At 33.2% G+C, this 72089-nt stretch overlaps 1 long non-coding RNA gene across 1 annotated transcript; it reads right to left on the bottom strand.

Moving 5' to 3' along the window:
* Positions 1 to 16465: 16465 nt before the first annotated feature.
* Positions 16466 to 71540, bottom strand: LOC107514121. The gene is made up of 3 exons (XR_001597684.2): positions 71484 to 71540; positions 37520 to 37574; positions 16466 to 16499 (listed from the first exon to the last, which is right to left on the bottom strand). It is a non-coding gene; the product is annotated as an uncharacterized LOC107514121 (long non-coding RNA).
* Between the last annotated feature and the right edge of the window lie 549 nt (positions 71541 to 72089).

Here is a 72089-nt window from a genome sequence, read left to right as displayed (position 1 = left end):
ATTTGAGGGCTCATCCAGGATCCAGAGAAGACCCCCAAAAGTTCCTGTGCTGGTGAGCAAACAGATCTGGCACCTGTAGAGCCTTTTGAGCTCCCTAGTTTTCTCCCCATTGCAGAGGCTTGAGGATAGTTTTTCTGTTGGATTTGAGCTTCTACTCTTGAATTTTGAAGCTCTTCAAGGCTTCATTCAAGATCTGTTTAGAAGTGTTTGGTTGTATTTTGATTGGTTTGGTAAAAGACCTTGTTTGTCTCTGAGCTCTCTTTCAGCACTTTGGCCCAAATCCACAGGAGATCAGGCTATTTCATGTTAGCCATCGACTTGATTCTTCTGAAACTGGGTTGTTTGTGCTGGTTGTCAGTCTGATTCTGTTTGGATCCCTATAACCTGGAATCGACTGTCCCATTGAAACTGTGGCCAGGCTCTTTCAGGAGCAGGATGTTCTGCTAGAACTCCACTGTTTAAGTTTATAGCCTGACTCCCTTGGGATCAAGTTGCCTCTCTGAATTCCTGGTGCTTCAGCCATTGACCTGATACTTTCAGGACTGGACTCTTCGAAATGGATCTGGCTGGTATTAAGTCTGTGAGCTACTCAAACTATTTAAGATTGCTTGGGTTCTTTTAAGCTTTTTTTTTTTTTTTTTTTTTTTTTTTTTTTTTTTTTTTAGCTATTTAAGTTTTAGCTGTTAGGCTGTTTTGAGTTTTTACTATAGAAAATCCTCTGAAAAATCTCCCAGGATCTCAGGGACCCTGACCAAATTTATGTTTAAAAAGCAAGGTATCTCCTCATGCACATTTTTTAACTAAATGGATTGACCTGAGCAAAAGTAATTTAGAACATCGATGGCCATTATGAGAAACTTTTGAAATCTTCACACTTACTTTTCTTGAAGCTGAATCGGACAATCATAGCTCTGAAATTGGCAAAACTAAATGGAAAGCCTATTTTGAGTGGTATTTTAAGGCTTCTCAACATTACCAGGAATTTGAAGTTGCTTCTTTTCAAAATAAAGTTTTAAAATCAACTGAGGCTAACACATGTTTAAAGGAAAAGGAGCTGAATTTTGAAATCTTATGTTCTTGCTCTCCAACACCATCTTCCCCTTTCCCCTTGATTCCTTTGTCTCAGGCTCTGCCTCTGAAGCAATCAGGCTCTTCCCCAACTCCTGTGTCTCATTCTCTGCCTTCCGTGCCATCTTGCCCTCTACTCCCAGCTTCCTAGTCTCCGGCTCCACCTCCTGTGCCATCTTCCTCTAAACCTTCTCTAAGTCCCTCCTCCTCTGAACCTACCAGTACGTGTCTCTTTAATGTTAAACCGCCTGAGGATCCTGATGAACCTCAAGTTTTTTATGTTCCCTGAGAAAAAGCTGAATTGTGATCCAAAGTTAAAGCATGTCCTAAGGTAACTGAGGATCCTCATAGATTGCCAAAGGGTTAATATAGTTATTCAAATGTACCAGCTTAGGTTTCTGATTTATATCAGCAAGTTCATATGGTAGTCAGCGATGGTCATGTTCAGCATTGGATGAGAACAACCTTTGGGAACATCCTGACAGGAATTTAGAATAACAAACTTCTGATTTTTGACAAAAATGCTTAAAAAAAACCAAAAAGAAAAAAAAGAAAGAAAAGAAAAAGAAAAACCTTACTGAAGATCTCCACTTACAGTAGCCTCCTTTCAAAAGCCTGTTGATTGGAACAAAATTTAAGCTTTCTCACAAGAGCCTGATGACTATTACAATCTTAATGACTATTATAATTTACTTCAGCTTATTTTTAAAGACAATTCTGACCTTCCTTCAAATGACGATTCTACTTGAGTATCCTTTAACTCTATGTTTATTAATGGGCTGAACTGAGACCTTTCCCAGGATAGAATGGCAAACCACGTCCACTATAGATTGGTTAATTTGGAAAATAAACATGCTTGCACCCTAAACAAGTCACTTAGAAAAAAGATCACTAAAATTTTTTAATGTTCAACTCTAGTAAATGAAACCAGAAATCTCTTAGCCTCCTCTTTTATTGTGAAGAACTAGGACAGTGAATAATAAATTGTCACAAATTTAAGAGCTTCAGACACCCTCAGTCTTCTACACACTTCCGAGATCACCCTAATTCCCAAAGTCAGAGCTCTGAGGAACCATGTGGACTTTTCCCAGTCCTTCCTCTTAATTAAACTAGAGACACTTTTCTCCAGATTGGGAATAAATTTCTCTCTCTCCTTATTGATACCAGACCTCTACTCTTAGTGCTCAATCCCACTGCTATAAAGCAGGCCCTGCCTCAAAATAATAAGACAGTTCGACCAAAGAGAATCTTAAATAAATCTCAATAAGTTTCTGTCTCTGAACCCATCCCTTTTTGTTTAGGCCATTTAAGAGATCTATACTCTTTTGTTCCTTGTTCCTCCATCCCTGTTCGTTTATTAGGCCAAGACTTCTTAAAGAAGTATTACTCTGGAATTTTTCCCAAAAGAAGGAAATAATCCTAGAATTTGACAGTCACTGTCAAAATAGCCAAGCAGGTGAACTAAATGACTTCAACATCTTTTAATGTTCTATTTCTGATGGCACTATAGCTGAATCTGGGAGCACTAATCATTTGCCCTATTGCATCAGCTTCCATCCCCTTTATGGGCAAAATCTTCAACTGATATTAGCAGACTCCATAGTGTACCTCTTATTAAAATTCAAATAGATTTCTCAAAAACCCTTTCCAAAACCAATTAATACGCCATACATAAAGAGGTCTTTCAAAGCATAAAGCCTGTAATAGACTTTAAAACTCAAGTACTTATTGGCCCTTGCACTAGTCCCTGCAACTTTCTATTTTACTCGTTAAAAAAAAAAAAAAAAAAAAAAGGACAAGAGTAGAGGTTTGTCCAGGCTCTCCAAGCAATAAATATTGTTGTTGTTCTTAATCCTCATACATTAGTAGCATCCATCCCTACCGAAAGTAAATTTTTTACTTAAATCGATTTATGCTGTGCATTTTTTTTTTTTTTTTTTTTTTTTAGTATTCCAGTTGATGAAAAGTAGCGAGTACCTTTTTGCCTTCACTTGCTAAGGAAAATAATTTACCTGGACAGTAACATTTCAAAGAGTTTTACTGAGAGTCTTTCTTATTTCTCACAAATCCTGAAGACTGATTTGGATAACTTTCCATAGAGGCTCTATTTCATTGTAGTATGTAGATTCTTTGCTTCTTGCTTCTTTGAGCTTCCTCGTAGGTCTCCTCACAAGATAGCATGCACCTGTTAAAACATTTGGCCTTAAAGTGACAAAAATTCTCTAAAGAAAAGTTGCAGTTTGCCAAATCCCAGGTTTGATATTTGGGGTATCTGTCGGGGTCCAGATAGGCATCATGGTGTCCTAGGTTTCCCAAGGCCCAAAACTAAGCATCAAATGTGAGACTTTTTTGGGCTAGTTGGCTATTACCGACAGGGAATCCCTATCTCCCTCTCTTATGGCCAAACCTCGGTAGGTTTTATTAAAGAATGATAGACCTCACCCAATTTTATTGGAACAACATGATGACAGCTTTTAAGGCCTTAAAGGAGAGTTTAATGAACCCATGTGCTCTTGGGCATCCCAATTATCAGACCCTCTTTTTAAATTTTTTATATATGAAAATTTAAAATGCCTTTGGGGCACTTATCCAAAAACATGGAGACCCTGTGAACCCAAAGGATTTATTATAGTAGCAATTAGGCCCTATGGCTTTGGGGCACCCTCCTTGCCTAAGAGCCATTACTACCACTGCACAGTTGGTTAAAACCACAGAGGAAATTCTTACAGGATTCTTTTTAATCATCTTTGTACTCAATGCAGTAGAAGCCCTCCTGATACTCTTTATACACGATATTTTTCAGTCACCTCACTTCCTATGAAGTCTTTTTGTTAACTGCTCTTCACTTAACTTTCCTCTAACACTATCGAAGCTCCTTGCAGCTGCTTAATACATGCAGATCACCTCCTGACCCCCATGATGATCTGTAGGAAACTCCTCTGGGTAATGCTAACTTCTTATGGTTTACAGATTGTTCATTTTAAAGAATGAAAATGGGTAAGTATTGTGCTTAACATGCAATTATAACTCCTTTTGTAACTCAATGAGACAGCATTTTTACCTTTGGCTACTTCAGTCTAACAGATTGAATTGTATGATCCCACTAGGGCTTGTACTTTAGCCAAAGACAAAGCTGCCAACATTTATACTGACAGTAGATATGGTTTCAGAGTAGCTCGTGATTTTGGATTGTTATGAAAGCAATGTGGCTTCCTTATTTCCAATGGAAATAAAATTTAAAATGGCTCATTTCAGGAATTATTGAATGCTATATTTTTACCCATTGCTTTAGATATTATTAAGATCTCGGGGCATTCTAAGTTTGCCCTCTAGAAGCTAAAGGACATCACCTTGCTGACATTTTCACAAGAAATGCTGCCCTTAAAAAACCATAAGCAGTCAAGGCTCTATCATGGCCCAAATACATACTTCCCTAGCTGATAACTCACACACACACACACACACACACACACACACACACACACACATGGCCAAAGAAGCCAAAAAATTGGTTTCAGAAAAGGAAAAATAAGATTGGAAAACAAACAACTGTTAATAAAAAGAGAAAGCTCTGGCTTGAACAAAATAACTATCCAGTCCTACTGGAGACTTTAAAATTTCCATTCCTAGATACCATATATGCATTAAACCATTGGTCCAATTGTAAAATGATAGCATCCAGGAATCAACATTGGTGGGGAAATATTAATAAAACTATGAGAAGCACCTACTTCACTCGTCCCAACTGTCCAAAGTATAAGGCAAGGGAATCTGTTCATACGGCTCCCAGACATTTTAAATTGTCTAATGGACCATTTGAGATTTGGCAAATGAATTTCTTACATCTTCCCCTCACCTCGTGGATATAAATATGTTTCAGTCATGATGTGTTTTCTTACTGGACTGAAGCTTTCCCTTGTAGACAAGCTACTCCCTCTTCTTTGGTTAAAGTCCTGTTTAAAAAAATATATTATTGCTACCTGGAGAACTCCTCTCAATCTCCATAGTGATGGGGGAACCCATTTCACTGCTCAGGTGTTTCAACAAGTCTATGCTGTTTGGCCAGTTTTACAACATTTTCACTGCATTTACTGCCCTCGATTTTCAGGTTTAGTTGAACATACTAATGATGTTATTAAGATTTAGCTGGCAAAATTGTAGAAATCCTCCAGATACCTTGGCCAAAAGCATTGCCATTCATCCTTTTAAATCTCACATCAACTCTCGGTTTTTGAGATAAATCCAGGACACCCCATGTATCTGGCCCCTGCTTCTTTCAATCCTCCATTGATAAAGAGAGATATACTTCAAGATTGTAAAGGCCTAATAGCTTCTATTGAAAATAACTATGCCTTGGTAGAACAATCTTTTAATAGTGCATCCGCAGGAAATAAAACTTCAAACCCCACACTCTGCAACCTAGAGCTGTTGTTTACTGGAAAAGACACCCCCCAAAAAGACTCCCTCCAGCCTGAGTGGAAGGGCCCCTATCAGTTATCATTGATTAACTCTTGTTCTGCTGAACTCTAGGGAGTAGACTCTTGGGTTCACATGTCACACCTAAAGAAGGCGCCAGACCCTGACTGGACCTGCACATAGTCTGAGGACTTGAAATTAAAGTTGTCAATAAACTGAAGTGGGCAGCATCTGAAGAAAATAGCTTTCCCCAAATGACTGGACCAAGCCTATACAACCTTTTTTTTACTGTCACTTCTTACTACATTTCTTTTTCTCTTTCTTGGAAAAAAAAGAAATGTTCTTGGTTGCATTTCCCAATCTATTGTGAAAGAGTGACCCTTCTCCATTTGTTTCACTAAGATAATAATGACCAGGTCTTTCAGGTCTGAGCTCCTGGTTTAGTATCTTTATATATACCACGTTTGTTATGTTGTTTTAATTTTGCTGTGAATTTCTTCTTGTTAAACACTGCACCTGTTGCTTTTCAAACCCAAATAGATATGATTTTCGGGCCATACATTGTCCCTCCAATATGGGACAAGATACCCATAAGAGGTCCTTCCCAACATCGAAGGACAAAAGACCACTGAAATCAGAAGACTGTGCTATTGATCTGTGATGTTTTCAAAGAAAGATCTTAAGGGGAAAATGTCAAAATTAATCACAAAAACTTTCACACAGACAGGACTCAGGAGGGCCTATAGGAGAAGCTCTCATGTCCTATGTCAGTTGCAAAAGCCCTATAAAAAGAACTTGTTATACCAACCCCCGCACTTCCTCTTCTCTTCTATGTAAGAATTTCCTCTCTTTCGTTTCCCTGGTGAATTGCAGGAGGCTTGCCATGGTTGCACATACCAAATTTGTAATTCTTTCTTTTTTTCCAATAAATCCTTTTCGCTGATGGCCAGCATTTTTGATAACAGTCAACACAAGTGACCCAGCCACAGTTTCATAAATGCTGTCAGTAGTCACAAGACTTTTGACTCAGAGACAAAAGACACTTATTACTCACAGCAATAACAATAGCCAGAGTATTAGCTCCTTTTTATACAGGTTCCCACAGGGTGATGCAAAGAGAGCAGAGAGCCAAGTGATACTTGTATATGTAGTGAATTGCATTACCAGAGTTGAACACTGACCCTAGAGAACTTGAACCTTTTATAGTGAACAGTAAACATGCTTGCCCTTCACTCCAGAAGAAGCCACTATTTCTATCTTTTAAAGGCGTAAGCAAATCTACTTTTTGTTCTGGAGGGAGACATAATCTCTACTTGCCAAAATTGTTTGTTGTACAAGCATCCTTGAAAAGATAGCTTCTATAAAAGACTGTCAGTGTCTTCGCTTACAAGACATGCAAAAACACAAGATATCCATGGAGAATTGTCTCCCAGCACCTTCATTTCATAAACGTTTGGCAAGATTGTTCTTATCCATAAAAATGCTGACTGAATATAGCTAATGGTTGCACAACTGTAAAACATTAGATTGTTGCAATGCAATCGCTTATTAAATTTTTAAAAGATGACATATGCTATGTACCTTAAAGTATTTTATAACTTGAAAGAAATCACATTTTGATCAAGAAACTTTCTAGATTGTCTGAGATAAGTTATGCTTCATGTAATTCAATGATACATAGACATGCCATCTAATATTAAATTACAGATAGAGAACGTTTTTTGAATCTGCCACTAAAATCTCAGAATTCAGCTTTTCTCACTGTGGGGTGTTGCTTAGCAACAATGCGTAGCAATATATTGCTTTTAGAGAGGAGCCAAAGTATCAATTGAAGTGTCCCAATAAGAGTCATTTAGAAAAATAGCAATTATTTGCAATGCAAGATATTTATTCCTGATACAATGAAGAGCAACACTTCTTTCCCACTTCAGAATCAATTCTCTGATTTTTAAGTGTTCACAACTTCTGCCTGAATCAGGAGAAAAGAAAAAAAAAAGAAAAAAGGGTTAAGAGCTTCCAAGGAAGACTGGGAGAATTAGTGTAGCTCCATTTATATTTCTCCTTTTGTAAATCATTTTCTTTAATTCAGGCTTTTCACCTATGAATAACTACTTTGGTTATGTTTTAGATTTTGATATCAGTTGATAGTTGTTGTTTCTTGTCCTCATTTCCTGTTCTAACTTAAGTAACAGGCTATTTCAGTGGCTTTCTAAAGAGACATTTATTTACTTACAATAAGATTAATTTCAATATCCTTTCACTCTTCAGACACCTTGCAGAACAAAGGGCAAATAAACTGAAATGGTAAACAGAAATGAGGAAAGGAAGGTGGGAGATAAGAAATCTGGAAATAAATAATTTTAAATTATTTCAAATACATAATTATTTCTCCAATGATTATGGTAAACATTGAGAGAGACATATTAAAAGAAAAGAAATTTTTTTTCCAAGTTAAAAGCAGGCCTGTACCCAAAGAACATTTGTTTGGGATGACAGCAACACTTTACTGTAGAAACGATGGTTCGAACACCAATGAACACGAAATTTATGATGCACAATAGTGGCGACAGTTTATTAACAGAAATTCGTAATACTATTGAGGCTTCTTAGCTTTCCTGAGCACAAGTTCTTATTTTCCTTGACACCATTTATCGTTCAGAATTGCATTAGTACACCAAGCTTTCCTTTTTTCAGGCTCACATCAAAACTTATCCTTCAGAATTCTCCCTCTGACAATCTTTTGCTTTGTCTTCCTGACTTTCTGATGCTAAGTGTTTGGCAAATATGGCATGTATGTGTGTAGAGTAAAACATAAATTATTTCATAAATTCTTAAGAAAGTCCCTTACCTATAGTATTATATTACTATATCAATGTATTAGGACAAACACTTATGTGGTTATTTCCTTTTCAAAAGCCCAAGAAAGTGAGAGGTATGTAATCACACACTGCATTCAGGAAGTATTCAGTAAACGTTGCTACTTAAATCTATGAACATGACAGTAATTTTAAGTAAACATCAAGATAAGATTGTTACTTACAGGATCACATGAATAAGATTCAATAAATTAAATACTAGGAATATATTTCAATCATGTATTGCTGCATAACCACCACAAAATGTGGATTAAAAAAATCACCATTTTACTTGGTCATAATTCTGCAATTTGGGTTAGGTGCTCATCTGGGCAGCTAGTTCTGTTGGTATCTTCTAGGACCACTTAAATAGATGAAGTCATCTGTTGCTCAACTGGTTTTGGAATGCATAAGATGGCTTCAGCCACATTTCTGATGGTTGCTGCTGTCAGCTGGTTGGCCTCAAGTGGCTCAGCTGCAATGGCTTGTCTCTGCTCCATGTGACCTTCTACTTTACGGTAGGCTAGATGTCACATGATAATAAAAGCATTCTAAGAAGGCAAGTGTAAAAACTGCAAGATCTATTGAGAACGATGCTCAAACATCACACAATGTCACTTCTGCCATATTTGATTAGTGAAAGCAAGTTGGATGAGCCGAGATTCTAGAGGTAGGGGGAAAAGGCTCCACATTTTGATTGCACAAATGGTTAATTCACATTGTAAAGGTGCATGCATATAGGGGGAAGGAGAATTACTACAGAAATTGTAATTAATCTAACACAGAATTGATTAAAAGCTTGCATTAAGATTTTAAGTATAATATATTTAAAAGTCAGAAACAGAATAATCTCCCTCTCTTTCTCTCTCTGTCTCTCTCTCTGTCTCTCTCTATCTCTCTGTCTCTCTCTCTGTCTCTCTCTCTGTCTCTCTCTCTCTCTCTCTCTCTCCCTGTTTCTCTTTCTCTCTCAAATGCTCTTTCCAAATTTATGGAACCAACTGTTGCTTGGAGTCACCATTTCTTTTTATTCCATGCTCTAAGAGAAGCATGGACTAATATCATTTAGACTTTTTAAGTCCATCATAAACTTTGAATGTACTTGGTGACATGAGATGAATATGCACAGGTTGAATCACCTAACATTTTCAAAGAACCAGTTTTAAGAATTCAGAATTTTAATTAAATATATAAAAGTACACATCCTTGGGCCCATACATGGTCCTCTCAGATGCTAAAAAGTTTTTATGATTTATAAATCTATGTAAGACAGTTCAATAAATTTATTCTCACATTAACAACCTTGCCCCCAGCGTTCTCTGCCCTTACTTTGAAAGTAAATCCCTAAATAGAATGCTTTAATCATAAAGTATGCTTATAAATATTTGTGGAATAAGGTCTTGTCTACTGTCCTAACCTACTAGTACCACTCAGAGGAACTTATACTACTACCCACCCAACTGTTAATGAGTGAAGTCTTCAATCAAAACCAATCAGCTATATTTAGTAAATGTACAACACAGACCTCTTAATAAAACAGAAATTAGGATCTCCAGAACTCAATTCAGAATGTGTGCTGTCAAGGTATATATTACTGAATTCCTTAAAGAAGAATGTTTACTCTAAAGAACACTTAAAAGAGATAAAACAGATAATCCAAAACATATTACTATGAGAGTTCTTTCTTTATTTCTCTCTCTATTATAGTAGTAATTTCAATCTGAATGTTGCTTTTTACTCTCACCATCTGGCATCTCTTTTTTCCTAAATTCCGGAATAATCATCTGTTTATAAAATGTAGTCTACTAAAATTGAAAGAATCCAAATTCTGAATTCTACATTCACTTCTTAAATATTTCTTATCCACAGAGGAAATACTGAACTTAGACTTCACCTGATCCCAGAACATTGAAACAAGATTAAATATAAAAATCAAAATTTCTAATAATAACCTTATAAAAAGGCATAATTAAAGACAAGTTGGCCTTGATATGTCCACCCACACATAACGACTTATTATTCATTGACTCTAAGCATATGCCTCATAAATTGAGTACAAATTTCTCTTCTGTTTTGCTACATTATATGTTCCTTAGCTAATATCTTAAATAAAATAAGTATTTTTTAAGGATCTACAGGATGAAAAAACAGGGAAAAAAGAAAATAAAAGTTTTTGTTATTAAAAAATTTCCACAACTAAAAACATTGACTTAGAAAAAATTAAACTTGAGATTTTATATCCACTAATAAAATATGAGGCTCTGAGAAGGTGGACAAAAATCCAAAACTTTAATGAAATTCTAAGACCAACTTATAAAAGTATGAAAATAAGTTGTGAAACCATCATAGATTCTAACTGGAAGAATTCAGTGTGTTTTGTGGAATTCTCCTGATTTCTTTTTTTAAGACTTCAACCCTGCTTCCTTTTAGAAGCAGTACCTAGGTAGGTTTCTATGTTTTATGTCCTGCCAGTGAAGTTGTACCACCTCTGGCCACCCCTGCTACACAGTTCAAGAAGGAGAGGGAACCAGCAGGTACCTTAGAGAATGGGAGCATTTTTAGAATTCTTTGTGGTAAATTTTTTGATGAAAGAAGGAGAGGTCATGTGACAGGAAGTACAAAGACTATAAACTGAGATTTTATCCTTTCGTGACTTAACATAATTCACTAAAAAGCCTTCGATATTTTCTAATACAAAGTAGGAAAAATAGTCCAAAGGAAGTAGAAATTGAGGTGACAGAGTTATTTGAAGTATTATGTGTTATTTGTCAATGACTCATTATATATAAAATAGTATCCTATCTTTTGCACATAATTTGATTTTAAACCACTAGAACATCTATTTTTAAATTCAATTTGAATGCTTTCTCCCCTAGACTCTTGTGGACAGTAATCTACATGCTGACACTAATGTTTACATTTACATTGGATCTATATTATCTGGCAAGGTAACCAAATATAAGACTTATTCACACAATAATTTATAAAAGTGCTGGGCCGCACAAAGGTAGAAATGTCTAGGGAGTCCATCAGTTTCTGTACCTCTCCTTAATAATTAGAACTTTTTCCCTATATATTATAAACATATAAAATAATCATTTTTTATCATCAGACTATATGTGTCATCATATAGCATGCAATTTACCAAACAATAGTTATATTAATGAGTATACCGAAGCTACATATTATTTTTGAGGTCTTTTGTTTTTAATCATTGAATGCCTTGTACTCTTCATCTTTGATTTTCTTCAGTTTGAATATGATATGCCTAGGTGTAGGGTTTTTGTTTTGGGTTTTGGTTTTTGGTTTTGGGGGGCATTTATCTTTGCTTACTGAGCTTCTCGTATCTGTGATTGGTATCATTAGACCTATGTCAAAGATAAGCAAACCAAAGCTTACAACAATTAATTATCTTGATTATAACATCCCAAGAAGTACCTGATGGAGTCATCATCAAACCTAAGAAGGTATAATATCAAAGCTGCTATACCGTGTCTTTGCACACATCCTCACTTTCTCTTCCACTTTTCTATCTCACATTGTCTTCTGATTTCTTTCTTAAAGAAGTCCATGACTCAAGCTTTGGAGTCAGAAAATTTTTAAATAATATAGAGCATTAGAACTCATTGAAGTTGCTTACGGCCACAAATTTCCTATATATGAAATGAGAAAAATAATCACCAAGTAGAGGCATTAAGAATATGAGAAGACATATAAAGATAACAATATATCTATTAAATGGATTCATATATATTATTACATATATATGCATATGTGCATGTACTAAGTGCCTAGTACATATATGTTAGCCAGTATGTTAGACATTGCCTACATACCCCTAATCCATATTGTTTCAAACCAGACTACTCACCTCTATCCTTCATTCTTTTCTCCATCTTACCGTAATTTCATGTCTTACTGAGTACTAGGACTTAACATGAAAAAAGTATCTTCTAGACTGAGTACTGACTAGAGGACAATTCTTTATTCAACAAAAATATGATTGCTGACTGTTTCTAAAAACTAAAGTTGTATCTTACTGCACAACCCACAGTCACAAAAAATCATATTAATAATACTATGTTTAAATAACTTGTCATTTATAAAGCACTTACTATTGACAAGCAAAATATTCCACAATGAATAAATATTTTCTTGCTTAATTTATCCAGACTGCATATTGATTAATGGAGATTTTTCCATATAATCATTTCATACCCATTTGTGTTTGAGTTGTAGTAGAAAATTAAAGAAAATGAAGAAGAAATAATGACCATTTTTACTCTCATTAGAGAGTCTTAGATCTGGAGTGTTAAGCAAGGGACATCTGCTTCCATGCATTGGTGGCCTTTCTCCAAAGTGCCCTCCTTTTCCAAAATACCAGATCCCAGCTTCATTAGAAGCAGCGCAATGTGGATCTGGTTCCTGAAAAGGCACCAGATTGTGGAATCTAATTGTGGAACACAAAACTATTTGCCAACCACCCATGAGCTGTTTACAACTGACCTTCAAGTATATCTTGCAATTGGTTCTGTCCTTATTTTCTCTTCGGTTCATTGATATTTCAAAAAGGGATTCGAGTTTTATTTTTCTTACCACTTGATCACTAGGTCTCTGATGTCCTTCACATGTCTGAAGTGACAAACTTGATCATGTGTCAACATGCTATGTCCATGCCCTTTGGATGCTGCCTATTTCAAAAATTGTTAGAGCTTAATACATTTGCCAAATCATAGCCTCCCTTTCTATAAGACTGTGTGATTGATTGTCAGACTTATCACTTCTAATATGTCTTTGTTAATTAAAAAAAAAACTGCCTTATTCTTATTTGATTACAAAATAATAATAATAACAATACTACTACTAATAATAATAATAACCTGTAAAGACTAAATAGGAAGATTATTAAAGTCACATTTTTGATGAAAAAGATAGCCCTCAATTTAAAGAAAAGTACATTTCCTGAAAGAGTAATATGTTAACTAACTAGTTCTTCCTAGCTAGTTCGAATTTGTTAATCAGATTAAACAGAGGCTTGCACAGAAGAAGGAGGGAAAATGAAGTGAAAATTACAGAGTATGGCACCCTTCCAAAGAAAGATAAAGATGAAGAGCTAAATTGTTGGACCTTTGGATGCAATGGATTAGTAATGTCAAAATAAAGGGAAACACTAATAAAAGATCTACAAGAACAATTCAAAATATTTCAAAATTTTGCCTAAGGCAAACTCTGGAAGACCAAAACATACCTCGAAAAGTTTGTCAGTGGTATCAGAGAATTTATACCGTATTTTCTCTAATGCAAACAAGTAAAAGGAGACATGCTGAGCTGCATATGAGGAATATTTTCTTCCTCTAGTATTTGTAAAATTATCAAATAAATGCATTTTTTCCCTAACTTTTTTCTAAATATGTCTCTACTTCCTGTTTAGGAGTCCTATAGATTTCAAGCTTTAGTTGGGATGCCAATACAATTCAAAGGAAAGGCAGCTGAGCTAACTTGCTTTATTGCTAGTACCTTTAGAAAATTAGAAAAAAAAATGGAAAAGAAGTTATTAATCCACACCTTAAAATTAAAGAGGTTGAAATGATCAACTTCTACTTTTGGCAATATTGTAGTGTTTGTGGTTCTATATCCAGCCTGTTGCTTTCAAATCTAAATACTGGAAGAGCACAAAAGGAAGGCGTGTTTCAAGATCAGAGGATTGCTAGGGCACCCTTTGGCTTCTCTGTGTTTACACTAACCTTGCTCTGACTATCAGAACATTCTGTCACATTAGTTTAAATCTTTGCTCCATTTTATGTTGCTGAAAGGAACAGGCAACTTGTTTTCAAGGTAAATCAGTGATGAAGAAAACAGAAAAATTATAGACCTACTGATTCCTTACTGATTTGGAGACAAACTCCAAATTATAAAAAAAATTATTTTGGGCCATGTTAGAAATTATAATAACTCTCACAATTGGTAATATGAGGTGTTCTAATTTCCTAGACCAAAGGTGTTGCTGGAAATTATCTGACTCCCAAATTTAAGAATATATTAATTTATTCAAAAATTATTTATTGAGTACCACAATGTACTTGGCACTCTTATACGACCTGGGGGTGCAGCAATGAACAAGAAAGTCTACATGCAAAACATTTTTACTGGTGTGTGTTGGGGGGTGGAGGGAGTGATAGAACATGAACTATAAGTAAATAAACAATCAAATAGGAAAAATACCAAATTGTGAAAAGTACTGAGGGAGTGATTGGATCACTGCTTAAAATTTAAAGGACAAGGAAACTTAGGTGATATTTTAAACTAAGATCTAAGTAACAAAAGGAGTCAATCAAGCAAAGATTAAGAGGAATAGTTGGCATATGGCTTCTGGGTGGGAATACCCAGAGATATTAATATATAAGAGAGTAATATGCACTGTAACTTTATTGTAGTACATGAGAGAAAGAGTTCTATAAGAAAGGTCATGAGCTATCCAGAGGGTAAACCATGTAGGACTTTGTAGCCAGGATATGGAATATAAATTCATTCTAATTATGATGGAAAGTCATGAAGGATTTTATTTAAAGGCTAACATGACCCGATTTATAATTTTAAATGTACCATTGGCTTTTGTATGAGCTGTTAGCTTAACCACAACAAACGTTTTAAGATAAGGAAAAATAGATGATTACTTCTTCAAAAATGGTCATTCTCTTTTGTTCATTCTCAAATATTTGAGTGTCAATTAGGGACAAAAATTGTACATCTTGCTAGAGGTACAATGAGAATTAACTCTAACATGAATCTTTACTTTCATGGAGCTTACTATCTGAGAAAGGACATAGACATTAATTAAATAATCACACTAAAGCTATATAATGACCACCTGCAAAAGTGATTTGAAGAAAGGAAATAAGGTTATATCTGATTATGTAATAAAGAATTCAGATCTGACTGGAAAGTCACTGAAAGCTTTACATAGGCTGTGATCAAAATAATGAACAGAAGAAATAAACCAATGACCTTTACCTTATGTTCAATGAAGATTTAAGCAGACTTCAAGCAGAAGGATGCCATGATTCAATGTGAGTTTTAAAGTAATCATTCACTCTGGCTACAGTTAAAAAATAGATTGGAGGAAGAACAGAATGAATGTAGAAGGAAGTATTGGGATGTCCACTTAAGAGATAATGGTAGCTAAGAATAGCATGAAGGTAACAATGAAGAGAAAAACAGATTCTGTGGATATTGAGATGATAAAAGCAATTAGTGTTGGTGATACTTTAAAAGAGAGAGAGAGAGACAGAAAGGAATGGCCTGAGCAAGTGGATAAATGATGACGCCATTTACTGTGAGATGGAATAGTGAAAGAAGACCAGGTTTGAAGAGAATGACCGTGAATCCGGCCATATACATAATGAATTTGTTATGTCTTCAAAATATCCGAGTGTTAGGTCAGTAGTTGGATATACTGATATACCAAGGATGAGCTCTGAGCTAAAGAAATAAATCTGGGCATCATCACAGTAACCAGACTAAGGATGAGTTAAAATTTCCTACAAAGAGACTATTAGAAAAAGACCTATTTCTGAGTTTTACGAAACTCCAGAAATTGATGACTCATTACAAAAGAAACTGCTTGGAAAGAAAATCTGGAAAGGTATGGCCAGAGAAGCAACAGTTGAAGGAAGTCAAATAATGTCAAATGATTATCAAGAACTGTGAAGAGACTGGGAGTTTTATTTGTGTCCAAGCTAATAAGCTAGTCTATTACTATAGTACGATTATTGGCAGAAGATATGAGAATCCTGGATTAGAGAAAAAAGACTTTGCTGTTCATGATTCACAACAAAAATAGTCGCAGCAACAGCATAATGTTCTTGTTGTCTCCTCATGTCCTCTGAGTCCCATGAGAGATGCGAAGTGCCCATGATAGGTACCTACCCATGCTGGGTTGAATTACAGGAAGATTAACCATTTTTATAGAATGGTAAAAGCAAGTGTGCTCTGTATATGGAGGAAAATGTTACCTTATTCCTCAGGATTTCTTGCTGTAAACACAACCCTGAGAAAGGCCCAAGTAAATAGACAGGAACTTACCTCCTTGGCATAGCCAGAAAGAACATACAGGCATATTTAGTATTTAGGGCTCATTGAAGATGGCAACTTCCAATAATGATCCTGAAAAGACAAACAAATTGAGGACAGAAAAAAATCACAAATGGATTTAGCAAAATGGAGATTATTGTTAACCTGTTTAGAGATTATTTCATCAGCATGGTATGAAATGTGAAAATATATTATAGTAGGGTGAATGTGGGGTGTGGAAATAAAGACCACAAGCATACAATAGTTTCTTCAAGAAGTTCAACTATAAGAAGACGAAAATAAGAATGGTAGCTTGAGGTGGTGTATTAAAATGAGGGATGATGTTTTTGTTATAATTCTGGTCTTGAGTATGTTTAAATGCTGAAGGAAATGATCAAATAGAATGTTCTATAAACATCAAAGTATAAGTTTTCATTAACCTTGTTAAGTTTTCATTAACTTTGATTAATAAATTGTTATGTGATAAATTATATCCTGTCCCCAAAATATATTGAAATTCCGAGCTTCTGTACTTCTGAATGTGAACTTATTTGGAGGTAAAGTCTTTGTAGATGATAAAGATGAGGTTACTGGGACAGGCTCTAATAAAATATAACTATGAACTTATCACAAGAGAAGCTTTGAGCACAGAGACAGACACACATAGAGGGAAGATGATGTGATGACATAATGAGAATGTCATCTACAAGCCAAGGAACCTCTGAGGCCACTAGATGTGAGGAGAGAGGGATGAAACAAATTCTCCCTCACAGCCCTCAGATGAACTAACTCTGTCTACATCTTGATTTCAGATTTCTAGCCTCCAGAACTGTGAGAATCAATTTCTGTTAGTTAAGCCACTCAGTTTGTGATACTTTGTTACAGCAGCCCTAGGAAACTAATATAGATATCCTTTTCAGAAAGACTGAATTCTGAAATTAAGAAACAAAAGCAGAGGTTAAAAGCTTTTGAAAACTTTATTTCACTGCATTTCAACAAGATAATGGTCATAATGTACCTTTTTCTTTTCTTTTCTTTTCTTTTTTTAGGAGTGTATTCTATTGAGAGCACTACTAAAATGTTGATTCTTGGAAAAATCTCAAAAAAAGAAAATAAAAGGAAGGGAAGCAAAAACTCTTGCAAAATAATCCCTTAGCAAAATGAGAATTCAATATAAAATAGTTTATTTAATAGATATTCAATTATAAAACACTTTGCATCTGTTAATATAAAATTTCAGAAGAAAATGGTGAATACAATTTATTTTAAATCTATGCAGAAAAAAAGTTAGATGGTAGGGGGAATGGCTTTCTGAAATAGTCTAAGCCAGTTTGTAGGAACGGAAAGTTTAAACAGTAACTCCTCCAGACTTTAAAAAAATTACCTAACCATTATAGTTTTACATTTCCTCATTCTCACAAAAGAATTATATTAGATCACCTCCCAGAATGATTATGGGAATTACTTTGAAAACATGTTTTAGTATAAGTGCCTTTTCTTGCACAAATTGAATGCATGCTGAGGATCTCTTGCTCTTGAAATCATTCCTGATTATCTACCAATGTTCTTTTATATGGTTTGTATGCCATTGGCACAGAGGTCAAGCTTTTTCTTCATTTATGTTTTTTCTTATTCTAGTTTCCCTGAGTAGGCCTTTCCAAAGTTTGCCTCAGATTCCACCCAGGGCTCTTTAATTCTTTCAGAGAGGATGCTCATCCATTCTCACAGGTTCAGCTACAGCCAAAGGAAGCACACATCTACATCTATAGCTGACTAGGGCTCTCCAGTGGGTCAACTGCAGTCAGTCTTCTACAAGTTTAATATAAGTCAGTTTCTACAGTCCCTGGTTCCCAAACATTTTCTTTATTTGATAATTATGATTTATTTGAGGAAGAGAAAATATCACAGACTTCCTTTGGCTAATAGTCTTTGGGACATTTCTATTTAGCTCTTCAAATGCCTACTGACATCACATGAGTTTCCACTGGTAGCAGAACTGAGACATAAATAAGTGCAAGACTCTGACCACATGATCAGAGATATATTCCAGCAAAGTCAAAGGTAAAGAGAATATTCATGGACAACCCCCAGGAACACATATTCATTTGAGCAAAAAGAAGAAAGATAATTTTTCCAAGTTGTTGAAGTCATTTCAGATTATTGCCAGCTCCTAAGAATGTACATTTCTGTGATGAAAACAAAACCAAACACTCATAGGAAATTTCACAATTAGCTATCTGTTTCCCTTGCTCTTTAAAAAAAACATTCCAGGGTTAATAATGAAGGCTACACCCTCATTGTGCAGGTCAGTGCCTATCAAATAAAAAATAGTCCAATTATCTGAATAAAATCTTCATACAAAGAGCAAAATAGCAGACATACCAGCCTAGCCTTGCACACTGGCTATGTGCACAGCATAACTTCAAAATAGCCTCTGGTCATAATAGTGCTGGAAATATGTTGAGGTGTTTTCAAGACAAATAAAAGATGAAAAGTTCATTTATTTATAAAAATAAACCCATCTTAACTTTTCATCTATACAAGTATGCTTTTGTGCAAAGGTTTGCACTTCAAAAAAAATATAGCTTACATTTAAGAGCTCGGCAATATTAAGGTCTTAAGTTACTAGAGCTAGTTATGTCTTTATTATTATTATTATTATCATTATTATCATTATTATTATTATTATTATTATCATTTAAAAGCTATTTGGGGTATTAGCAACTAGGGATATAATAACACACACATTTCAGTATAATTTTATAGTCCATATTGTATTGTTTCAATTACATGCATTTGAGTATAAATAAAATCATAGAAACTAATCTAAATATTTTTTCCCATATAGCAAAAACTAGACTTCAAGGACAGAGAGAGAGGGGATTGATATGCTGTATAAAAAATAATAAAAATATTTTTTATTTTTCTTTTCTCAAATCAGCAGACTAGAGGTCACTCAATGTTTTTTCTTAAATTTAATCCTCAATATATTATATTCATAGAATAAAGTACTATGATCATTATCAGTTATTTTCCAGTAGTTCAGCATTTTCTCAAGAGAAAAACATGCTATTAAAATTACATAGGATACTTATTATACTTATTAAAAGAAATGGTTACTTAAATCCATTTTTAAGTGCATGGATTTTATTACTTAATTGTGCTTATTTATATTATGAATATATTCAGTTTTAAGTATGTTAAAAGAATATTTATAATACAATGCTATCATAAATATTTTGAAATATAACCGAGGAATATCCCAGAGCTCCCTTAATATAATGAAGAATAATGTAATGTCTTGGCTATTTTTTTTTTCTGGATTGTGATATGCTTCTCACATTGTTTTCATTGACAAGTTATATGAAAAATAAGAAATGGGGCCCATTAAAATCCAATATATACTTTTTTCATCTTCCTGTATGGAATCAGTGATGACTGCCCTCTTATGGCTCAATGAAAACATTTCCTTTGAAATGACTCATTAGGTGAAAATAAAAAACTTTTTTTCAGAGAATAAAGAGGCTGTGACAGATGTGAATGTCATCTAAATAACATGGAAATTGAAACTGTGGAAAAAGGAGAAAAACCCTAAGGGAAGACATCATAGAAGAAAAACATTGGGCCAATATATAAAGCTTGGGAAATGTCACTAGAGTCAGGAGAATCTATATGTCAGAAAATGTGTGAAGTTTTGGGTATATTAGATAAATTTCCAGAGACCAGGCCTTTATGATACATCACAGTGTAATGAATCTATGAGGGAAGGTAAGCAAAATTGTCCTTTTCCTTTTTTAAAAAGTACAGATATATTATAGATTCTATTTTTAGATCTTTACACAAAAATTCTACTTAAGTTTTTTGGACAATGTCTTCTGACTATACAATAACTGAAATTACTAAGATTGTTGTTCTTTTCAACATGCAAGAATCGTGGATTCCACTTCTATAGTTCCCTTTCAATATAGCTATATTTTAGACAACACATACATTTCAGCCATGTTGCTTGTGCTCAAAATACCCTTAAAATATCTTCCAAACCTGTAACACAGCCTTTTGAATACCTCGAGTAGTGGCAAACTTTCTTTTGAAAATATGCTTGATCTTTTAAAACAACTATATAAATATAGTTTATAGTTTAGAACTATTATACACAAAATAATTTTTTGAAGATTAATTAATAGTCCTCATCATTTCTTCTTTATTTCTTTTGTCACCTTTACCTTTCCCCCATTCAAATACCTAACCAGATGTTCTTAAACTGGGCTACACTAGAATGCATTTAAAATTTAAAATTTAACTTTGGGTAGGGAACACACAATGCAATAAACATATGATGTGTTATTGAAGTGTATATACTTGAAACCTATATAATTTTTAACCAAGTTCGCCCCAATAAATTTAATAAATTAAATAAATTTAATGAAATAATAAAAAATGAAAAATGAATTTTAAATACTTTTACCTGTAATGTACCTCTGGGGTACAAATACACACCAGTATTTTTTCAAAAGCTCCTACAGATGATCCTTTGGTGCATACAATGTTGAGAAAAACTGATTTAGAGAATTTTACATTTATTGCCTCAAGGAAGTAATATGAGAGAACTTAAAAAAAAAAAAATCTTGAGTCTCTATCTTTGTGCTTTGGTAGTCTACACCTTAAGAAAAAATCTGAACGTGTAAAAATGTCCCTGAACTGGGAAAAGGTAGGAAAGATGAAGGAGTATCAAGAAGAGAGGGTAAAGACAAAAGAGGGCAAGGTAGATATGTCACAGCTAAAAAAATGTAAGGAGTATTGACCCAGCATTAGAGGATTGTGTAGTTACTTAACTCAGTCTAGATAGAGGATTCCAGCTCCACCTAAGTGAATGCCTTAATCACCCACACCAGGGCTTATATTAGCTGTTTTGTTCCATCAAATCCACTGGCAACTCTCTTTTCATAGCTCCCCACGTTCCTCCCGGATAAGGCAGGTCTGACCTTGAAAGTCTGGGTCTGTCCTATCTCTAGCAAACTAAATTTTGCAGCTTCTACATGTAAACCTCAGAGAATTGAACAAGACAGTCTTTTCTTACATAATCACTTATGTCAAATTTTTAGAAAGAGGAGACAGAAAAAAAATCCAGTTTGGGGAACGTATCATGGAGGTTTTTCTGTTTGTATTTGTCTTTAAAAGGATCCACAGACAATTAAATGTTTCATAATTATTTAGTGTTTATATTGCAATAGATTATCTCACTTAATAGATGACAAATATAGAGAATAATCAGGAATCATCCTTAGTCACAAAACAAGACAAGGTCTGAACCTATTCTTTAGCTTATGAAATCTCTTCCATTTGGGAACTGAATTTTATGCCATCTGGATCCAAAATGAGAGCTTGCAATGTCAGGCAGTACTTGGAAGAAACAGCTGCATACAGTTCACTCTGAAACCCTCATAAAAATATATGGTACTATCATTTTTTTTTTCTTTTTAAAAATGTTTTATGAGATCCCCCATAGTATCTTTTGCTAGTCTTGCTGTAAAAATAATGTTTATGGTGATTGAATATACTTTCAGTAAATAGCTTCTGTGCCTATCAAATGACTGTTTTTCTTCTGCATTTAATCACCTAGGAGGAAAGAAATGATGGCAAACAGATTTCACTGCTTTAAACAATATTTGTTAAAGAAACACTTTTGCCCTAGAGCATCTTGCTCTGAAAGTAATTTCCTGGTCACTGCTTTGAGGCCTTTGCCTTATTATTTAGGATTTTCTTTTTTCAACATGAATCAGCTCTTTTTTCCCCTTGTCTTGCCTCTATCTACATAGCCTTGTAATGACATCATAGTCATTTAATATCACAGTGATAGAATAACTTTCCCAATGTGTATGTGACTAACCAGTCTCAGATATTCCTGGTCTGGTGATGTTATGAGTATCCTCTTTTGTATTCTTAAGAGTACAATGACCTTTTAGTAAACTATGGATTCATATGGCTCTGTGTAGCTCGACTTGATTATGTGGCTTTTGAAATTAAACCTTTCCTCTGCTGTCTTAGAAACATGTTACCTAGAATTAAAATGTGATATGTCCCTGAAATTAATCTATCAAGTGAATTGACACTAACATTAAATAATCCAGTTTTCAGTAGATTTAATATATAAGGTTTCATGTGGATTTCAGATAGATCTTATAAGCTCTAGTAATAATATTTACAATGACAATTAAAAAATGCAACCACAAGTATTTTGTGATTTTATACAAAGAAGATTAAATGTCATCACTGATTGATAAAAAATGAGTCATAAGAAAATGTTTCCAAGGGGAAACCAACCATTAGTCGAATGAAATATAAAATAAATTATAGTTTCCTGAGAACTAACCCAGCTATGTAAGGAATGCTGCTAACTAATATGCAACAATATTTAAATGAAGAGAGAATATCAGTAATAAATCTAATTTTTACAATGCTAATATTTTGATTATTTTGGATAGTATCACTATTTTTCTATACCAACTGCTCTGTAAATACATTCTCAGGATGAGTTAAAATTCTGCCTTGGAAAAATAACACGAGAAAATTATTTTATTTTTATAGTAATATTTGTGTACCATCTGGATTGATGAAAAACTTCATAATGATTTTATAAACTGAACGATTCTTACCTTCGCTCCTCCTATATGCTACCCAGCTACATAAATTAGGCCCTCATCTTTGATTAATGTCTTTCTCACCAAATGTATGTCTTTACTTTTGCTCTTTAGAGATGTCCCCAAAATACTAGTAACAATTTTAACCAATCACCTCAATTTGAGAACATTTATTACTTTAAGAATACATGTAACAATACAATACTGTGTAAGGCAGAGTTGGATCTAGGGTGATGGTGACTTCTGAAGAATGCAAAGACATTACTTAGCATCTCACTCTTTCTGCCATTGCTGCATCATTTAACTCTTGACATTTTACCCTCTGGATGCAGCAAAGAACTGGTTCTCTGTTGTGGTAATCCTAGCAGTTTTTGCTAGTTGTATGACTTCTGCAAAACAACCAGGCTGTACTAGAGTCCCCTGGCATATATTCATTGGTATGATACATTTGCTCCTCTAATCTCTAGCAAGCAACGAAAAGTGTTAAGGTCGTCTATGCACTGGTCTTCGGAGAGTGATGAAAGCCAAGAATTAGCTGCTGTCATTTATAATACTGATTGGGTCATAAGTGGACCTGGAAAGTAAGGAATTAGAATTAATTGGAAAAAGAGTTTAGGGGAAAATAGATCTTTTTAAAAATATTTTCTGAAATAAGTACAGAAGATGATCTGAGAAACAGGTCCATTTCCCAAGTTCCAAAAGTGTAACTTCAATGAGGCAAAGGACAAAGTCTTTGTGTCTTCATAATTTTCTTTTTTAATTAACTTTTACACTGTAGCATTTACAATGACAAATGCCAACCACATGTGTGTGTGTGTGTGTGTGTGTGTGTGTCTAAAATAAATATACTTGACAGAATATTATTCTGATCAACACTTCCTACTTTAAAAAAGATATTTATTAGTCATTACTGACAAATATCTTAATACAAAATAAAACAGACTTTAGAAACCTACTGTGTTTATACAAGACAATCGACATGATCTTATTTAGTTCTAAACTAATTCTTTGTGAGGGTGACGTAATGCCAATTATCAGTCTGTTCCCAAGTCAATTTTTCAGTGTCCAAAGTATACAATGGGGAGACTGAATATTTTCATAGAAATGTGTTTTTTAAAGCTGTACTTAAGAATGATGACTGTGTCATGTTTTTTTTACACTTCAGTATTAAACAATATCTGCTAAAAATAGAGGTGTGAATAAAGGCTAGCTGTTTAAAGAATACAGCTCATGGATAAAAGCAGTCCAGGGTTGATACACTGACATTTGGTATCACCAACACGAATAGTGGCAAGCATGCTATGAAACACACTAATGAGATATATTTTCCATTTCTACCCTAATGTCTAACTTCTTAAATAATTCTATCATCTATCAAATAGTTATATATAACCAGTAAAAACTTTTCACTAAGATTAATGTTCATAAACCTCAAACATTTTTCTGTACTTAAACAAAAAGAAAATGTAAGCTACCAAGACAAACTGCAATTTTATAATTCTTCTACATATTATTAATAGTCAATGAAAGACAACTGGCCCTCATAAGCTTGCATTTTTCTTTAATATTCCATTTGCCAGGATCACAGACAATGGTATCCAAATTATTAGCAACCAATGTTGCTAGAGGGCTTGCTGGCTGGGTGATGTTTGGATGGTTTTCAGGTGAATACAGAATGGAGTTTAATAAAGTTCCCAAAGGAAAGGTCATTCCTTAATTAGGGGTTAGGTAATGAATGACCTTATAGCCCACTTTACTTGTCTCAGAGATGCTATAAAAAGTTATGTAAATTTGTAAAGCCCTTTCTAATTTTCCAGTGTCACATTTTATCCTCATAAAACTCTGTAACGTAGGCAAAGCAGAAAGTGTTATCCTTAATGCACAGTCATGTAGAATGAGCCTTAGAGAGTTTTGATGATTTGTTAAGGTCTCCAGATTTTCAGTGTTGTAGTTGGAATTTAAACTCATGTCATAATATGTAAAACATAAACTGGTTAAAAAGGCAAAACAAAACAAAAACATAACAGGATAGCAATCATTACCCTCCAAATGTCCATCATCCCAAGACTGTCTGGGATTGCAAATATGTATCCTCTTAGGTACGATCATGGATAAACTGACCCAGATATACTGCCCCACAAAAAGGTCTCAATGTATAACTAAGAGTCTATATGAGCCAGAAATTCTACAATATGCCCTCAAAATGTTTGTGGCCTAATAATTATAATACAAAAAAAATGTATGCAGAGAACATAAAAAGACAAATATAAGTATTAAAATAATTTTGGTATGAACTTTCATGGCTTTTTTATCCTCTTTCCAAACATATTTTATATTTGAAAACTTCTAGACCTTTGATCACCTCACTAACAGAAACTTCTATGTAGAAAGAACTGTCTGGAACATCCAAAATGAGCTTGGTCAGCCAAATGAAAAGGTTTGTGATGGAAACAGACTCTTCTTCCTGACAAAACAAAAGTGTCCACTTACTGGTGCTCTCTAATATTTAAAAGGAAGAGATGAGAACAAAGAATGAGAAAAGTTGTGAGCCCTTTGTGAAGGGGAAAGAAATTATAAAACTCACATATAAATATCCTTCAGCATCCCCTAGTATTGACCTCATAACCATGGCAAAATAGTTTACATCTTATTGGATTGAATCATCTATCTATCTCTGCCCCCATGTCTTTCTCTTTCATCATTGTCATTGATTAGAATGTCCTCCTGGTCATCTTTAAAGATCAAAATATGCAACAGAGGTGCCACCAATCCTTTACTTCACACCTGTGACAGACATGAAGGAACTCATTCCTCTCTACATTCACATCTAGGCTGACAAAAAACATGAGAACTACTGGGAATTTTCTATCTTTATCTCTTTATATACACTATATGCATATGTATATATATATATATATAATCATCTTTATATATATAATCATTTCTATATATTATATGTGTGTGTGTGTATATATATAAATGATTATATATATATAATCATTTTTAAAATAATAGAAAAAAAAAGATCATTTTCTCCACACCCTCCCCCACATTATTTACTCTTGCCCATGACAGAGGAATAATTAGTGAGATTGAGATAAAGGTCACTCACTGCTCATGCATGACCAAGCATATTGACTCTTGCTCTCATTCTGGAATTTACCCACCTATAAATAGAGTACGTTCATTTCCCATTCCTGTCCTCTCTGCTGAGTTAAAAGTAGAAGATTTTTTCTTTTACTCTTGCTCTCTCCAGATTTCTCTATTCTACCTCAATGGGTTGTGAGGTATCCTGAGTTCTCCAAGCAGCTGCTAAAAGATCTGTTCTGTCGACTCACATCTCTCCACTGGCAAGACCCAAAGCTTATTTTTTAAGGGAAAAGTCATAAGAAGTCATATTTTGGCCTCAAATAAGAGAGATATTCTGCAACCTAATATTCTTATCAATAGAGGTGATGTTATAATACATTGATTTAGTCTCACAATCTTTAACATTAGCCTAGGAAGTCGTTATCTATTAATTAGAATTCTCAGTCAAATTGAAATCTATTTGTCAATTCTGCTGTAGATCACACTTTTCCTTTGAGGACCAGCTTATTTCTACTTTTTAAATGAAACATCTCCTAATTACTTCCATTTATCTTAACCTCTCATTACTAAATTTCAATGACCTTCATGGACTCTATCATTTATTTACTACTTAGGACAACCTAGCTCATTACATGAGCTGCATTTTCAAATATATTTTCTCTTTCTCTAAGTGAATCATAAGCCCACTTAGGGGAAGCCCTGCCTCTCATGTCTCTTTATACCTCTTGGGTTTAACATTCAATGCTCATTTAATACTCTCTGACATTAATGATAAGATTCTAAGAAAATTACCATGACAGACGATGGTAACAAATGATTTGTGTACTGAATTACCCTTCATTTATTTATGCATATCAGCCTGAACTTTCAACCTTTTAGACAGATTAAGTAAAGCAACATAAGGAACACTTCTTTAGGTGAGCTGCAATTATAAGGGTGGTTAGAAGTTGACTCTGTCTAAAATAGAAAAGGCAGATATATCTTCCTAAATAGAAAAGGCAGATATATCTTCCTAAATAGAAAAGGCAGATATATCTTCCTACAGAGAAAACACACTGATGCCTTTGAAACTAATGAGTTAGAATTTTATTTTTATTCTGGCATCTCTGGCAAATGCTCTAAGAAATAGATTTTCCTGAATGTATAGAGATTAAAAATGGAAAAAGTTTGATTAAAAAATAACTAGATAGTTCTGAAATCTCTAGACAATATTTATGGACAATATCTTTCCATGTCTGGACAACATCATAAAGAACTATCAAAGTAAAATTTGGTACAATCTATGCTAAGGACATCTGAATAAACTATTTTCTCTCACCAATCTCCTCAATAAAAATGCCTTTTTAACCCAGATTGTCATTGAAATTGCCAACCCAGATCACCAATTCTCCCACTGATTCACTCTATAACCTTGAGCAAGTCATTCTACCTTGAGTTCATTCCTGATTTTAATAGCTGTACCATGAAAATATTAATGCTTCCCATTTTCCGGATCTCATGAAAATGTGTTCTTCAGGAAAAAAAAATGAATAATCACAAATTTTTGCTTTCAAATAAAAGATTATGAGAATACTACCTATGAGAGACAAATATGTTAGCTAATTGGTCAATGGATTTAACTTGTTTTATAATTTTAAAAACTTAGTAAACATAAGTTCTGTCTCTGTAAATAGACCTACTGAATTTATATGAAGCCCTTTATAAGTTTTCTATGGAGAAGAGAATTTATCCCGTACTTTGCATTAGAAAAAGATAATAAAAAAAAATTATGCCATAAAAACAGAATGAACATGCTTCTGTGTCCAGAATCTAGATAATATTTAATATGCAAAGTTAGCAGCAAACAGAAGTAAAGATAGTTAATCATACACCACCCTTGGTATATTTAACTTATGTATTTACCCTCCTCCTAGCGGCTTAAGTTCTTGTGCAGACTTTTAGTAAACACTGTCCAAAGTTAATTCTAAAACTCACAAGCCAGCAAGATAAAATCACATAATCTTGTTCCTAAAATATGCTAAATTTTAATATGATATTAGAAGAAGAAAACAGAAGGATAGTTCAATCAATAACTCAAACTTTAAAGCACTGCTGAGCAATTCCAGAAACTTCCCAGTATGTCTGTATAATCTGAATGCTTTTGGAACATGAGCAGATGACCCATAGAAACATATTAGCAGAATGGAGAAAATCTCTATCCTTTTAAAATTACATTAGAAAGTCAGAGTAAAGGACCTAGAATCAAATCAAGAAAATGTTTTAGAGAAGTCTAAATAATTTTTTAATTCATCGATTTATGAATTCCTTGTAACTGACACTAGCATTCACCACTCTCTGAGGTATTACATTGTTCCCCTTTGTCTTTTTTTCAGTAGCTATTAAATTAATATCTCAGCATAATCTTCCTAACTAGTTCCTTATCCTTCTGAACACAAACAAAAGGGTATTAATTTCACCTAAATTTCTCTGTTAAAATTTTCCCCAGCTATTCCTTGTCCTTCCTCCTTATCTTCTCTCCTTTTCAATGCAATTACAACTTATAGCTATAATTTACTTCAGTGGAAGACCTACTGTGTGTCACACACAATATACATTTAATCCTCCAAAAAATTCTATGAGTTTGGATCTTATTTTCATCCTTATATTTTAGATAAGGAAGTGAAGTACAGAGAGTACAGCTTCTAAATGATGAGGGCTGTATTTAAAATGTAAGCTGTCTGATTGCAGAGTCCACATTCTTAATCAAAATGCTATATGATTTTGTACCAATAAAATATCTGTAGTACTTAATTCTCATAACTGATTTCCCTCTCATTACTCTGTGTTTAGCCTATAATTATTCATTGCCTGCAGTACCTTTTAACCATGTTGTTATCCCAAGTTATGACTTCTCAGGTGACTACATCAGTTTTTATACAAGCATGTTTTCCCACATTGGTAAATATTTAATAAAGTGCATTTTAACAATTCTTATAAATTTAGGTAAATAAATCATCTCTGAATGTTGAATATATTCAAACTAAAATTTCACTAAATTCTAAATATTAAACAATACTTATATGTACCTGCATTATTGCTTTTTCCATAACATTCAAACTTTATTATTTTTCTTTTCTCATGGATAGTATTTTTCCTACTTTTTTGTTCTCTTTTTTCCATATCCTCTCCCATTCCTTTTGTTCAAGCACAGGACCATGGGAAACAAACAATATTGTCTAAATTTTTAGCCTCCGTGTCTGGACTGATTGATCAATACTATTTAAAAAACAGCCAACTAGTCCTTGGATTGTGTGATCCAGTTATTAGACATAATTTACTAAACTCCTTCTAGTAATTCTGGCTTTTTTTTTAAATAACACTTGACATTTTTAATTGCCGTATCTATTAACACAGCAAGAACAATCTGAATTATATCAATAATATAATAATAATAATAATAATAATAATAACCTCTCAGCCTATTTATTTGGGAAGTAAAATATGTATTTCATGGAAGCAAGAATCTGTCAGATAACCAATGTGTAAACTTAGAGAACTATGAAAAAGCACACATTCATGCTCAGTTTAAAGTGTCTCTCAGAAATTTACAATCCTATAAAAATAGACAATAAGTTTAAGTAATATTATTCAGTTCACTCTCCAGCCTTTCTTATCAAGCCTCTTTTTACTGACCAAGAAATCAATGCACAGAAGATTGTATATCGTTTGTTAATTTTTTTAAAAAAAGTCATCTACCCCAAATTTCCATGTCATTTACAGACTATTTCTTCCATGCTTCTTACAAATCAAATTTTGTCTTAAAATAATTCTCAAGACCCACTTTATGTATGTATCTAGCTATTTAGCTAGATAATCTAATCAATATTATATTAAATTTCTGTATAAGTCCTGATACTCATGAAACATTAGCAATGAACTCACCACAGTTTTTAATATTAATTACTATTAATTCATGACATTATTTTATCCACAATAAAAATAACAAAGGCACACTATAATTTCAACTGCTACATTTATTGATGTGTTTTCTTTTAAATGATAAATGCATAAAACTCTAGGAATATAATAATTTTTTAAAATTACTTTACAAAAAGTAAATTAAAAAATCAAAACTTTTCAGAGAAGCAGTTGTCTTTAGTGGAAAAATATCAGCAGTGAGTTATTTAATGAAAATAAAGCTCTTGTTTAGGAACTTCCTGTGTCATGGAAAATGCTCAGGTCTCTAAGCTTGATGGAAATTCTGATTTAGTTATGGGCAAATGTTATTCTCTACCACCTACTCTTCTTTACTGTTTTGTTTTTTTTTTCCTGCACGTCACTCCACCTGATAGTTTGGTTAGGAAATATTTTCTTGGCAAGCATCTGTCTGGTTTAGGAAATTGTATTTCCTCTCCAGGTGAGGTCATAAAGTTTTTCCATAAAGAAAAAACACTCTTGGGGCACTAAGGTGTGAGTCCATAAAGGTTTGGTGATAATGGGGCCAAAACAGAGGTTAATTCAGTATCATAATGGTATTTTAATAATGTTTTAAAAAATATAATATTGCTTGAAATGTATGCTTATCACCATGGTGAATTTAGCTGGGGTTTAAAGAGGCATATTTTAGTCATTTCTTTCCAAGACTTATTTTAAATGTTAAGCACATCTTTATTAATAAAATTAATACTATTCTCATTGGTTAAAAATTGAAATTACTGAGAAGCAAAGTATTGGAACAAATCACCCATCTTCCCACACTAAAAAGGTTTATATTATTCTTTAAGCATATTTTAGTCATTATATGCATAAAACAATATAACTTCCAAAATAGAAACAATAATATAAAAGGTAGGAGACTGATGAAAAAAAAAATACTATTCAACTACAGCAAGTTTCCATATGTATGTTATTTGGACATTTGGATTATGACATTAACAAAATAGCTCATTTTTGTCGCTAATTTCAACTGTCCTCTTCATCAAACTTTTGGAGTACTTTCTGAAAAAAAAGTGATAGAAAATAGAAAAGTTTTTATAAGTCAAGCAAAGGGTAGTTAAAGAAAATGACATTAACGAGGCCAGGATAGTCTACAAACTAAGAAATCGACCTCTAAAAAAGTGACATAAGTTATCTTATAGTAATTACTATGATTTATTTAAGTTTAAAGATCCCTTTGCCATTTGTATCTTATGTCCAGTTCTATCTTAATGCTAATAATTTTTAAAATTTCCATTACATAATGGCTAACAGCGAAATCCAGAATGAAGTTTCACCATATTGAAATTGCCAGGTGTTACAATATTCGGATTGTATAAATATATTTCAAATTTAATTCACTGTTGACTTTCAGCAAAAAGCTCCTCTTTTATAATCATTTCTAAATCTCTTCAACTATTTTTAACCAGAGAGATATTCAGTTATTAATAGCACTCCAGCAATAGAACAGAAGAGCAATGAGTGTGTAAAATATATATCAAGGATCTGGTCCATAGTGACAGGCACATAGTAAGTGTTCAATAAATTGAGTTTTCTTTTCTTTGTCTTTCTTTCTGACTTTCTTTCTGACTTTCTTTCTTTCTTTCTTTCTTTCTTTCTTTCTTTCTTTCTTTCTTTCTTTCTTTCTTTCTTTCTTTCTTTCTTTCTTTCTTTCTTCTTCTTTTTCTTTCCTCCCTTCCTTCCTCCCTTCCTTCATTTCTTTCTTTCCTAAAATAGGCTTGCTTTCTGTTGACAGGGCTTGTTTTACTTGTTTGCCATTTTGTTCTCTTTAACTAACCCAATGCTTAGTACAAAGAGATCAATATTTATGAGTAAACAAATCAATAAAATAGAAGAGTAATGAAATGATTTAGATTTAGAAAGCTCAATTTCTTTAGTTTTATGTATCTTCAAAATCATGAGAATATACATTTTGTTGCTTAATAAATTGGTAGTTATTTTAAACAGAAAAGTATTTTTAATTTATTGCCATGAAATTGACCATCTAGGAACATGTGCCTTGTCTACACTAAGTTTTCAGGTACCCCCAGAATACCATCACAGATTTCTGTGCAGATATGCCCTGAATTGAAGAGTATCTGAAATTTTAAACTTTTAAATTATTTTTTAAAGGACTTACATATTGATCAACTCAAAATGAATATAGGGCCTTGAATAATACAATTGAACTTTTATAATATTTTGAAAGCCAATCTTTGCTGACAGTTATTTATGTGGGAACACTGATAGTATGTCCAAAATCCACACTGGTGATCTATAGTTCACTTTTATAAATTTGAAGACTTACTGCAATTTATTCTCATGCAATCTTTGACACCACTGCCTTCACCCAATAATTTCCCATCAGAAAAAAAGAAAACCTATTTTCACCACATTTCAATGAGTTTTGATTGAAAAAGTATACTTCTGGCCACAAGCATCAGTAGATTTTATATAGGTAGTAAATGGCTTTTGAAACTAAGCCAAGCCAGTGTTATCCAGGGATAGAGGTAACATAGACTTGGAAAATCCATCTGCTATACCACAATGATCTTCTAAATCTTAGTACCAGTCATGTCATATCTTTCTTTGAAAACTTCGGTGACTCCCTTTATCTAACAAATAAGTCTAAGCCTATGTTGTATGTTAGGATAGAGCTCAGGGGTATATGCATAGAGACCTGACTACCAAATAGACATTTTATTTTTATCATGCATTTTAAAGTTCAGAAGTAAAGGAAAGGTAGAATGGCTGCAAAATGCCAGAACAGATTAAAGGTTGCTTGCACTTACTCACATGAAACTTTTGTCCTCAAATTCTTGTGCCATGATTGCAAGTTGCTACTATGCCTTTATCACTGCATGTACAATCCATGCAGGAAAAAGTGCAAGGGAGTCTTCATCTTGCCCAGTTGTCTTTTCTGGTCCAGTCATGTCCCCACTGCCCAACAAGGACTAGTTCCTGCATTCTTCTCTCCTTAAGCCTTCATATTTTCATTGCACATTTTCATTTTTCCCTCATGATCTTGCTTCATATATCCCTGAGACACCTGAAGCAAGCAATAAAGAACTTTTGATAAACTTCCATCACCATATCTTCTCACCTACAAGCTTCAAGACTGGATAGTTCTCCAAAACATTAGGGATAATATTCCTTCTATTTCATCTATCAAAGAATATTGCCCCCTGTCTCTTATTATTTCCAGTCAACGAATATGCATGCTGTCATTTCCCTGTATTAATTTAAAAAAAAAATTACTTTTATATGGAATGACATATGAATTATAACTGATTTCAATACTTTTCTTCCCATTTTCTCTTGACATCAGTTAAATCAAATTTAATTTCCACCATTTTGCTAAAACTCTGGCCAAGTTCACCCATGATGTGCACGTCACCAAATCCAAAGATCATTTTCAGTTCTCTTCTAGTTTGTATTATAACATGCATTTGAAATAGTTAATTCTCCTATTCTCTTTGAAACTTTCTTCACCTGACATTTAGAACACCCCACCCCTGGTTTTCTTTCTATCTCACTGGTTGTTCCTTCTAAGTTCCCTTTGCTAATTCCCCTCCCCAATTTGAAGTCTTGATGTGGGAAAGCCCTAGGACTTAGCTCTTTATCTCTTCTCTTTTTCTTTATCTACATCCAGTCCTTTAATGACCTTTGATGATCTCAATGTTTTGAAACCGTCTTTATGTTGACAGCATCCAAATAAATATGTACAGTCGAGATTTCTCCCCTGCCTAAAACCAAATGTCACTTTGACATCTCTATGTGAATGTCAATAGGCCACTTAAGTTTTACAAGTCCCAAACCAAATTCCTGATTTTCACACTTAGGAAAATAAATAAACAGGGAAAATAAGACAATCGCCAAAACAAAACAAAACAAAACATAACAACAAAAAACCCTACTTCTCCTAAATCTTCCTTTCTGGAGTTTTCAATAAATAATCATAACATCCTATGATTAGGTTAGGATAAACTTTTACGGTTTTCTTCAACTCCTATGTTATTCACACACCTCATATGCAATCTCTCAGAAAATCCTTTATCTTTAAAATACAACACACCCTGACTCTGACTACTTCTCTCCCTACCTTCACTGCTAAGAGATTTGTCTGAGTCACTAACATGTTTCACCTGGGTGACTTTAATAACCTCATAACTTGCCACCCTACCATCAATCTTGGCCCATTACGGACTACCACCAAGACAACAGTCAGAGAGATACTGTTAAAAGCCAGTCAGAGCTTGTCATTTCTTTGCTCAGAACTTCCAATAGCTTCTAATCTCACATAGAATGACATATCCATAGGATTCTAGAGCATCTACCGTGTTTATTCATCTCTGACCATCTTCCTTACTATTCTTGATTTTCCTTGAATATACTAGGCACATTCTTGACTCAAGATATCTTCCTGTCCTTTCTGCCTTGAATTCTCTCTCCCCAAAATTCATGACCATCCTATTTAAAGTAAACACTTTTCCTACTTGATTTTTCCCCCCATAATAGTTAGGTAACATACTTTATATTTTACATTTTTTTTTCCTTTGGTTGTATTGAATATCCTCCATTCACGCATTAGTTCATCCAGATTTGAGACTATGCCTATTTTGTTTATTCTATTATTGTACCTCCAGTGCCTAGAATAGTGCCTGGATAAGGATACCAATAAATACTTCTTCAAATAATTAAATACATGAAAAATTATGTAATATGGACCCCCTCAGAAGTCTTAGAGATATGTGTTTTCCTTGGACACATCATTTCTGTGAAAAAATTGGGGTTTTATTTGTGAGGAAAACAGGTTGCAGTATGTATTGTGTTGATAGCCAACAGAGTCTTCCACATAGTCTTCTAAGAAATGGCCCAAGCTAATACTTTTTTGCTCTCTCTCTCCCTCACTTACATAACACAATTATTTAGCGTATCAGGCAACTGACCCTTTTTCAAGCACAACATTATTTTTTTACATTTATGAAGTTTTCCTCAAGTCCTTTACTGTCCTAAAATCCACTCTTCATATCTCTACATGAGAAGTCTCTGACATTGTATGACTTACTCCACTCCCCTTTCTGAAGAACCCACGTTCAACTTGAAGACCCCGTTCAGTTATTACATCTTCTAGTCAGCCTGCCCATTCCCTCTGTGATCTCTGGTGAAACTTCTACTTATATCTTCTATTACTTTACCCATAGTGCTACACCTGTTATTTCTGACTTCTTAACTATAAGCGATAAGCTTCTGAAAAACAGGAACTCCTTTTGTATTCATTTCTTAATTTTTATTACATTAGAATTTGTTCTATATGAACCCTTATTTCCCCCTAAATAAATAAAAGTGAATTTCAAAACTATTTTTTTTTTAATATGTCACTTAGAGTTATTCTATGTTTAACACAGAATTTAAATATGACTTTTCTTTTAAGACTATTTAGGGCTTTAAAGTCCTTTAATTTGCCCTTGCTTCATATAAAAATTTTTACTTTTCCGTTCTTAAGTCCTCTCTATATCCCCCTGGCTCCTTCAATTTCATTGTTACATTTGCTTCTACCGCTGCTCCACTTAAATCTTAGGCTAACAGGCAACAACTTAAAAATAAATGATTCACTAGACAGCTGGGCAGGGATAATTTAGGCCAAGCTAAGCTAGGTATAGTTAAAAAAAAAAAAAAAGCAAAAAAACCTGAGTTAATTGGGAATGAAGCTAGTTTTCCCCAAAGCATTCAACTAGTACAGTACCTAGTACATAGTAATATCTAGTGAGTATTTGTTGGATAAATGACTAATTGAATTATTAAATAAAATTAATGTAAAATAAGAAACAGTGAAGTATATAGGGAAATTCTAAATATGATAACAGTGGCATTTCAAGGCAATAGTCATTGAATGGTAGTTGAGACAAAACAAAGAGGAATTTGGAAAAAAATATTGAAATTAATCTTATAACTTATAATTTCATTTAACTCACAAGTGAATTAAAAATTAAGGTGAACAAAATCTTGAAATAAAGAGAAAGAATAGGTGAATTTATATTATCAAATACATTCTAGAAGAGAAGAAAGACTAAACAATAAATAAATATTTTATTAGAAGGTGATAAGTACTACAAAGAAAAGTGAAATAGAAAAGAAAATTAGAATTATTGGATTATCCCTAGAAAAATAATTTTTAAAAAATTTATCAATGGCTTTCTATCTATATGTTATGGGTACTATCTCTTTTATACCTTTACACATTATAAAGGTATAAAATTTTTTATAATTTGTTATTTATACAAGAAACTATTTTATTTCTTTTTATCAGAAGTAGAAAATATATATATATATAATTTAATAACAAAAATTGTTATTGTTAGTTTTCTACAAAATTGAGGTTATCCTAAAACAAGATAATTTTCTGGGAATGGAAGGAATTTCATTGACCTTAAGAAACTTGAGGGGAGAAAAAATTCTAGGCAATAGATTCATGCAAAAGAGTAGTAAAATAAGTCTTCTCAAACCACCAATTGTGCCATGTTATTTTCTAACTGAAATTACTAGCTTCTGATTTTTGGCTTTTATTTATTGTAATAGTTCCACACTATGATGATGCTAATAGTGGCTTTTAATCTTAAAAATATTTCAGTCTCATTCTTCTATCTCATACTTGAACCTAGAAATAAGTATCACCTTTGAAGCCTAAAATATAATGAAGTGATTTGCTTATAAATGTTTAACAACATTTGGTTCTTTGTGTTTGTGTTTATTGGGAAAGAACCCTAATTTGTACTATTTGCTGATTTCTATAGTGTGAATACTCTCAACATGACTGAGTTCCCAAAAGTGGAAGATGTGCATAATAGGGTTTCATGAGCCAATTCAAAGCAGCTCCAACTCACCATTGAGCCAAGTCTTCCATCATTTGTCCACTTCACACGTTTAACCTCATCTTCTACTACTCCACACAGGAAATCTCTGTTTAAGCTGGATCAGAGCATTCCTTACACAATAACCTTGTTCCCTGTGCCCAAACTACTTTCCTCACTAAGATTATCAGCCTACTGCCTCTCTTTATTTTTTAAGCACTTATTTCTTAGACACAAAGATCAGAGTACATATACGACAAACGAAACAGTCATAGACTATGCCTTTATAAAACATTTTTGAGACAGTAATCAAGTAATCACAGCAATGTGTAACACGAAGTTGACAAATATTAAGGATGCTAATAGAACACCACACAAACCAGTGATGATTTCTTCTGAGAGAGCTTGTGTTCTGCCACTGTGTGGCATATATCTTATGTATGAAAATGCATTGTGTTCCTCAAGTTAAAGGTATACAGCTGTTATATCTATATTGCCTATGCCTGTCTCAGCATTCTATCTGCCTTTATTATTTTTTCAGAAAAAAATATTGGAGCTATAAAAAAAGTCTTGATCTTACCTGACCTGATGGAGCAGCTGATGACACTGACAAGAGGACAACAGGAACTGTGTATCTAAGAGAATGTCAGGACAAGAGAAGGGGGTCAGGCAAGATGAGGTTGACCAAAGGACCCTAATTTAAGCTGAAGCAGAAATGGCTGGGTAGAACTGTCCATAGAGCTGACAGCCAGAAAGGGGTTAGTCAGGACTGAAGGGCATTGACTACAGTGGACCAAAGATCAGATTAAGAATTCTCTACTTCTAATATAACCAGCCTTCCAAATTCAGAAGTTTAAAGTGGTCACTTTCCTTTCTTTTCTCAAAACCAGCCTCCTCAAAAACTGGATATTAACCAACTTACATCATCCTATTAATGATAATGAATAAAAAGGATTAGGTCAATGGTAGAGTTTTAAGCAATTAATAGATGACTTCATATCTAGAGGCGTCTTCCTTACAAAGATCTATTGATTGGCCAAGGCAGGTCTTCTGACATCTCCAAACCTCACAGTCTCATTTTTAATAACATTTATGATTTGTTTTAGGAAAACAGATAACTAAAAAAAAAAAAAATTCATTATCAGTAGAAAAATCCTGATAACTTATAGAAGAAATTAAAAGAAAAATCACTATGAAACTATTGGGCTTCCCTTCATCTAGTCTCGTAGAAACTTATGACATTAAAGGCTAGCTGATATGTAATAATTTCTATACACTTTGAATAGATACATCAATATTACAGATGAGGTAACAATGCAAATAACTGAGTTATTCCTAAAGACCAATATTTTTTTTTAGATTTACCATAATCTAACGCAGTATTCTTAAGGTTGCAATGTGAAATGGATATGAGGATATGTGAGATATTGAGAAACATGAATAGTTTAATGTAATCGTCCAAGGTATTTGGACAAACTCACCACTTTTTCCCTAACTTCTCCAGAACAACTACTTTGAGAATCACTTGTATATGACCAGCAATGTTCAATCTAAGCCTTAGACACATTTGTCAATATCATTCTTCTCCCATGCTAGTATCAGCAACATTGTTCCAACTACCACAACTATAAAAATAACTTTGTCCAGCACTAAATTAGCTTTATTTTATAATGATCTTCCCTGAGAAAAGTTATTTTCACTACAAACAATTTTATTGCAGTATAAAGTATATAAAACTAAAAGCTTTGTAAAAAAGCAAATCCTTCTGCCTTCTTTGATATCCTTAATCTCAAGGAACTAAATTAAACCTCACAAGTACCATTATTTTAATACCAAGTCAAACTTTTATTTACAAAAATGAATGCTGAACATGAGTAGCACGCTAAAATAATCATACCTTTTAACATGTGCTAAATCTTTTAGAGTGCCTGTACTCTTTCTTAGTTTTCATTTGTACATAGAACAAATTATTAAATTTCTGATACCAACATCTCAGCAGCAACCATATTTTCCTTAATGATCTTCTGCCTAATCCAATTCCCTAATATTTGGTTATCAAACCTTTGAGATTTCCCTGACATCCTTTGACAATTCCAGTGATACACTAAACTTAGGATAAGCAATCCATATGGGCTTAACACAGTCTCTTCTCCCCCTGAGTGAACATCAAAACAAATATAACAAATATAGCATGATTTCTCTTACCAAGACTAAAATTATTTGATTTCTATGAATCCATTTTAACTATTTTTTTTTGTTTTAGTTTAGACCAGTGGTTATGAAATGTTAGCACATATCAAAATTACATATAGAGTTTATTAAAACACAGAGAACTTGACCTCAACTTGAGTTTCTGATTGAGTGTGCTTAGAATAGGACCCAGAAATTTGCTTTCAAGTGAAGGTGCTTCAGATCAGTGGACCACACTGACTTTGGATGATCACAGAATTCCATTCTTGAGTAACTTCTGCCATTTGCTTGCTAGCTGATTTGATGAAATTATTTTTTATGGAAAAGTTCACAGCAATAATTAATTCTAATCTGAGAATTAATTTTAATCTATTTTTCAGTCTTCTTTCTACAGTCCTGCTGGGAAGATATTAAAAAATATTCAGCCCAGTCATAAACACAGGCACATCAAGAAACTTAATATTTCAATAAAAGAAGAATCAATGTGTCCTCAACATATTGGTTAAAGGTTAACAGCCAGAGGACAGCTATTATCACATTTCTGCAATAAAGAAATATAAGTGCTAATAGCTTAAGGGACTGGCCCAAAGTCATTTAAGAATTTTCAAGTGGTGTTTAGAGGAGGAGCTGAGCAGCATTCCTAGTTGCTTTTTCATCATAATCAGGGCAATACTCCTGGCTCTTGGATAACAACATTTTCTTACTTCTTCATTTCGATACTTAAAAGACACTGTTTCGGAAATGTTATGTTTTTTAAATTATGATTTTAAAGGCAATTTTACCTACCAGAAAACAGAAATATTTATAAATATTGGCCATTCATATTGTTAGAAATAAATAATAAATTAAATTTTTGTAATAAAGTATTTGCTCATATGAGACCTATGAATACATAAAGACTTAAAATAAACAAATAATGAGAACAAATTCATCTTCACAGAGTATTAGCCAAGCAATTGCCCAAGGCTGCAAAGGCCTCACTTCTCACTCCCATTCATGCCTCCAAGGGGCTTTCATAAGTCAGGCCACCTCTCTTGACTTCAGTATCCTCATTGTTAAAGGAAGAATATTAAACTAGAGGAGCTATAACTTCATTCAAGCTCTAAAGTTTATAGTTCACAAAGCAGTTTAACTAGCAAAAATTAATTTCTTCTGTTTTTTTTTATTTTTCTCTTTTAACTGAAGATTGCAATTAGTCTCAGATGAAAAGCAAATTTTAATTAAACGTATTACTCTTAAAAATAGAGATTCACTTCTTTGGTCAAATGATTGGTCCCAAAGTGAATCTTACAACAAAACAAACGGACAAAAAGATACACACATCTTATTAAAGTTATTGCACACTGTAAAAATGATAGAGAATAAATGCACAATAACATTTTTAAACCCTACATGAGTTGCTGTTATTATTGTTTGTTAACATAGACAACATTTTTTTCCTAGTAAATTATCAAATTCTATTTAAAATATTGCATCTCTCTCTCTCTCTCTCTCTCTCTCTCTCTCTCTCTCTCTCTCTCTCTCTCAATTCCACACACATGTGCTTTATATTTTCTTCCATTACACCAACTGCAAAATAATTACGCAAAAAGATTTAATTCAAAATTACAGTCAAGGCCTAATTTCAACACCAGAAAAAAACTCCAATGGCTAAATTTAAATACCTAGGTAAGTGTCATTAAAGATGCTCACCAGGAATCAAACAGCTCAAATATTTATTGAATATGAATGTAACATTGCCATTATATAAATATAGAGAATTTTATGAAAACAATATATTTAAAATACGTTTTATGAAAACTATTAAATTGTTCTACTATTTGAACAGATAAATGAACATCCATCTAATTTTGACTTTCAAAATAGCTTATCTATTCGTGAACTCTATGGTTAGAAATTATCACATAATGTTTCTCATATGAAAAAGCCTTCACATTTAAATATTAGTCACAGATTTAATATAATGAGATGTTAAAATATGGAAAATAGATGACTTCGAAAGACTCACCAACTTCCATGGGTTTTTAGCATGTTGATACCAGTTGCCCAGCATTGTTATTCTCCCGAAAACAATAAGCCTGGTTAGAGAATTCACCCTACCATAATTATAATTAGGAGGAAAAAAACTCTCTATCTTAGCAAAATCCTTTACTTAGCATTAGATTTGCTACTGTGAATATTTTTACTCTAAGAAAGAGTTTAGATTTTATGAAAAGTTAAACATTTTTGAGTAGTTACACTTAATTATTATCTTGAATGGCCATTTACAGTAAGCCAAAGACACTGGCAACTTGAAGGTCACTTTGGAGTCTATAACCCCATTGTAAAAGTTAGGAGAGGAGGTTAATTGAAGAAAAGAATTTAAATGAAGATTGCATCATTCTTAGTGCATTAAGGTCAAAATATAGTATTGATTTACTTTTATAGGTAAATGATGGATATTCCATAAAGTATTTATGCCATTACCTTAGATTTTCATTGTCCCTTGTATAGATTCTACATTTAGCAAGTATCATGCTAAACAAGTTTCAGTCATCTTTTTCCATTCTACACTGAATGAAACAAACTAGTGAGGCAGTTGTGTCAGAGGGGCATGTTCTTGCTTGTAAAAAATGTGATATACAGGGGCTCTATCTGCTGCCTTCCCAGAGTATATGCAACATGCCCCAATGTTCCCATGATTCATTATGGGACATTCACCTCCTTTATAAAATGTGAGATTCCTTGGAAATCCATTTGCAATAGCAACTAAAGGTGCTATTCTGTATGATAAAATGTTATGAAACTATAAAAAATTATGTCTTTGAAGATTATTAATGAAAAGTTCCCATATATAATATGAAAACTAAAAACTGCATACTACTAATTTTTATAAAATATAACCCTAATTACTTTTCCTAAATGCATAGAAAAAAATAGAATAAAATACATATAAATTATACGTGTGGTTTTCCTTGTTTATAGATCACAGAAGATTTTTTGATTTTTAATACTTTATTCATAGTACTTTTTAAATTATTATTTTTAAAAACAGTAAGCATTTTTATAGTACCATAATAAAAGAAATGACCTCTGGAGGGGCCAACGAAAGCAAAGGGCCAAATCCTTTCTCTCTTACATTCATGTAGAATTAGTATCTGCCATGACCTGTAAGAGGTCAGCAGAAGTTCTGAACAAGCAAGGAGTAAGTATGTGTCAGGGGAAACGAGCTTGAGAACTGAAAAATCATCAGGAAATAGACACAGAAATATAAGGGAGAGCAGGAAGGAAAAGCAGAAAAGGTGATACTTTCAAAAATATCAATGATGCCCTAGATATTAAATGTATGTCACCAATTTAAGATGATGATACTGGACACAAAGTAAATGGTTAAAATGGTGACTTCTCAAAAAGCTATTATTTAAAACAAGAGAATGTTAAAATCACTATTTGATCAAGGTATTGCTTATTTCTTTCTTTGTTCTCAGAATCGAGTAGCTTTTACTTTTCTTAGTTTTTCTTAAAAACTAAGAAAAAACTAAAATGGAATTAAAGAGCCACTCAATTATTGATCTCCTGAAGTTTACATATCTGCTGATGAATGTTACATGAGAAAAAAATTTTTATCAGACAAATAATCCTCTAAATTATGTCAATTATCAGAAATTCTGTTTTTTAAAGGTAGGATAATTCCAAGTTTTGTGAAATGTGCTGATACACAGTTCCCCATAATGATTAGAGGTAAGACATTTATATAGAATACAAGATAGGATTTTACCACTTATATGATTTTACCAAATATAGGATTTTACCACTTATTATGATAGTAAAATTATATCTTTAGCTCTATTCCCAGAATTAAAAAAGATATGTTTGACTAAAATTCAACTGAAATTTGTCTTGAAAATATGTCACTGAATTGAAATACATTTTAATCTCCCAACCAAAAGGGAAAGAATTGTAAATTTATATTAGCAAAATCAATGGTCTAGAGTATTACAAATTATGTTTTCAAATAAATATATCTATGAAGATGTGGTAGACATTTATTAAAATTCTAAAGGTTATCAGAATTCATAAGCCAGTTCAGCCAAGGTTTATTATTAAAATCCCATAAACTAAATATTCAAGGTATTTCACAGTCTGGCCATAATAGATTGTGGCTTATTTCCTGTTACTCATCATTCTAAGAAGTGGAATACAAAGTTTCTGCCAAATTAAAATCTAAAAAAAGTTTAGGATTCTTGCATAAAGATAACATCTCCATAAGTGACAGAGTAAAACCGTAAATGTGTGTGCTGGAAATTGAGCTTTTAGAGGTAACTAGACAAAGCTTATGCTGTAAGATAGCAGGTTCTAATAGCTGTATCAAAGTTAAATTAAGTTTAAACATGTTCACATTATTCTCTTTCCTATGAAGTTTTAGAGACAAGTACAAAATCTGCCCAAAGAAAACCAGCTTTGAATTTCAGTCCACAATTCAATTTGACAATAATAACCAAAATAATAATGGCTTAATTTAAACCAAAGTTATAATTATGATTTCAAATTTGCTGTTTGCCTGGAAACCTCTTGAGGGGAAGAAGTATTTCTGTCTAAATCATTTCTCCTTCTGCAGCTACAAGCACAGTACTCAATAACATTTTCCAAATAAATTCACTCATTTTAATTCAATTTACACTTCCTAAATATCAACTCTATGATAGGCAATGGTGATATATAAATAGACAAAATATGAATTTCAGCATTCTTGAAGTTGTTTTGGCTTCAGTTTCCACATCTGTATAAAGAAATAGCAAACTGAATAATTTATAATGTTCCTTTTCACTCCAAAACTACATTATCCTACTATCCCAAACATTAATTATTTATCTTTAAAAAATATGCAAAGCTATAGTATTATCAGCTTTAAACTATCTCTTTTAATGGCAACAAGCAGTGAAAGTACAAGGTAGTCTGAAAGCTTGGAAATTGAAGTCAGACAGTCATTAGCTTGATCAGGAAAGAAAACCACAAAGTATTTAAAAAGAAAAATTTAATATAATGAATAACTATAATGAAAGATTGGAATAGGAGATATCAGCTATTAAAAAGTAAAGGGAATTCCAAAAAATATAGGAATTGCAGGTATAATGAGCAGTCACTACCTTAAAAACTGAGACTGAACACCTGAGAGAATGTCTTCCCCCTATGCCAGGCCTGAGATACAGACCTTGCAGGAGAGGGTATAGCCATGACCCAACCCGTTGAATGGCAGAGAATTTGCTGTGGTGCCTAGTTGACTTAACTTGCTGGAAGTCTGTGCTCTAACATGCTTGTGAAAGCTATATACAGAGAGGTGCCTCTCCCTGCAAAATCACCTGATTGGTGCTGCCATGCACTGCAGAATGAAGCAACTACGGGAGCTATAGAGGTCAAGCAATGCAGAAGCTGTTCATGCCATGGGAACCTGCTGCTAGATCACTCCCAAACCAGAAAACAAAAAACTCTCCACTTGCAGTGTCTCTCCATCCCTCTGTACTGAGAAAGCCCAACATTGTGTCAGTTGCCAAAAGTTCCAGATCCATTTTTACAGATCAGGCAAAATGGGTGAATTTGAGCTAATAGGCAATAAATAGATAAGCTGTACATTTCACTGTTGAATGCTCCCTGTTACATACATTTTAACTCCCATACAGCAACAAAACAATATTATATCTTATAGTTACCCTTTTAAAAAGAAAAAGACTCTTTCCCTAAAATGAGACTATGAAAAGTCGTTGTATTTATCACTGGCTATATAAAATGCTCCACAAATTCAGGAAGAGTCCTACTGAATATTTTGTTACCTAAAAGACTAAATTGTAAATTTAGCTACCAATAGTAGATACATAACATAAAAGGAGGAAAGCAAAGGTTGAAGAAAATGGTAGCATACAAATAAACACACACACACACACACAATATAACAGTCGAATAATATGCAAAGTCTCTACAAGCATCATTTCTGTGATTGGTCACCGGATTTGTTTACTGTCTTTGGCTTCCTTTTTTCATTGCTCATTGGTTGTTACCTCTATCATCAGCCAGAATCTCATTTAGCCAGAACTTAAATTTTCTTCCAACTCTAGAATATATAATTTTTTTCTACAACTTCAGAGCTCTGTTCAGTAATACTTCACAGATTGTGAATAGATGTTTATTCAGTATGTAAAGAGCACAATCTTTGGGCTAGAACAATATCAATTTAAATCCCACCATTTACTAGATATATAACTTTGAGTAAGTTGCTTACTTACTTTTGGGCCTAAGTTTCATCGGTAAAATAGAAAAAAAAATACGTCATGCACATTAATATACAATAGGAATTCAGTTAATTTTACCTATGCTATTTCATCAAAAAAAATCTACATTGACTCTAAGATATATCACTACATTACGAACCAAAAAGAACAACAATAAAAAAAAATGGAAGAGAGGAAGAGAAAGAGGGAAAAAGAGAAGGAAGAAAGAAAAAAAATTTAATTAAATCATAGCATGTTATCATTATAGATGCTTTCCAATATCAGAGATGTTAAAATGTGTGTGAGGGGGGAGGTTAAATCTTTTTAAAATCAATGAGATAGGCATTACTGTTATTGTCCTAAGGCAAATCAGCAATCATTTTTCACTTTCAATTCTAGCAATTAAAATATTAAATCAATATTACAGAATATGGAATGTAAAAAGTAAATACTATATATCCATTATAGAAGGGCATCAGTGTGTTCATAATGAATTAATTATTGAGTGCTTTCTATGTGAAAGATAAAATGTGATAAAATAATTGAGCAAAATGAGAATCCCTGTTTATGTTAAAGCAGACAGCCCATAAGGAAAGAAAAGCATTGATATTATTTGGCCAGAATAAGCAGTGAAGATAGGAAATATTTGACAAATAAAAATAGAGGAAAACACTGTACTTTTTTTTTTTAATATAATATTAAACCTTTAAAAATGTGAACATTTTAAGTACCCATTCTGGAAAATCTTACATGTATAGAATAAAAACATAGTATGTTAAGCTGAATGACATGAAGCAAATGATTCAGTGACTATGAGCAAGATGCCACTAGGATCAGAATAAGAAGCCTAGAACATTATGATGAAAAAATTGAATGTTAAAATATCCATTTCTCAAGCATGATTGATTTATGAACTGAATCTCTTCAAGAACCTAGGGTTTTGAACCCTGACCTAGTCAAACAAAAATGTCTGAAGGAAAATAGATTTGCTAGTCCAAACACAAAAAGAAGTAGAAAGTGAAGTCACAGTACAAGTTTCCAATCTGGAAACAAAAATGACAAGCTTTAAAATTTCACTGTCATTTCATGGAAGAACAACAAGCTGATGTTTTCTAATGAGATAACAGTGTCCATGGTTACACTGGACTAACAACATAGCCAGCAGGCATTTATTATTCTTTTATTTACTTAAAAGCATACTTTGTATATCTACCTAAAGGGAAAAACAATATATTTATTTTCTCTTCTACCTTGTATAACTTGTATCTTAAAGCTATTGTAGAATAGATAGGCATTTTACTTAGTGTTTTTCATAACAAAATAAGTCATTGAAAAAAATAAATAACAAATACATTAAAGAAGAGAGTCAAGATTTATATGCTATATGGTATAGATAAATGAAAATAAATATCCAGTTATTTGACATCAGATGATAATTTGACCCATAATGACTATCTAGTTATCTTCTGTTCTTGTTTCTGTGCATCTCTATGCATGATAACTCTTCATTCCCTAATCTTTCTACACTCTTGTTTTCCCTCTATCTATAATGTTGAACTTTTACTGAACACTTATAATTTGCTGTTGGCTAGAAAGGAAAATCGAGGGTAGAATGCCTTATGTGTATAAATAATAATACATAATAACAGTTACATAAATATTACTTAACTCACGTTTATTAATTAGAATAAAATTATATTAGAAAGGAAATAAAATTTCAGAGAGTGAAGAAAAGGTATTTCCAGATATAAATAATATAAAAGAGTAAACTTAGGAGAAAAGATTAGATTAATGACTCAGCTAAGTTAAAAAATACAAAACTAGAATTTGGAGTGTGTGTGATAAGAGTTATAATTTTTGATAATATCGATCTTATCCATGAGAAGATAGTTAGAGGTGGAACATGTAAGATAAAGTAACAATAATATGTTTCTAATACTGAGTACAGTAATAGAGGCAAAGCAGAAAGATATACAATTCTAGAATAAATGACAATCTATGAAGATTAGATATATGAAAAAGCCTAGGGATAGTTTCTAGAATTCAGAATTTCCATCCCACTATAGGCTTTAGTATCTAACTTGCCCATAGAAAGATTCTTTACCACCAGATTTTTACTTCTAAAAGACATGTACTTATAATTTTCTGGTTAAGCATTGTGACTTTAATACATGCATTCATTTCTGCTCCACCTAAAACATCCAAAATGGTAGGAACTAAGAAAAAAAATTGACAAACAAAATCAAAGAAAAGTATAGCAATGTAGAGACGTTAACTAAATTTTTAAAACTGGAACACAAATAGGCTGTTAATACTGAGGAAGATTGTGTGTGTGTGTGTGTGTGTGTGTGTGTGTGTGTGTGTGTGTGTGGAAGTGGGGGGTTAACAAGAACCTAGCAGTTTCACACTATAGAACCCCAAAGAATTGGAGGGATCTGTTAATTTCATGAAGATGCAAGGCACAGCAGAAAGGATAGTAAGAGGCTAAGTCTTTAAAAAGAGCTGCTAAATCCTCTTCTCTCATGCCAGTCAGCCAATAATTATATCTCTCCTACCTATGCGAAAGATGAAGCGTTTACCCTCTGAAAAAGTTGAACAATAGAGGACCTCATCTAAAGATATAAGGAACAGGTGAGGGGAAGAGGTAAGGTACTAATAATGAGATTTAAGTGATAACTCAATTAACAAACATTGAGTCTACCACACTCTTTCCCATCCTAATACATCCAGGTCAAAATCCCCAATGGAAGAAATGGAAGGAAAAAATAGACCAAAAGGAAAAACTCCCACAGATACTGACAGTAAGGGTCCCCTCAAACATAATAAAAAGCCTGAGTTCTCCCATGAGCCATCTGAGAAAACAGAGCTCCAGTAAACTTCAGTGCCCCACTCAATATAAACAGGAGGCCAAGGACCACCAGCCGGTTGTGGAAAATCTCTAATATGAAACACGAAAATAAAAATTTACAGAAAAAAAAGAAACAAGGAAAAATTATGAAGCAAAATATTTTTAAAATATTTTGTTGTCCTTGAAGAAATAAGAGAGAGATTATAATTATAGCCCCCAAATCAGAATGCTACAAAAAAGGGATCATTTTAGATAACAAAAAAGTTCTAAGAAAACCAAAATATAATAGCAAAAACCAAGAATAATGGAAAGATTGGGAAATAAAGTTGAGGATATCTCCCAGAAAATAAAACAAAAATAAAGAAAAATAGGATGGAAAATATAAGGGGAAAAAAAAGATTTATTCGGAAAGTCCAACATTTATGAAATAGGAGTCCCAGATAAAGAAAGCAAAGAAAATGAGAGGGAAAAATTATCAAAGAAATAACGCAAGAAAAATTCCCCAAATTCAACCGTTAGATATGGATCTCCACATTGAAATGATCATAAAGAATTCTACAGAAATAAATGGAGAAACAAAACTAAACAAAACTAACTCACATAGAAGTCTGTCACTGCAAAATTTCATCACCTGAGGGATAAAAAGGGATCATGAAACTTTGGAAGGACAAGCTTAATGTGCAAAAAACTGTTAAAAGTACCATCAGCCTTACCAACAGCAATGCTGAAAGCAATAAAACAAATGTAAAAATGCTTTCAAAATTCTGAGGCACGATTTGCTACCTAAAAATTTAAGTGTAAATTATCAATTGTGAGGACAGAAAAAAATTTTTCCAATATATATGCTCTCAAAAAATTTCTCCCTCTACATAGTTACCTAAAGCTTCTGGAGAATGTCTCCCATAAAACAAAGAAATAAATAAGAAAGGAAGATACAATGTATCTTCAAGTTCCATATTAATCAGAGTGTCTAGTTTCAAATAACAAGAGTGTCTAGTTTCAAATAACAAGGGTTAGAAAAACAAGCCAGGCCACACAGCATTATCACCAAAGAGATGTGACACATTTCACATCTCTTGAGCTGTGTTTTGGGTGAGGAGGAGTGGTTCCACCATGGGGGTCAACATCCTCTACAGCAAGGAGGGAAAGATTGGGAGCAAGTTGCCCAGGACCCATGATATCTACCAAAGGCTACTACTGGTCAAGCTCTACAGCTTTCTGGCCAGACAAACCAAGTTTACCTTTAACCAAGTTTGGCTGAAGAGGTTATACATGAGTCACACCAACCAGCTGACGCTCTCCCTTTTCCTGATGATGCGGAAGATGAAGCTTCCTGGCCAGGAAGACAAAACAGCTATGGTTGTAAGAACAATAAAGATGATGTGTGTGTCCAGAAGGTGAAAAGAAGGTGTGTGTGCTGCAGAGTGAGCAGCCACACCCAGAATCACACCTTCCAGGTGGGGGGCAAGATCCTCACCTCCAAGATCCTCACCTGGCCCTGAATTCCCCCAAGAGCTTAGGCAGTGCTCTGCTGTCCGTGCAAGGGCTGAGAGGTGTACAGGCTTTTCAGCAAAGTCCAGGGAATCCCACAGAGCAACACCAAACCCTACAGACGCTGCAAAGACCAGAAGTTCAATTGTAGCAGAGACTGAAGTTCCAGCTGCGGCTACAAAAACTAACCCCAGGTTCTGCCTTGTTATTAAAGGTTTTGGATATAAAAATGAATTAATTAATTAATTAAAATGGAAAAATAGTCACTGAGGCCTTTTTCTGTTTTGCACACGAAACCACTGGGATCTTGCCTGGAGATACCCCTGAGATTACAATGTAGATACACATGACTTGAGCCAGTTGTTGGGAAGTGAGGTGAGAAAAACACTGATTTGGGCCAATCGCATGATTACAAAGTTAGGATTTCCAGCACATTTCCAGAGAGTCAAGCTTGACTTCAGTAGCATATCTAAAGAAGCAATGAGAACATTGCAGGGATGGGAGAGAGCAGTTAGCTACCAGAGACATCTGAAAATATTGACTAGGGGCTTAAGTTGCCACTGACTACACCAAGAATTCCACCTCACAAAGTGTTATTTCTGCTGCCATCAAAGAGAGCATTCTGTACCCTTTCTTTATGCATTGTGAGCCATGTTAAAGTTTGCCATGAACACACTTGAATGAGTCATCCTATCTCATACATTTGTATCCTGGCTGAAAGTGTTTTGGGAAAAGTGAGGTGCTAGCATTTTTAGCTACTAATCAGTAAGTCACTCTTTACTTTCCTACAATGACCATAAGAGTGAAGATTTTCCTAATCACAGAAAAGGCTTCAGGTTTTGGGCATACAAAACAGAACAAATGTCCTTTTTCCATGGTATCCATGAAATACTAAATCCAGCACAGGCCACAGGTGTAGAGAATTTCCTGAGCATGAAAAGTGCGAGGATGATGGCTATATGTCAAACCTAGAGAATAACTATGCAGACCAAAGCAGAAGACTTAAAGAATTAAAGTTCTAGAATAGATTTGACAACTTTGACTTAGTAGAAAATGGGACTGAGAAGTATTGAAGTGTTGGAGATGTTCAACCAGAGATTATAAGAAAATTAAATAACAACAATAATTAAGGGCAATTAACTCTATAAAATAAAAACAAAAAAATTTGTTCAAGAAAGGAAACTTAAGAATAGTGCTTGACTTGGCTCTGAATTAAATAATATATACATAGCCAGGATAATTAAAACTCTGATTTAAAAGTTAACTTAAATGTTAAAAACTGGGTTTGTTTGATGGAAAGAGGAGACATACATGTCTATGAGAGGGACGCTAGAGTGTAAGAGGAGTTTAAGAGAAAAAATCTTCAGTTTCCATAGTAGGAGGTCAATAAACAATATCTGAAATTTAGAAAGATACTCAAAATAAGTTATTTTGGAACCTGCCTAAACACCAAAAAAAAATGGCTGAAAGACGTGAAAGCGGTATCTACTGGGGGAATAGAGAACCGTGGAAAGGGATGAACAGAAGACTGCAGTTTTATGCATGCTTAAATCATACAAAAAAAATTAAAATTTGTTATTAGAAAGAGCACAATACTTACTGCTGGTGGAATTACAAGCTATATTATTTGAAAACTATGTAACCAAATATAGCAAAAACTATAAAGCTTTTGTACTTTTTGACTCTTTAATTCCATTGATAGAAATTTATCATAATGAAGCAATTCAATAAAGCAAAATGTTGTCCACTATACCATTATCTATAATAGCAATAAACATAAAAGAAATGATTTATAAATTATGGTTAACTTAAGGACATAAAACAATTTATAATTAAAAATTATAATTATAAACACAATATAGAAACATAGGAAAATGTTTATGATATATAGTTAGATTAAAAAGGAAGGATATGAAATTATAGGTTCAGTGCAATTGCTAATAATTAAAACCATGTTTGCATGTGGAGGAAAAAAAAAGCATAAAAGATAAGTAAAAGCAAAAGTAAAAACCAAAGTTAAAACAAAGTGGAAATAAATGTAAAGAAAAATACCCAGAATGTTTAGCCATTTATAAAGATAATATACAAACTAAGGAAATGTGTGCAATACTTCATGGAAAATGTACTATTATCTTCATGTGAGCCTTTGCTGAACAATAAAACACCTTGAAATTTAGAAGCTTAAATAAAAATAATGTATTTTTGTCATGATTCTGAGGTCTGAATTTTGGAATGAGTATATTTGGTTCTTCTGGTTTCTGCTGGGCTCACTCATTTTGCCATGTCTTGTCTAAGCCAACATTAGCAATTATGGTTTATCTCTGCTCCATGTGGACTCTCATCCTATAGCACAGTAGCCAGGACTGGCTCACAGAACAGCTAGGCAGGGTTCCAACAATCTGAGAAACATATGCAATGTCGTCTCAAGAGGCCCACACTTGCCATTGGTACAAGGCCGCTTCTACCAAATTCTATTGGTCCAAACAAGTTCTAAGCCTAACTTTGGTTCAGAGCAACAAGTAAATGGATTCTAAATTTTCATAAGAACTGAGAAAGAACCTTTTTAAGGGAATGAAAGCAGGAAGGAGTGTGGTCATTTTTGCAACCTGCCATACTTCCTAATACATTAAAAAAAAAAAAAATCAAAGGTAAAAAACAAAAAGCCAGATATTATATATTAAAAATAGCTTTTTAATATGATCATAAACCTTACTAAAAAATAAACACAAAACCCATTAAACATGACAAATTAACATCTTAATGTGATAAATGCAAATTAACCTATATTGAGAAACCATTTTTTATCATTATAGTTAAAATCCAAAGGATTGATAATATAGTGTTAGTGAAACTATGTGGAACTAAGCATTTTCATACATTGTAGGTAAGAATGAAAAATATTGAAAAAAAATTTACCAATATATAACAAATTTATATATATAGGTGTTCTTTGACCCAGAAATCCCACTTCTCAGAATCTCATTCCAAAAATACAATGGCAAAACTATGAGTGAAATTATGTGCAAAGCTATTTATTAAAGCACAATTTTTAGTAGCTAAAGATTGAAAGCAAACACAAGTTCATCAATAAAGAACTGGGTGAATAATTACTATAAATTCACACAATGGAATACAATGCAACTATTAAAGGAAGAAGAGAGAGTTCCATATACACCTGTAGTCTCTAGGATTTAATATTAAGTTAAAAAAAAAAAAGCCAGGCTAACATTTATCTAATAAGACATATAAATAATTATTTTGTTTCAAAAGAAAAGGATAAAGCATAAATTCAGTAAAATGTATATCTACGAAGGGGAGAAGAACATGGTCGAGGGACTAGCCGTAGAGGTTAGTCTTCTCTGAATCTACTTGCTTTGCAGATGTGTTTTAAGCTATATAAATATTTTATAATTATAAGACAGAGCCATATCAAAATGAAATAACTGCAGTCCCCAAAATTCAGATCCAAAACCAAAAATGTACTATATGTTTATTTGCTGGCCTAATAAAGAGAAATAAAGTGACTAAAAACATAGCAATTTTCCTACCATTCCTGAGTGGGCATAAAGAGGTAGAGAAAAAAGAAACTGTATAATAGGTTAAAGCAGCTGTTTGTAAATGTTAAATATCCAAAAAAAGTAAATAAGTAGCCAATGGAGTTAATCAGAAACCCATAATGATAAATTAGAATCGAAAATGTTATTATAAATTTATGGTTTACTTTTCTTAAAAAAATGATATTTATAAATTTGTCCACTAAAAAGAGAAAAAGGCCTAGAAACAACAAGTAATCATTGGTTCAAACCAACCAACCAACAAACAAAAAGCACTGGCATTCATTTACTTATCTCAGCATAGCATTCCCCGCTAAACAGAACCAAAAATCATTGAGGCAATGGCTAATTCCAGGTTTGGAAGAAGAAATGTTGAAGATGATCCTGGACATTAGGTCATATCTGTTAACAAGGGCTCCATCAAAGACTGCTGGGGTCATATCCAAAGGATAGAGGAGCCAACTTGAAAAGTCTCTTTGTGCCAAAGATGGACAATTTGTGTATAAATAAAAATTAAAACTGTAATGGAGAGATACAATAATCTATGGTAAAATCCACAAGTTCAAAATGACATTTAAAAATATATTAATCACTTTGGGTGAAGGTGGACAACAAATTCATTATTTAGAAAGTGATAAGAAGGAAATAGCCAAGCATTTAACATGTCTCTTCCATGTGAAACAAATATTCAAGTTAACAAAATGCTTGAATGCTAACCTCGAAAGAGGTAACCAGATATGTTCTCCTCATAAAAGGTACACCACGACATATAAGGTGTTTTTGCCCAAAGTAACGAGCCTGAATCAGATCGAGACATGCAAATAAACTGGTTTTCAACCAATAAATTACAAGGTCAAAAATTAGTAGAAGGTGTAACCTACAGATCTTTTATGTCTCATTAAAAGATACTAATGAGACGTATCAAAATAAACACAATGTTTTGAGCTTACTTAGATACTGATTTAAACAAACCAGTTGTAAACAAACTATTATAAAATTGGGAAAATTTGAACATGAACTTTATATTTTATAATATGGGCTATTTCTAATTCTTTATTAGATATGACTATATTGTGGCTATGATTAAAGGGGAATTCTCACCTTTCAGCAATATATACTGATATATTTACATATGAAATTATGTAATATCTTGATTTTTTAAAAAAATTAATCTTATTTTGAGTTAGTGTAATAAGAGGAAGTAGAGATGAAGCAAAGCACAATCGAGATCAAGATCAAATTAATCTATCATCTGTAAGATGCCTTTACCTGCTCCCAAAAGGAACAAATACCAGTAATGATTTGCAAATTTTCTTTTTGGAATATTTTCTATGTAGAAATGATCGAAATGAAACATAGAATTTGTCTTTCATTTACAACATTAAATATCAGTGTGTAAACCAAAGAAAATTTCAGGTACTTCATTAAATATCATCCTAATAACAATTCAAACTAAATTAAATTGTATCTTTCTCATTCCATATTTCTTGTATCTTATTCACTTTTCTCTTTTTTTGTAATACTTATTCTCTGCTCTTTGTATTTTATCTTCTACTGTTTTAATATTTATTTTTCTCTTCATTTCTCTCTTTATCAAATAAGTTTATCTATAAGGAAACATTACGGAAGTGCATTATGAATGTCCAAGGTATCAAACTTCAGAAACTTGGAACTGTTAGTAGCAAAATTAAACTGCAATAGTAACTGTGGTATAGTTTCTCCATAATTATCTACTGCTATATGTATAAAGATTTAGTCACAACAGTAATACCAGAGTTCTCACATGGTCCAACTGTTAAATAACTCAGCATAATAAATTTAGCTGTTTTCACATGAACCACTGATGCGCAAAAATAATTTCCTGCTAATCAGTAATAATGACTATATACCCAGTGAGTCACCGTTACACTTTAAGAAGAAGACTGTGCTAATGCGTGAATAATTATTGACCTGATTAAATGTTCAATCTTGCTCTTGAAAAAAAAAAAGTGCACACCATTTAACAATTCAGCTGTATATTGTCTTCACGATAAAAGCAAGAGGTAATTTGGATAACTAATGCACCAGCTAACTTTCGTTAGGCAGTTCCCAAAAGCAGATGATTTTCATCTCCCTTAAACATTACAGGAACCTACATTTTTCTCTGTCTTGTGTCCTTAATGTGCTGCCAACTATTTTCATTTTTTTTCCTAAAGGCAAGGGGGAAAAAGATTTAGAGAAAATGCAGTCGATGATAGGGTTTTATCTGTCTTTCAGTTAAGAGGGCTTCAGGTTCAGAGAAAAAGCTATTATAGTTAGCACCACAGAACATTCCTCTAACCAGGCCACATTTCAAAACTATTAGTAAGGTAAGCCTTTTTCGGGAAACAAGAAATGCGTAGACTTCCAGACATTTAGCAAAGACCAAGTTGGAGTGTGATGAAGAGCTAAGGGCTATTATTTGTCAGGTTACAGTTGTCTCTGTTCAAATTGTTTCCTCCGTTTGTTTCCCTAAGATTATCTCTCATTAAGTACAAAGAACAGTTTTGCTCTCCAGAAATGTCTTGACATTGTAAATCAGATCAGAGCCATAAAGAGGAAAGGAAGCATGCAATCTGGAGAGGATACAATGTGCTTTCATTTATGAATGAGTGTAGTGAGACCGTGAATATTATGTTATTAAGAGCTGAGTAAATATACTAGGTCAGAGGAACTTCCCGAAAAGTTAAAATGTACCCTGAAGAAACAGTTTGAATCCTGCAGCAAATCTGTTGGGACAGCATCATAACAAGTCTCACTGTATATCACTGTTTAAAATTCTCAGTTTTCTTGGGAGAAGGGGGATTAATTAGTCCACAATCAAGGTAAGGAGCATGGACAGCAAAGCAGTGTGCGCTTTCCTTGGAAGGAGGCATTTGCTGCCTGTTATAATACTGTTTTTCACCCAAACTACACTAGAATTAAATAACATTAGAAAGTATTTCCCCAAGTAACATTTAATTAAAACGACTTTAGTGATCCTGATAGTGATAAGGGGTCTTCTAGGAATAACTGAAATATGACTGCAACTCTGGGAAAGGCAAAATATGTTCAATGAAAGCTGCATTTGGATGTAATCAAAGATGGGAAAAAAAAATGGAAAAGCTAGAGCCATCTTTCTTACGAGGATGTTGTTTGTGTATCGGTTATGCCCATTTCAAACCATTTGCTTTAATTTTAAGGGGAACTATGAAGCTACCTCAGAGGTACTTTGAAACAACAGAGTAATATTAAGTTTGGGGCTCATGAGGCAAGTATATCTATAAGTTGTTTGTGCCTCAATATTAACTTCAGACTTTAATTAGTTAATCTTTCAACTTCTTCCTTATTAAACGGTAGTCTCTCACATCATACCATGAGAATACTGCTTCCTGTTGTACTAGGAAGTCACTTCAGACTGTAAATAATAGTCCTATACTATAGCACCAAATAACAATTATTCTTTATTCTGAGGATTCTTGGCATTAATAAAATGAGTGTATAATGATCATTATGCTCTGTCTAGAAAGGTAAATCAGTGTATAATACACTTTGAATGACTTTTATCCCAAATGACAAAAATATAAAGCTGCAATGAATAAGGATAATTTAGGTTATCAAGAAAATGTACTTGCCTGAAGCCATTTATATTCCATTATAATGTATAAATCACTGCTATATCAGCATAATAATACTTACCGGAATTTTTATTCCAATACAAATTTTTCTAACTCTGAAGAGACTTGATACAGTATTTTTTCCTCTGAAATAGACCCATCCACATTTGTCTGAATTTAGATTAGGCAGAAGGGATTTTTAATGGTGCAAACAAAAAACGTTAGATGAGGGTAGTATAATGTTTCTGCTCAGAGATAAAGTTTATGTTTCTCTAGAATTGAGCCAATACAGCAGAATGGAGGTTGCTCATGAGTTGTGAAAATTCCCATCAGTTTTTCCCTATCTTAATTCTAAACCCCTCTCCTCAAAAGTTGCATGTTAAGAGACCTGAAGTAGGTATCTTGCTCTCCTGTCTAGTAAGCCTCTTGATGCAGAAAGTTTATACGAACACATACCCTTTATCTCAGCTCCGAAATAAAAGTATATCTCTCTTACTGGCATTGTGCTAACATTTTCATTTCTCACCTTCAGTTGGAATCATTAACTGGGTAGGGTTTGCCTTTGGGGTGCCGTAGAGAAACAGGAAGCTATTTTCCACTTCTCCTTCTCAAGGTCAGAGTAACTATGAGACTCTACTGCAAGTACACATTCTCAGGGAAAAGCAACATTTGGTGTATGGAAGGAGAGAAAGTATGCTGGTGGCAAAAACAAAACAAAACAAAACGAAAACTTAAAAAAAAACCCTTCTCTTGTAATTTGGATATTTTAGAGTAGGATATTTGGTCCTAATGGGCCAAGATTTTATAAAATAACACTATTTATACCACCTACTTCCTAAAAAGTTTTATGAAATTAAAAATTAGGTAAATAGTGATATTAAAATTAAAACAAGAAAAACTCACCAGAAAAACTGAATTGAGTAAATGAGAAGTAAAGAAATAAAAATATTATACCAGAAAACATAAGCTCAGGAAAAGTCTTGTGGTGATATGAAAACTCCCCATCTACCAAGAGAAAGAAAGGGAAAACAGTTCTCACCATTAAAATTTAGAAAGTTCATCTGATTATTATGAGAGACTAAGTTTTCTTATTCAGGACAGCCGAAAGGAATCAGTAGTTCACTAATTCATTCTCTGGGTGAACACACATTTCTTTGAGAATTCAGAACAGAGACAGGGAATCACAGAAAAATCGGTTTCTTAAATACAGACTACTGATGAAGACGGACATCTGTGGGTGTTTGTTTTAATCTATACGATCGTATTTCTTCAAAATGAGCTGTTATCAAATATCTCTTTAGCTTTTGTTGTCTCTCCTGGACTGTGTGTGTATATTTCTCTATGAAAAGTAAAATTAGCACAATTAAAGATTCAAATTAAGTAGAATAATTTTACTGATCTAATATCTAAACTTTCCCCTTCTTTTATCACAGGTTGTTGCCCTTTGGTCATTCTTATTAACACCTTCAATTTTATATGAAACAAAAAATGGTTAGTTTACTTCATTTAAGCTTTCTTTAAAGATTAAATGGACAAAATTAGAAACACAGGCTTAACTGAGCTTTACCATGCACTGTAGATTTCTATTTTCCTTCTCTTCATGGCTCCTTACAATCCATTTTAATTCAGCAAATATTTATTGAGCACCACACATGATGAGCTCAGACAGTAATAGGAGCTATAGAGGTTGAAAGAGAAATATATAAAATAGTTTCTTCCCTAAAGAACTTTTAAATTCTTATTAGAGAGAGAACACATAAATATTTATTTTAAAAAGTAGAAATTTATTAGACACCATATATTAAGGACACAAATGAAAAATACAATAAATAATATTGGAAGAGAACAATTCATAGATGATGGAGAACTTGGACCAGACCTTGAAACAAAATTAGTCATCTAAGCTGGAAAAAGAAATATAAGCTAAGACATAGAGAAAAGAATAAGTATCAGACTATTGTTGGAGATTGAGAACTTTGTATTGGTAGAATTGAAGATCTGACAGCAGAAGATAAACATGGATAGTGATAATTAACAGTAGAAAGCAGAATAATCATATACAGTGGGCAAAGAAGAAAGTATACATGTTTCCCTAGATTAGTAAGGGTACATAAAGTTGCAAATGTAAATTTTATTTTATTTTCACATTAACTGGCAGAGTGAGTCAGAAACCCTGACAAACTCTGAGGGCAAGACATGTTTTACTTTTGCTTAAAAACATTAGCAGCTATTAAAATAATTATCTTTATTTCACCGGTTGTACGATAGAAAGGAAATGGATGGAAGGAAAACATACCCAGGTTCCATTAGTTCTTTCACAGATGGAAAGAAATGAAATTTTGCTTAATAAAAATAATTTCTTTACTGTATATATAAGACTAACTTACTCTGGAGCACCACCTCCCCCACACACACACTTTTTTTTTTTCTTGTGAAGAATATATAAATGATCAGTGTTTCACATAACTGCAGCTCAAACTTATTATTAAAAGCTTATTATTCATTCAATTATTATGTGAATTGCGACTGAATGTAAAGTGCTCTCATAAGTACTAGAAATACAACAATGAACATGAAGACTAAGGTCCCAGCCATTGTGGAGCATGCACTCCAGTGAAGACAGATAGCAACAGGAAGGCAAAAAGTAGATGTGATGTATTTTAGGCTGTGCTCAGTGCTATAAAGGAAATAAAGGAGGCCATACGAAAGAGGGTGATGGGAAAAGGACAAGACCTTGAATAGGATGGTCATAGAAATGATGTCTGAGGAGGTATCCTTGAGTTTAGCTGACAAGACGTGAGGAAGCAGTATACAGAGTGTCAAAGGAAGAACATTCTAGGCAAATAGAACTGCAAATGCAATAGTTCTAAAGTAGCAGCAAAGAGTCTTGTGTGTTCAAGGACTGGAAAGTGGACAATATAGCTTGGCTGCAGGAAAAGGGAAAAGAGGTGGCATGGGCTTGGAAATTGGGAAGAGACCCCATTGTGTAGAATTGTATAGGGTTTGTTAGAGGAGGAAACTGGGGAGAAAAAAGAGGTTCAGGCTAGAGGTTAAAGACTATAAGGGAAAAAAGGACAATGGTCCTCTCACAAGGTTAAAATGAATCCCTAAAACCTTCTTATCTTGACAAAAATCTGTATTCTTTAGTTTGCAAGTTTCTTAAGTAGGGAATTTTATTCTTAATTAGCTATTTTAAGCTATAAAAAGCTAAAAACAAAGTGAATCGAAATTTTATTTTTCTATATCTTGGGCTTTTTCAAGAATGTACATACAAAGAAATCTAGATAGAAAATTTCAAAATGATTATTCAGCTAGATTAGAGATGTGTTTTTTAATCACTTACTGTCTACTTCACTTTTCTAGGCACTATGGATTTATAAAAGAAGGTGGAAGGCATGGTTCCTACCCTCAGGGAACTTATAACCTATATGAGAAGACATATAAATTCAATAACTAGAGAGCAATACTATCACAAATACCTAAATCAGCAGAAGGTATCATAGCACAAGTTGTGTGTTTAATTAAGAAAAAAGTTGTGGAATGATATAAAAACCACCATGGGGTGGATTCTTCCAAGAGGATTGTATGGAGTAGTTGAGGCAAAGCCCAGATATAAAAGAAGGGGGTTGAATTTCTAAACAAGGGATAACATTCGCAAAGTTGGAACTGGATATTGGATGTCTAAGAAAAAGTAGAGACTATAACTGAATGTTTACCTGTAGCTAAAGGGAAAGATTAAGAATAGTCAAGGAAAGATGATACAACAGGTCTGTACATCCAGACTAAGGAATTTGTATCCGATAGTTGGCAGACAACTACCAGACTTTTAATCAGCATAAAAGGAGAATTGGTTTCTTTCAGATCACATACACATACACATACACACACATAAATAGCAAAAACATGTAGTGCTTCTCATATGAGAGATATTTTGAATAAGTCTGCTTAAAATCTTTACAGTAGTAATCTGAGGTAGATAATTAACTTTATGTAATAGATAAAAAAATCTGCCTTTTGTCACCATGTAATCACCAATAATAATCACAAGTCACCATACAATCACAATAAAATCCACAGACTATTTCTTGCTGTCCAGGCTTTTGACTTCATCAAATATTAGGCATCTCTTTCATGATAAAAGGTAATAAAGCAAAAAAGGATCAAAGACCAGGTAGAAGAGGTTGGTACCTGTGAGTTGGAAGCTCTATATTTTAGTGCTAATAGTGAAAATTGAGAGGAGGGTATAAATCTAAGGGTTCTTATAAAGGTTGATTGTCCAGGGTTTTGGAAAATAGGCATATAACAAGTGAAAGAAGGAATAACACCAAAAATTTCATGTAATAAATTGGAAGAAGAATAATGTAGTTGGCACAAATGTAGAAATTGGAAAGAAGAGTTAATTAGTGGTGAAAAATGCTGGTTGTTTGGACATAGGGTTTAAGAAAATGTAAGAACTTTGTGGGAAGGTGTTCATAGGTATCTGTAAAGCAGATAGAGGATCATTTTAGAGCTTCATGCCAAGGAGACTTTAAGTCAAAGTGAATTTTCTATCATTATCTTTCTCAGTTTTTAAATTTGACTGCAAAATTTGTGATCCAGAAGAGATCCTGGTCTAACTTTAGATGAATAATTGTAGCAGCTGTGTCTAAGACCAGTCATCATCAAAGGTAATGGGGTCAAGTTCCACAGTTAGTTTGACATTTTGTTCAAACTGAGCTGCCCATCTGCTCTTCTAGACTAATACTGCTGCCGTTTATAAAAAGAGGATATCTTGGTCACCTAAGACTAGATTTGGGAAGCAGAAAAAAACTGAAACAACAACAACAAAAAGTTAGCTTATCCTTAAACAGTAAAAACGCTCTAGTTTTTACTGTTTCACTCTCTTGTCTTGGGGGTTAACCCCACTGAAACTCTCCATTTCATTTTGATATTAATTACTAATGTATCACAGTAATGATGCATAAGGTAACCACAAGCTAAATTTTTCTATTCTCCCTTAGAAGGCCCATGGCAATAGATGCTAATTGGTACCAATATGGCCTACTCACAGATCACAGGCTGGTCATTTATTTTTAAAATAACCAATTTGCTTATGATCTTCTCACCATCTTTCTTTTCCTTCTCACAGGGGAAAACAAAATAGGGTGCTACAGAAACTTAGTTGAATAGTAGCTCTATTGACAAATCGATTTAAACTTCTTTAATCTGGCAATAAAAAAAATAGAAAAGCTATTGCAATATCAAGTCAGAGAAAAATATCCTTCGCTTTCAAGGCACAGAGACCATGAATGAGTTCCACAGTTTATGAAGAAAACGAAGTAGAATAAATCTTGGACAGCCATCCCAGTTTCAGTTCAGCAAGTCATCAATCTACAAATAATAATCTGAATAAATATTTATGGAACAAACCTAGGAAGATATCATTTTGTTGATGTAGCCTGAAGTAATACAGATACTTTGTGGGCAACACCCAATTTGTTATCAGATTTTATTCAAGATATGGATATGTATAAGAGAAAAAGCAGAGGCCCCACGTGCGATATATGTAACAATTTACTTGCTTGTCTAATAATAATATATCACTTTTGTATAATGCAAATGAAATCTATAAAAAATGTACTTTGTTTTTAAACCCTGGAGCAAGAAGAAAAATAACTGACTACTATTCACAGTTCTCAAATCACTTCTGTTTGTTTGTTTGTTTATTCTTAGTCATCTGGTAGAAGACCATTTAAAAACCTTTCAGTTTCACAAAGCTTTACTTGATGTTCTATTAGCTCCATAGATAAGCCAGCCATCAAAATAAAGCATCAGGCTATTATTTTATACCTGAAGAGACAAGTAACTCTACAGTTCTGTGAAACATGTTCAACAGACAAGTGTTTCCTTTTGTACTCTCAATAAATTTGGCACTTCCTTTCTGAAACGGCTTTCAGGTTTCTCAAAATGGTTGCAATTTGAAGTTATAAATGGTGTATTTATGTCTTTATAAAATGTTTACAAAGACCTAGTCATCAGATTCTGTGCTATTTACAAAGGCACAACATATTATTTTTAAAATATAATATTACTTAATCTCTGGTGGCAGTCTTCTCTGACAAATTCATGTGCTTAGCACCTGGTTTAAGCTAAATAACAGAATAACAACATAAGAGTTTTTCCACCTTAAGGAGGCTGAAAGCAACGTGGCCTTCTGGATGCCTGATAGCTCTACAGCCACTCAGTCAGCATTTAGGATACTGAGTCATTTTATTATTGTGTCCTCTTAGTTCCTAGGTCCATATGAAACTACCTCACATTCAGGTCAGCTAAGTCTCCTACAGAAAAGTTGTTTTTCTACAATAAAGTGTGTATATATGGATATGTGGAAAGGGTGTTAATGACAGTACATGCTGAGAAATTTATAATCACTTGTTTTTCTATCAGACGATGCTAACAGATTCAATCAGAAAAATTAACTTTTCTAACTGGATTGCCTCACTTGGTGGAAACAGTGTAAGTAAACCTTATTATAATAAAGCTTATTATATAAAAGCTTTCATATTAACAAACAGTAAAATGGTCAGGTTTATTTTTGTTTTATTTCACAGAAATATCCATTATCCTGCATTCTAGCACATACTGATGCATGAGAGTAGAAAAGTCTTGTGGTTTTATTCCAGGTCATATGCTGATATAAAAACTTTCTGGTGATGTATGGTGCTGTTTTAAAAATAATATTTGCAAAGACTTGAATAAAGTTAGACTAAGTTGATAAAATGCTTTGTTTCCTTTTCTCTCTCTCTCTCTCTCTTTTTTTTTTTTTCATCTTTTAAAATCCAGGGAAAAGTGGCCCTCTCCCCAACTCCAGGGATAAATCTTGATTGGACTAAGCCAGCCTTGAAATCTCCATTTCTTTTTCAATGACCAAGGATTTGATATAATTTTGGCCAAAAAAAAAAAAAAAAAATGACAGAAAGTCCTTTTGGGACTTCTGAGAAAAGTTTCTTTTCTGATGTAAAAAAGACACATATGCTGACAATGTGATGTCTGTGTCTAAGTCCTGGAACCACAGCAATCACCTTATAATCTTAAAAGGGAGCATCTGAGGACAAGCCAAATATACTCCCCAGACTTTCCCCAAGGGGTGCTCTTACTCTTTATTCAATAAATATAACTGAAGAAAGAAGAATGCTAAATTTTCTATGGAACCTACCTGTAGACAGTTGAATACTCTAAGCCCCATCATAACCCACTAATTAGGGTAAGGGTATATGTAGGTTATGTAATATCTAGAGTCCTGATCCAAGTCTGTTTTACACACTATAATTGCTTTCCAATTTCTGAATGTGAAATCAAACTTAGCATGCTTTTAGTTGATGAAACTTTCACACTAGAGTCTATTTATTATAAACTGAATGTTCACAATTGCACAAAGTCACAAATGGGGATAAGCACAACAGAAATCAATTCTAAAATAGAAGTAGTGCATTTAAAATTGTACTTGAGCAGGTCTAGAGGGCACAAATTGGCTACGCAAATAAATGACCCAGATCCCCATGTCGCCTACCACTTTTACATCTATGTCTCTACCTTAGCTCCTCACCTCACACAGGATTCCCTATGTTCACCTATCAGAGGAGGATTATGGAATGATGTATCATATGTGTGTGTGTGTGTGTGTGTGTGTGTGTGTGTAATATACATAAATATAATTGAATCACACACATAAAGAAATTAAAAAGAAGAAAAACTATTTTAATATTTTACATGCACTTTGAAGTGCAACTCTTGTTCAGTAGATCTAACAGTCTACTACCATTAGTCCCAGGGGAAATAACACTATATATGGTATTTAGACAGATATCTGGTAGGAATATGTCTCATAGAGAAAATGAACAGCCTATAAGAGCTTAGTAGTGATTTCCTCAGAGGAAATAAAGACTTAGGAATGTTTGTAATACAGAGATAATTTCATAGGGTACTGTGAGAAAGTTTAGTAGAATGCAGAGAGATGGAAGGTTGTTAAGAGAAAGGCATGACTGAGCGTTTGAGAAATACATATAGGAATCAGTTTGATACCTGCAAAAAATCACATTTGGGGTGATGACCAAGTTGAAAAAGAAGTTAGGCATGATGAATTTGGTCTTAACAGTCTCTCGAAGATAACAAGCAATTCGAATTTATAGAATTTATCCCTAGGCTGAAGTAAAAGGAAAAGTGGCTCTAATGTGGAGTCAGATATTTTTCTCTTAGACTGTAGTGTTGAGAGGAGTGCAGCATGGAGCACCCAGGGAGCACGAACTTTGTGGTATAACAGTATGGTGTGGGAGAGGGCTGCAGGAGCGCCTTCAGAAGTTAGAATACTACAGCAATGGAATGTGGGCTTGCTTCATCAAATTGAAGCCTAAGGCCAACAGTATGGTCAACACAGCAATCCAAAATAAAAGGCCCCTGGGGAAAGACACCCATCTGCCCTGCTCATCACTCTATCCACAGAACCTAAGACATTAATTAATGCAATAAATATTTACTGAATGAATTAGATGATAGTAAAAAACTGGAACCATCAGGCTAACAAAAAGGGATTAGTCAAAAACATTATGGTATATGTCTGCCATAGAATATGATGAAATAAGTAAAAATTATAATTTGGAAGTATATTATTAATATCAAAAATACTTATTCTATATAATTAAATATTAAGAGATTACAAACAATATTATTGTATAATACTATTTTGTTAAATAAATAAGCATACAAAAAATGTTAGAACATACATTAAATATTAACTATAGTTATTTCTGGATGTTACAAGTGATATTCTCTTTTTCATTAATATAAATTTCTAAATATCTCAATAGTTAATGTGAATTATGGTGAAATTTTTAAAGTATAAAAATGTACATAGATTTTAGAATTGATACCTACCTGTACTGTGAATGAATTCATTTTAAAAAATCATCTATAGTAAGAATGTATATTTAGTTTTAATTATGTCAGTTAAGTAAGTATAAAATGGTTTAATAGTCTTCTGATTTGCATTCCTTTGCCATATGTTTACATGGTTATCAGCTGCAAGCTCCTTGAGGGTAGTGATAATGTTTTTATAAGTATTGTGAGAACATAGATGCTCAATAAATATCTGTTGAACTAAGTAACTATTTTATAATATCCTCTATTTGCTATAATTTTTTAAATGTTAAAAAAAGACTTAAAAGTGCCTCTGTAAAATATTTTCACTTTTTTTCTGAAACAGATTCTGCATTTTACTTTTAATGTTATCGTGATCTTTTATTTGTATAGAAGCTAAAAATTATAGTATAATCTGTAGATTTTCTTTATTTTGATATTTTCTGTAATGTCTCTGCTTAAAAAATGATTATTCCAAATTTCTAGTAGTTATTTTCTCTTTTTTAACATATTTTTACATTTAAATATTTAATATATCCGAAGTTTATTTTATTTCCACAAATAAAGGAAACCTTGCTTTTTTTTAACCATTTATTCGACTTTAATAAATAGGAGTTAAGATTCTCAACTCTCTTTTTCAAAAAACTTTTTAATATTTTGACCTATTTATGCTCTCATATGCATTCTTAGAATTTTTTTGTCAGCTTACAATATAAAGTAAATCATTTTGATTCTTTCACTAAGACTATACAGAGCTGTACTGAAAGTTGGGAACATCTGACATATTGAGAATATTATCGTTTTCATATTCAGAAATATAGTTTGCCTCTTCATTTATTTCAGTATTCTCCCAATAAACCTTGATGATTTTATGCATCATTTTCAGCTCTTAAATTCTTTCCTAAGAATTTAATGTTTGCTTTATTGTGAATTAGATCTCTTTTCTATTATTGTTCCTACATATTTCTACTTTTTATTATTTCCTTTTTTAAAATTTTCTTGACATGTTGCTTTATTCTTTTCTAAATACTTTACGTAGAAGCTTAGTTCATTGTTTTTTTTTTTTTCCTTTTTCTACTATACAAACAGAGGTATTTTGAGTGATAAATTTTCTCCTAAGTGCTATTTTGGCAGAATTCCATACTTTTTTACATGTTGTATTTACATTTTCATTTCATTTTCTTGGTATTACATTCTGCATTCCTTCCCTAACTTAGGCACTTTTCAAGACACTTTTTTTTAAGTTTTCATGTCTTTGACACATTTTAATTCCATTCTCATTATTTTCTTCTATTTTTAATGTATTATAGCATAAAATATAATTAGCTTTATGTCAATAGAATATCAGTTTTTAAAATTTGCTTGGGTACATTTCCATTCTAGTATGTGATCCTTGTCAAAAGATCCCAGTACACTTGAAAAGGAAGTACCTTTTCAGATCCTGTTGCTATGCTCTCTCTAAATAATGGTTAATGCTATTCTACCCATCTTGTTATTCAGGTAAAATTTTTTAAATTAATTTTCTCTTTTTTATCAATCTAATCAGGAGAATCTTAATATAAAGGTTTTACTTTTATTTTTCCATCTCTTGGATCCATTACTGACTAACTTAAACAGTCTTCATCTAGTTAGCCAGTGGCCTATGAATAAGATAACCATATGATTTATCATCTAGACTGGGAAAAATTTGATAGTGAAAAAGAATGTTGGTAACAATTATGCTGGATCAACAGGCTTGAAACAAGACTATTTGAGCAACTCCAGAATAAGTTTACACTATTGAATGTAATCTGGCATGAGAGCTCTATCCACTCGGGATGTTCTACACTACTCATTCAAGAAAATATGAGTTGAATTAGCCTGATTGTGTATCTGTGACTTGAAACTTGAAAGAAAAACCTAACAACATTTTATTACCTGTAAAACTGCTCATATTAGAAAGGCTCAGTGGATGTCAGCTACATGTGTGGTATATGTGTGTTTGATAAATACCAAAGTTGGTAACAGTGTTTACTCTTGGATGGAAGGGTTACAGGTGATTTTTTTTCCTTCTCTTGCTTTATAAGTTCATCATAATTACTCTTGAAAAAATTAAATTATCAAAATAAGCAGGTGATTTAGTAACTATGGATATTGGGAGTAATTCTAATTCTCAGTTTCAATAAAGAGACCGTAAGGAATTTTAGGAAAAGAGTAGAGTAATATTCAGACAATAAAATTACTAAGAGGCAGCCCACCAGAGTCAGATTGTCTCATCATTTATTAAATATACAACAGTTAAGCCTATACTCACTTACTTTCTCCTTTGATAAAATGAAGATAATATCAATAGCTTCCCCATGAGGTTGTCATGAGTGTTATATGAGACAATGCTAAGCAAAGCATTTAGACCAGTGCCGGCATCGTATAAGTGCTCAGGGCACTAGCTATTAGCCAAAGACAAGCAAGAGAGTGGCAAAGAAAACAACAACATCAAGAAAAAAAAATAAAGAATTGGCATATATATAGAAAAGCAGTCCTGCCTTCCTTTGCTACATTAAACCTTGATCCTCGATAAGATTCTGACTATTCTGCAAACCCATAGGACATGTTTAGGTTCAGAGAGAGGCCTTCCTTTCTTAAATGCCCACCTCCCTCTCCCTCATTTCCTAGGCTACAAAAATCCTATATCCTCTCTGCCCAAAGCTGCCAGCCAGATGTTTGCCCCCTGAGATTTATTATTTGCTACAGAAAGAGAAGCAAATTCCTGCTGATCGCAGAGTTGTAACATTTCATCCAAACAGTATTGAAAGTGTGGCATCATGTGGCATGTATTATTTCCTTTCTTTATTAGCTACAGAACAAATGAAACGATGTTGGAATATAGAAAATATGCTGGAAAATACTAATGGTTAAAAAGTATCTGGTACATGTAAATGTATAGAGTTTAAGAACAAGGGGTACAATAATAAAGAGGAAAATTAGATGAATATTAACATCAATTTGTGGTATTCTACTTATACTTTGCGAAGATTATGCTCTTAATGCTAGCACTTTAGTTATTGCCCATTAAAGCATGTTACAACTATCGACCTTTGTTTTTCTTAAATTGCTGAGCCTGAACTCCTTAAAGACACAGGCATCTTTTACATCTCAACATTTTCAACATGTGGCACGATGCTTGGCACATAGTAATTCCTCAATACATGTCTGTTAAATAAAAATAGGAGAGAAAAAAAACACAAAGTAAAAAATGAATTTACAAGATATTATATAATCTATAAAGAAATCAAAAATCTATAATGCTTTGGGAAAAAGGCGAGTAGTGATATATCTGAGTTGATAATAAGAGCTGGGTGAAAATGTAAGGTAAGTATTTAGTAAACTGAATTTATTGTTGCTGCCAGTACCTCTAAATTACTCACTCTTAAATCTAATTTTTGACCTAAAGCTCCGAATTTGGGCCTTTCATTTTCCTACTTGTTTAATTAGAATTTTACACTAGAGGTTGAAGCCAATGCATTAACAATGAAACAAACCAAAAAATACCACCATGGGAAATTTAGGATACTGCTGTAGGTTCAAATTCTATTAGCTCTTAAACCTTACATACATCAGCTTCCCTTGTTAGCTGACTAATTTTGATCAGCATCTATCATTTTATCAAAATTATAGAGAAATTGCCTTGTGCCAAAAACTACACTAGGCAACTGGATTAAAGAATAATTAAACTATGGTCTTACATTTCTATTTGTCTTTGCATTGTTGGAGCTTAATTGTTTGGTTTAGGGCTGCTACTTCATATATCTGTTTCTTGTAGTAGTCACAGTAGCTAGCTCCTGTAATCGATGAACTCTCTATCCTTGGTGTTTAATTAAGTGGAAGTTCATTTCCTTCTCACTTAATGTTTAAAATGACTATTCTTGATCAGTAGTTGGCTCCCTCCAGTCATGTACTCAGACGCCAAGATTCATTTCATCTTGAGGTCTACCAAATTCAACATGGGCCTTACAAAGACGCCCTTGAGCTTGTCTTCACCCTATCCAGCCTCAAGTGGAAAAGAACATAGAGGATTGTACATGGGAATTTTTTTGTATCCACCTGAATGTGGTTCATATAACTTCCATTTGCATTATTTTGTCTAGACTCAGTCACATGTCCATACCTACCTGCAAAAAATGCTTGCAAATTTTATTTAGCTGTGTGCCCAGGAAGAGAAATCAAGTTTGTTAAATATTCACTCTGACATATCTGTCAACTCTATATATTGAAACTGCAGATAAGAGGCAGTATTCCCGATGTCTTACCTAGACATCTGAGATACACATCAGCTGGGCCCACAGAGCCACTCCTGCCATCTAACATCATCTATCCCTGAGCCAAATAAAAGTAACATTAGTTCAGTGTTTCTCATTATTTTCTCATAAAAAAATTATGCTTATGTGATAGACCCTAAAATGACTCCACAATATCCCTACCTCTGGCTGTGCATGCCCTTTGTAATTCATTACCCTTAAGTGTGTGTTGGATCCAGTGACTGAAGTCTACAAAGGAATATGGCAGAAGTGGTGGAAGGTCACTTCCAGGAATAAGTTATAGAAAGAATGATTTCCTTGGTTACTCATCTGCTCTTAGACTCCAAGGGAAGTCAACTGCCATGTTGCGAGCTCCCCTGCGGAGGAACCCAAGTGTCTAAGAATTAAGGAAGGCCTCTGACCAACTGCCAATGAGGAACTTAGGGTTTCGTCCAAAAACTGATAAAAAACTGAATCTTGCCGACAAGTATGTGAGTGAGCTTAGAAGCTGATCCTCCATGAATTAAGCCTTCAGATGAGACCACAGCCCTAGTAAACTGCATTTACTGTTGATGCCAGTATCTCTAAATTACTTGCTCTTTAATCTAATTTTCCACCTAAAGCTCCTAACTTGGGCCTTTTGTTTTCCTACTTGTTTAATTAGAATTTTGCACTAGAGGTTGAAGGCAATGCATTAAAAATGACATCTTTACAAATTTTGGTAATCTCCTGAAACAACTTGAGCCAGAGGCACCCAGATTTCTTATCCACAGAATCTGTGAGATGTTTATTGTTTTAAGTCATTAAGTTCTTGGGTAATTTGTTAAACAATAATAAATAATAAGCTTGTGATTTATTGTAATCTTGGGCTTCCATCTTCCTCCTTCCACCATGTACAAAACAATCATATTCACGTGACTGCAGGATTACGTTTGTACACAGTACCCTCACACATGGTCTGACAGTGCCATACATACACACTTTATACACATGCATATATATTTTTTATTGAAATTATACATGTATGCAAATGCCTGTATATAATTCCAGAAAATTCAAATTTATGCAACAAATTAATTCATTGTATAAAGTTAATCTGTGTACTATGTAAATTGGATTTGTTGGTCTTTTGTAAAACAAAAAATTCATGATTATGTTTTCTCTAATGTTTAATGGTAAAAAATATAATCCTGTCATGATATATTAACTCTCGAGCATTAAATGCATATGTGAGGGGTATATCACCTAATTTAGATTTTGATAAAGGCATAGACAACACATAGCCAAACTCTTACTGTAGTCATTATTGCATTGTCCACATCTTAACACAGATCAATTGCATATTGGACCCATAATAAAAGTTAGTGCTTTAAGGTAGATTTTCTCTCAGTCCATAGCAAATATCTAATGTGAAAAGAAGAAAAATCTGAGAGCCTTACCTTGTCATTTGCAAAGTATAGAAGTTCAGTGTTGATTCTTCTATCTCCTTAAGGGTTCTGTGAGAAATAATATAATAAAATGTTGAGAACAAAACTTTGGAGCAATATCTTTGGAACTTTAATTTTTTTAATTTAAAATTTCTGAAGAGTCCGCAGGTAGAAACTGCCTATAAGGCAGTCTTATACTATGGAAATCATATGGACTTTGAAATCAGAATACATGTTGAATCCCAGGTCTGTCATTTATCTATAATCTTTAATAAAATTTTTAAACTGGTTTCCCATCTGTAAAATGAGGATCACAGTATATCGAAAAAGCTCCAATAGATTCATGCACATTCCATCACTTTGTAAACTATAAAATACTATATAAATGTTAGTTATAACCATTATTATTAAACACAAGTGTACCTATATAGGCTAGCATGTAAATTCATATTTCTATATTATTTAATTTTTCCAATTAATAATTATGTTTTTGTGGGCCAGAAACTGGCCTAGAGATTTATGTGTATTAATTTTAGAGTTAAGGAAAATGAGGATCAGAGATTTTAAATAAATATTGAAAGCTACACAGCTTATAATTGTTGACAGAGCCTGGATTTG

This window comes from Rousettus aegyptiacus, unplaced genomic scaffold (assembly GCF_014176215.1).
Source record: "Rousettus aegyptiacus isolate mRouAeg1 unplaced genomic scaffold, mRouAeg1.p scaffold_m13_p_4, whole genome shotgun sequence".
Classification (NCBI taxonomy): domain Eukaryota; kingdom Metazoa; phylum Chordata; class Mammalia; order Chiroptera; family Pteropodidae; genus Rousettus; species Rousettus aegyptiacus.
The sequence above is the reverse complement of the archived record's forward strand: the minus strand, read 5'-3'. Positions and strand labels throughout refer to the sequence as shown.